The sequence below is a fragment of the Quercus lobata genome, chromosome 10 (assembly GCF_001633185.2).
Source record: "Quercus lobata isolate SW786 chromosome 10, ValleyOak3.0 Primary Assembly, whole genome shotgun sequence".
In the NCBI taxonomy this organism is placed as follows: domain Eukaryota; kingdom Viridiplantae; phylum Streptophyta; class Magnoliopsida; order Fagales; family Fagaceae; genus Quercus; species Quercus lobata.
Window position 1 is genome coordinate 61,926,478 of NC_044913.1, and position 72,089 is coordinate 61,998,566.

Consider the following 72,089-nt stretch of genomic DNA (forward strand, 5'->3'; position numbering starts at 1 on the left):
TGCCTTAAAATTGTGTGAGGCTTACTACAAAGAGATGATACATATATCTGATGTATCTGAGCAATCAATTTCTCATGTTCAAAAAAGTACTTATATCCGAAACACGAAATACCCTCTAATGTGAAGTAAATGAGGTATATGTGTGTGTGTGTATATATATATATATATATATATATATATATGAGATAATAATAGAGAATGATTGACTAATTTGTTTAACATTGCATGGTTTTGGGTATTTTTGTTTTGGGCATGCAGTTAGGGATGGCAAGTGCGTTAGAGACATTATGTGGGCAAGCATTTGGTGCGAAGAGGTACCACATGTTGGGAATATACATGCAAAGGTCATGGATTGTGCTAGTCCTATGCTGTTTCTTGCTACTACCCTTCTACGTTTTCGCCACTCCGCTGCTGAAACTCATAGGACAACCCGATGACGTGGCGGAGGCTTCAGGTGTGGTGGCTTGTTGGTTAATACCATTGCATTTCAGCTTTGCGTTTCAGTTCCCCTTGCACAGGTTCTTGCAGTCCCAGCTGAAGAACATAGTGATTGCTTGGGTTTCTTTGGTGGGTCTATTGGTAAATGTGTTAACTAGTTGGCTATTCGTTTATGTGTTGGATTTTGGCCTTGTGGGTGCGGCTCTTGCTTTGGATATCTCCTGGTGGGTTTTGGTTTTTGGGTTGTATGGCTATGCTGCTTTTGGTGGCTGTCCTTTGACTTGGCATGGGTTCTCCATTGAAGCCTTTTCTGGCCTATGGGAATTTCTCAAACTCTCTGCTGCTTCTGGTGTTATGCTATGGTCTCTCTCTCTCTCTTTTTATAGTCTCTATCAATTATTCAATGTTTCTAAAATTAGAAATTCTTCTTTTACATGGTATGGTATAACATAAGTCTACATTGTAAATACATAAAAAGTGACAAATGCTATACATTTGTCACAAATTTTTGTGTCTATAGTATAAATTTACGTTACAAGTACAATGTAGACATAAAAAATCCTTCAAAAATAATAATGTGTCCTATTGATTAAATTTAAGTAGAATTTACTATACATATGTTTCTGTTTGATTCAACATTAATGTTTTCTAGAAAATCGATCATTTTTCAAAAAATTATTTTTGAAAAAACTATCTCATTTTTCAGTATTTGGTAAAGACCTTGAAAATGAGTTTGAGATTGTTATTTGGTATTTGGTATTTAGTATGTACAAAATTTTTATAACATTTCTTGTATAATATCAAACATTTATATCGTGTGTATTGTGTAAACCAATTAATGTAATCAATATAAATAAAAAGTTGGTTCTCAACAAAATTATATATATACACAAGAAAAAGAGAGATGTTACCTGGGTGGTCATAGGGCAAAGCGAACTTCACCATCTGCAGTCCATTCCGTTCAATGGCTAAGCCACTCAAAAATACCTCATCATCTCATATTGTTACCAGATGTGGTTATTGGCGTTCATCTAAAGCTGAAAAATTCCCTTCTGATTTAATCCCTACAACCTACTTCACTGAACAAATTCACATCAATAGCCCAAGAAATGGATGTGAAGTGCTTCCTGTCCATTGGAGGAGACATGAAAGCAAGCACAAATTCTTTTTCCAACATGGTAAGGACCCTAGATGGCAGTAGAGACTTTATTAGCTCCTCCATTAATGTGGCTCAGCAGTATGGCTAATGGCTTTCATGGGCTCGACCTTTACTGGAAATTTCATGCCAAACCTCTGGTTGCTCTTTAAGGAGTGGCGTGACAGTCTTATAAAGGAATCTTCTGATTCTGGAACCCAACTTTTTCGAAGTGCAATTGTTTATTTTGCACCCAAATTTTTCCCACCCAGTGATGATAAAGGTTACCCATTCAAAGCCAGCTGTGATTACTATTGAAGCGAGGACGTTACGGCCATTGCTGAACAAGCTTTGCTCTATGACCAACCAAGTATGAATTTAATTTTCGTTTCCTGCGCACAAAAGAATAGAATTATTTATAGGAGTAATGAAGTGAGATTGTTTTCCGAAATACCAAAAAATGTGAAAAACTATTTTTAGAAAAAAAATTTCATCGAAATAAATAGAGTGAACATTATTCCCAAGTTCGGAATAATTTCACTCTTTTCTATTTAATACCCCAATAATCATAATCTGCACATTTTGTTCCTAAAAGAAAAAGAAATGATATATTATTATAATTGGTGGATTAAAAAAATAGAATGAAACATTGGTCAACCCAAGGGGATAGAAGATTTTAGTTGGTGTGTTTTATATTCACTGTTCCAACAATCAACTGTTTCTTTAATTTCATTTATTATTTATTTATTTATATATTATTTTTATGTGGGTGTTGTTGGTGATTTGTGTAGCTTGGAGAATTGGTACTACAGAATACTAATATTAATGACTGGATTCCTACAGAATGCCACTTTAGCCGTGGATGCGTTGTCAATCTGGTACGTGGTTTTCTTTTCCACGCATGTTATTAGTTATATTTTACTGTCATGTGTTTACTAAAAAATAAAGGGAAATGGTAGCAAGCGTTCAAAAAAGATTTTTAAAAAAAAATGTTAGAAAAAAGTTAAAAAGACACCCAGCGGTATTTATTAAACTGAAAAAAAAAAATACTGAAAAAATTATTAAAAAAAATTATAGAAAAATTTCAAAAAAATTATTAACGGGCACCTCATACAATTGCTGCAGCTTTGAAATTTGGTAGTTTGGTATAAAATAGAAAGTTTTAAGAAATTTTTGTAACACTTTTTCTGTTTGTTTGGTGGATTTTCTTACAATTTTGCAGCATGACTATCAATGGCTGGGAGTCGATGATTCCTTTGGCTTTTTTTGCTAGTACCGGGTACAAATTGAGAACTCCTTAGTCCTTTTCCCAATATTTGATTGTCTTATCATGTAGTATTTCTTTCAAATATATATATATGTATATATATATATATATATATATATATGTATGTATGTGTATATATATAACTATTAATTAAGAGATTATTTGGTAAAAAATAAAAAGACTATTAAAAGATTAGGAAAAATACATTTTACCACTCTAAACTATGTCTTAAATTATGTGAATATACAGTTTGCATCTTAAATTATGATTATTATTATATTTTGCATCCCAACGTTAATTTTACTATCAAATTAGATGAAAATATGAAACACTTACACGTGTATTACTTAAGTGAGAAAAACTTAAAAGGCCAAATCAACCCTTCATAATAAATTAAAAACAAAACCTTTTTCTCTAGCTCGCTCTTGTGCTGCTTATTAGTCCCTGCCAACTGCTCCACCAGTGTGTATTAATTGTTTACTCACTTTTTTGTCCTTTCTTTATTTGATTGCGGCTAGCGTGGCTCACCCCTTAACCCAAGCCCCTTCTCATCACAAAAGCTAAAATCGTTCTCCATTAGTTTCCAACTGCTTTGTATTTTAGAGCAGTTCACGATTCTCACACCCTTTTTTTTACCTCATCAATTCTCTTGCCCAATATCATTCACAACACTTTTATAATGAACGACCATGACCAAGCTATAACAACCTCATAGCAGCATATACACAATCAAAACTACCAAATATGATTTTGATTTGGGGATTTAGGGTTGCAGGGATTTTGATTTGGGATAAACGCTAATACACATTTTTTTTTTCCGTTAAACTCACACGCCATTACCAAACATACACACACGATAAAAGTTTTGTTTTTAATTGATTGGGAAGAGGGGGTTTTGGTCTTTTAAGTTTGTGTCACTTAAGCAATATGCATGTGTAAGTCATGTGCTTTATATTTCCGTCTAACTTAACAGTAAAACTAATGTTGTGGTGCAAAATGTAACAATAGTCATAATTTAGGATGTAAACTATGCATTTGAATAGTTTATGGTACAAATGTAATCTAATATATAGTTCAAAGTATAACCACTTGTTCATAAACACACCTTTAAAAAATCCAAAAAAAAGCAAAACTTAACTAAAAATAGGGGGGCCAACCTACTTGTTTAGGTAAAAAAGCAAGTGCAGAAATAAAACGAAAAGTAATACTGACTTTTTGTTAAGAAAAGAATTTTAAAACTTAAATAAAACAGAGAGAGAGAGAGAGAGAGATTTGAATTAGGAACTTAGTGTGCAATTTGGGTGAAAAAGATAAAAATGATGCTAGGGAATGATTAGAATTTGTAACTTACTGTATCCCCTCAAATGCTTTTAGTTTGATTTTTTAAACATATAAGAGCATCCCATTCGCAATTATAAATGGGAAATGTAGGGGAAATTTAGCATCAAGGCAATTATAATTTTTTCAATTGTGCTACAGTGCCATCCTAAATGTAGGATGGCACTGTAGCACAATTGTAAAAATTATAATATATTTTAATTCCAAAAGATTACTGTAGCAGCAGCGCAAAAATTATATATTATATTATTTTAGCACATTAGGATGGCACTGTAGCTCAATTGAAAAAATTATAATATATTTTAATTCCAAAAGATCACTGTAGTAGTAGCGCAAAAATTATATATTATATTATTTTAGTGAGTAATATATATTATTTTAATGAGAAGAATATGAAAATAAAAATTGAAATGTTGATTATATTGTAAAATAATATGATATAATTGATAAAGTAGTTTTTTAATATGGTAAAATAGAATAAGATGGAAGTTATGGATGTAAATATTCTAACAATAGTTGTTTGAACTTTTTGTCGTGTAATTACAGAGTTAGGGTAGCCAATGAGTTAGGAGCTGGGAATGGCAAAGCAGCACAATTTTCAACAATTGTCTCTGTAATACAATCAAGTGTGATTGGTATCTTTTTCTGCGCTCTAATCATGATACTCCATGAGAAGTATGCTTATTTATTCACATCCACCACTGAAGTGCTTGAAGCAGTTGATAAGCTCTCTGTTCTATTAGCTGCTACAATTCTCCTAAACAGTGTTCAACCTGTTTTATCAGGTAATTTCTAATAAGATTTTATACTTTCGAAAACCACAGTGTATAGATGTGCTTCTTGAAGAGCACCATGAATATGAAATGTGAAAAATACCATAGAATTGAACAAATAAAAATAATTTTTTTCTAATGTTTGTCTTTCATTCTATGCTCTGTTAATTATAACCAGACAAATGATATATTACATTTAATAGAATATAAAATAAAACACTCTTAGTCAAACATAGTATTTTTGTTTGTTTGTTTGTTTTAAACCTATATTTGCTAATTATACCTTTGATTTGAAAATTGGCATTAAATTTTGTCAAAACTTAATAAAAGAAGAAAGCATAGGTTATCAAGCGATGTCTCTAAGTACTAGTCTTTTCCTCTTTGAAATCAATTGTAAATATATTTTCTTCACTATGACAGGAGTGGCTGTTGGATCGGGATGGCAGGCATGGTTTGCATATATAAATTTGGGCTGCTACTATGTCGTTGGGCTCCCACTTGGACTTCTAATGGGATTGGTCTTCGACCTTGGAGTTTTGGTTAGTGTTGTAACTTCTTTCATTAGCCTCCAATTTAGTAGAGATTATGATATATACCTAATCCGCCTCTGGCTTTGTGGGCATTTATATGTCATAGTTGGTTCGGCCTCAACATGGCCTTTAATGAACAGAGTGAAGTCTAAAACCAAGTTCAGAACCAAAAAAAATAAAGAAAAGTCAAGAACAAAACTAAGATTCATATTTGTAGCATGAATATAGGTCTTCCAACTCAGTAGATCATGAAAGTCAGTGGGCATCAAAAGTAATGTACTCTGGGTATGTTGAATCCATTAGAAATATTCTAGAGAGAGAGTCAATCGCAGACCCAATTTAACAACTTGTTGATATGTGAGTTTATGAATATAGTAGACACACATTTTGTCTATATGGATCCATCGCTTTTCGTCAACCACTCACAATTACACAAGTTACCAAGTTGTGAAATTGAGTGTGAGAATACATGTATTCATAATCCAGTTGTGGCACAAGTTGTGCCATTTTATGTGGTGTTAGAATTTTTCATGAATAAGGTGGTACAAAATCCAAATATAGTACTAGTATACAAGGAAGTTTGGACTTGGTTTGCATTCCGGATTGAATGGCTGGTTGTCTTTCTGTTTTATAAGGGTTGTCTGGCTGATCATAGAAGTAGTTTGGTTCTAATACAAGTTAAACAAAAATCAAAATCAGTTCAATTTTTCTTGTGGGTACTTGACATGCACACGAAAATTTAAATTCTATAGTGGAAATATGCATGTTCAGCCAAATTTTTTTTTTTTTAGAATACTAAGTATTTTTAACACACGAAGAGAGGGAAAAATGTTTTAAAGAAACTGTTGGACACACAGCACAAAAGAAAGAAACCACAAAAACTAAAAACCAAAATTTTAAAGACATGAATTTGGAAAGAATGGATACCTGAAAGAATAAAATTTAAAACTAAGGAATATATATGGTTCTATTAGAACCAGTTTGTTAAAACAAAAGTTTACCAAACTTAAAAAAAAAAAAAAAAAAATCAATTATGTTTTTTTTGGTGACTTTTACATTGTATAAGCTCCTCTACAGAGAATTTTCCATTGGCATGACTAGGATTCCAATGTGTTGAAACTGAAATTGTAATAAAACTTGACGTGGCAGGGTATCTGGGGTGGAATGATTTTTGGTGGGACTGCAATCCAAACAGTGATTTTGGCTATCATAACAGCGCGATGCGATTGGGAAAAGGAGGTACTATAATTTAACACAATTTCACTTGTTATAATAACGTTGACATTGTGTTGTGCTTGTGCATGTAAAACCCATGTGAATTCATTTCTTGTATTCATGGATTTCAGGCTGAGAAAGCTAGCATTCGCGTAAATAAATGGTCAAGTCCTAACCCACAAGATGAAGAAGAAGATCAATATGAGGTCCAACAATGACAGCAATTTTGATGGATTTTGGATTTTGTCACTTTTAGGTGCACCAGCCCATGCACGGTGTATACTCCCTAATAATGTACAAATCTTCTGCTAATCCAATTTTGGATAATTGATTTTCAAGGGGTTCCTTAGCTTGGAAAAATGGGCAATCATAATCAATGGAGAAGTGTTACATTCACAATATTTTTATAACACTTTTACAACAAATCATAGGTGATAAGTTGTTATTGGTTCTAATTTGAACCAACCACGGCACCACTTGAATTTCTTTTCTACTCACCAATAACAGCCAATAACCAACTGTCATTTAAGAATTGTTGTGAAAACGTTGTGGATATAACATTTTTATAATCGACGAGCATATTCATTAGTTTTCAGTTGAAATGCAATCGCCTATTCGGTATTGAAACTATTATTGTTTTTTATTATTTTGATAATTTGATATAAGGGAAAATATTTTGTCCAAAAAAAATAAAGAATGAGAGGTTTGATTTGAATCCTAAATGTCTTCATTAGAAAGATCACATGATGATGGTTGAGTTACAAGATTCTTGGCAATTTTTTAATGTAGTTATTAATTTCAGTTTTGTTTTTATTTTTATTGTCAATCTAAAAAATTATTGATTTCTTATCTATCTTTAGGACTATTAAAAAAATTCTGAATTTAATTATTTGACTATTATTCTAACAATCTCCTTCACCTATTACTTCATACTAGCATGTAACTCCATGCAAACACATAGATGTATTTAAAATTAAACAAAATTTTTACTATAAAAATATAAATAATTAGTATAAATTTTTTTTTTTAAAGCACGCAACACGTGCATTCATGCATACATATAGATATATTTAAAATTAAACACATTTTTTATCATAAAATATAGATAATTAGTCAAATTATATTTTTAAAGTAAACGTGATTAGTTACATATTAAAATTCTTACCTCAATTTAATACTACTTATGATAATTTTTTTTCTAATTTTTAATAAAATAGAATGTGTGGTGATTTTTATTTTATTTATTTTTTGAGAAACATGTAGTGATTTTTATTGAGCATATGTGAGTTTTATTTATTTATTTTATAGTTCATTAATATTAGATTCTTAGTATTTTGCACTCATTAACTCACTTGACACAAAGATTAAAAAACTTAAGTAGACATATAACACAAGTTTAAGTGGATAATTATGGTGTAGTTTCCACATAAATTTGGACACATGACACAAAATTAGATTATAATTTCAAATTCTAATTCAATTTTCTCTAAGTTTTACCTATTAATATATATATATATATATATATGTAAGGACACGATTTGGTAACGAACCTAAACAGTATTGGGTTCGTACGTAAAAGGCCCAGACAATATGATTTGTAGAGCGTGGGTGTAGAGAGCTAGGTTAACTGTGGTATCTACCTCCAAGATGTTTTCTCTTTCTTTTGTTGGTATAATCAACGTCTTTTCTTAAGTCCCTAGTGTCTCTCTCTCTCTCTCTCTCTTCTTCCTTCTTTCTCTTCAGTTTTATGTGTGTTCCTCTTTTGTTTCTCGATCCCCCTTTCTTCATGTTCCTCTTTTAGTTTATATACTCCCCTTCGCGATCCATCTTCACCGAACACGTGTAGATGGTGTCCGGGGGATTTCTTTCTGTCCCATCTGGCACCTCCTGGAACTTCCTATGGGCAGCTGTAAGGCTGCTTCCCTACTGCTCAGGTATCACCTCCACATTAATGCGGCCAGAGAGTTGGTTGAGAGGTCATTAATGCGGAGGCAGCTATAGTTTCAGATATTTGTTTGCCTTATCTCTTTCATCCTTAGTCGGCTACTCTACCCCTTGAGATGACTTACTTCTGAGATCTGATCGTGGTGAGACCACGTCCTGATCGTCTTCGGACGTGATCGTCCTCGGACGCATACTGCCGAGGAGAATGGCGTCCTCGGACGGGTGCTCGACCTCGGATGGGCCACTGGCCCAACAATTCTCAACTAATTCTGAATTCTATGGGCCTATCAACCGAATGATCCCCACAATAGCCCCTCAAAATCCTACTTTTCGACTCCTCAGGAGAAAAGGTGGGTTTTGACGTCATGAGCCTGCACCTGTGCGCGTTTCGGGGCATGCCCCTGACGCTTCAGCGCCCCGATTTTGGCAGTATTAAATTCTGACAACCTCCTTGTCCCCCACGTTCGACAGTTAGATCCAAATCGAACGGTAGGGGGCTTCTCTTGTTTTGTGAGCGGGAATCTCGCCGCTCACGATCTTCACATGACTATAAAGGCGTTCCCAAATTAAACCTGTACCTTACCCTAAATGGTTACGTGGTTCCGAGGCCTATACACTGAACCTGCCTTCTTCCTGTCTTCACTGTTCTCCTGGCGACTACAAATAATCGTACGTTGTCCGAGGTCCTTCCTTTGAACCTGTAAGTCCTCTCGAAGCTTTTACCATTTTTATTCAAAATCAAAAAGTTTTTTCTCTACTACGTTTCTTTAGAAAAAATGGGGAAGCAGAGGAATCCCTTTCAGTGTCTCGTTGACTCCGAAGAGGGCATTAGAAACTTCCGCATGAAGTACAGTATCCCACCAACGGTAGGGATGAGGTATGCGGCCCAAGGGGAGTGGGTTGACGCCAGGCAAACTGGGGAAGTGGTTATCCCCATGATCGCCTTTATTGAAGGAGGGATGACCATCCCCATGGGTAGTATCACTAGGGGGTTACCTTAATTTCTTTAGGCTATCCCCCACCCAATGCGCTCCCAATATGTTTAGGATTCTGGGGAGTATAGACGCTCTGAATCAGAGAATGGGTTTAAATCTATCCCATCATGATGTGAATTGGGTGTACAGCCTTCACCGCCTAGCTGACCAGGACTACTATCTCAAGTCGAGATATCCTGAGGTAAGGTTGATTCAGTGCCTCCCTACTTCAAATAAACACCTAAAAGAAGATTTCCTCATTTTTTCTGGGGAATGGCATGATGGTCTACCTTGCCCGACTGTGGAGGGAACGCCAGGTGGGTGCGAAGTTATAGACCTATGCTACTTAGTTCATAATCACATTTGAATCACCTTTATTATTTTCGCGTCTCACTACTTTTAACTTCAAAACCAACGGTCTTGCAGATAGACGCTACACGAAGCCCAATCTCAGATTGGTCAATAAAGCGAGCCTAGACAGATTATTGAGAGCTGAAATATACGTGAACGAGGCTGATGGTCAACTACGAGCAGCACATTTAATTCTCGGATATACCCCCCTTTCTTTTGGCTTTCAGGCGCCGAAGTGCGTGATTAGGGCACGCGATCCTCGGCTTCGCCGTATCAGTGTTGCCTACGAAGGATTCATTGTTCCAGAGGGTATTCCACTTCCCAAACACACACCTCTCACAGAACCTCTTTCCGCGGCCAGCGCCTCAGCGGGGCTTTCTTCACCCTCACCTTCCCTCAAGAAAAAGGGCACCGATAGGAAAAGGAAAAGGGAAAAAAGCAAGCAAACCGGCGTAACAGCGTCGGAATCCGCGGACGATTTTGAGATCTTCGATCAGACCTCAAACCCCGAGGAAAGTTCTGACGAGATGGGGGTAAAAAGGGTACCCCAAAAAAGCCTAATGGAGCTGATAGGAGATCAACAGGGAAAATCTGCACCTGCCCAAACAGTACCATCCCAAGTTTCATCTCTTCCAGCCAGGTCTCCTCCTCTAGTCCCTCGCCACCCTCCTCCATCATCTCCGCAAACAGCACTGACAAGCACTGCCGAGCCAGAGAGGCGCAGAGAGCAGAAAGGTAAGGGGGTGGCAGATGCGAGCAAATCCCGTCCCACTCGAGAGGAGGATGTCCAACGAGCAGCAAAGCAGCAGAAAACCGGACAGCCCTCTATCCGGGGCCAAGAGGAATCCGATTCCCCACATCCCGATTCACAAGCATGGCTGCCAGTTCCTATGCTCGGTGGGGAACCCCTGCGAAACGATGCCTCTGTAAGGGATTATAACGGTGGCATAGGGTGTCATGTGGCCTCGGCCATAGAGGAGGCCTTATTGCTCCCAAAGGATATGGCCGAGCTAAAGAATGTGAGGAAGAATCAACTCATCCTTGACAATAAACGATATTTGGGCATGGTGGGAAGCTATCTTTTATACTGCTTCATTCTGTGACTGTTACTTACTAATGCGTACTTTTCATTAACCATAACACTAACTCACCCCCCCCCCTTTTTTATTTTTTATTTTTTACAGATAATCCAAAATACCTTCAAGCTAGATGAGATGCTCAATGCTTGTTCCAATCAGCTAGATGGTGAAAGGAAAAGAAGGGTAACGGCTGTTCAAACCTTGACTAAATCTGAACAGGATCTAACCGTCGCGAGGAAAAAGCTCCTGGTCGAGGAAGAAGCTCGCAAGAATGCTGAGTCGTCATCAGAGGGCTACCAGAAGCAGGCCGAGGAACAGGCCAAGCTTCTGCGTGAGGCGAATGCTGAGCTGAAGAAAACTCAGGAGCAAGTTCTTGTCCTTACGAAGCATCTAGAAGAAACTCAGAGGTTAAGGGAGAGAGCCGAAAAGCTTAAAGAACAAGCCGAGAAAGCAAAAATCGAGTCTGAGAAGGCAATGGGTGAAGCCGAGCAGAGGGGCTACGAAATCGGGGTAGCTGAAACTGAGAAAGCGTTAAGAGCCGAGGTTCTGGAGGTTTGCCGCATCTTCTGTGCGAGAACCTGGAGCGAGGCTCTTAACCGTGCTGGGGTTGAAGCCTCATCTGAATTACGTAAGCCAGAGAGCGTATATTACCCCGAAGCAATACGCACCTCAGCTCCTCAATCACACCAAGCTGATACTCCAGCCCCAGCTATTAATCCCAGCGAGGAGATTTTACCTCGCAACTCCCCTCCAAGAGCTTCTCCAAACAAATCCACCACTGCTTCGAAGACATATACAGTCTCACAGGGTTTTCAACAAGAATTGGACTCCACAGTTCAATCGGCTGGGGGCATCATCAAAAAGTAAAAGGATAGAAACTGCTTTGTAATTTTAATTTAGACACTTAGTAGAGGACTTTCTTGCTTACTTTCTTATCATTCTGATGGTTCTAAGTCATCTTTACACTTACTTACTTTGTCATTGTAATTTTAGATGGATTCATTTCAGACGCCTCTTTTATTGTACGTCAATCTTGCATTCAAAGCTCTCTCTTTCTAACTTCTTAACGAATGCTCATAGGGCATTACTTTTACTGAGATTACGATTTAGAAAACTCATCACCACTCTTTCTGCTATTTAATAATTCAATGCACAACTTAGCAAGTAAATTTCTACCGAATTAGTGGTCTAAGGATTTGACATAACATAGTTTCTGTTTAGCAATTCATTATGAATGATAAGATGTTAATTTCCACCAAGTCTGCGATCCAGGGACCTGGCATAACTCGGTTTCTGTTTAACAGTTAAGTATGAATGATAGGGTGTTAATTTCCACTAAGTTTGCGATCCAAGGACCTGACATAACTCAGTTTCTGTTTAACAATTCAGTATGAATGATAGGATGTTAATTTCCACTAAGTTTGCGATCCAAGGACCTGACATAACTCAGTTTCTGTTTAACAATTCAGTATGAATGATAGGATGTTAATTTCCACTAAGTTTGCGATCTAAGGACCTGGCATAACTCAGTTTCTGTTTAACAATTCAGTATGAATGAAAGGATGTTAATTTCCACTAAGTTTGCGATCTAAGGACCTGGCATAACTCAGTTTCTGTTTAACAATTCAGTATGAATGAAAGGATGTTAATTTCCACTAAGTTTGCGATCCAAGGGCCTGACATAACTCAGTTTCTGTTTAACAATTCAGTATGATAGGATGTTAATTTCCACTAAGTTTTGCGATCTGAGGACCCAGCACAACTCAGTTTCTGTTTAACAATTCAGTATGATAGGATGTTAATTTCCACTAAGTTTGCGATCCGAGGACCTGGCATAACTCAGTTTCTGCTTAACAATTCAGTATGATAGGATGTTAATTTCCACTAAGTTTGCGATCCGAGGACCTGGCATAACTCAGTTTCTGTTTAACAATTCAGTATGAAATGACAGGATGCGGGACTCATATAATGCATATCTGACGTAAGTTAAAAGAGAATATTTGAATTAAGACTTCTTTACTAATAATAATACCTTCTGAGATTATTTACATTCCAAGGATGGAGTACAGGTTTTTCGTCTAGATCCTCTAGATAATATGCCCCTACTCCAGCTACAGAGGTAATTCGATACGGTCCCTCCCAATTGGGTCCCAGTTTTCCCCAGCTTGGATTTTTAGTGGCCCCCAGGACCTTTCTCAGCACCAGGTCGCCTATGGTTAATGGCCTCATCCTCACGTTGCTATCGTAGCACTGCTTGAGTTTGTGCTGGTAGTAAGCTAGCCGAACCATCGCGCTTTCCCTTCGTTCTTCAATCAGGTCTAAACTTTTTTCCAACATCGCATCATTATTACTCGAAGAGAATGCGCTGGTCTTTAATGTCGGGAATCCAGTTTCCAGCGGAATAACGGCCTCGGTTCCATAGGTCATGGAGAAAGGAGTCTCTCCCGTCGAACGCCGAGGCGTTGTCCGATACGTCCAAAGCACATGTGGGAGTTCCTCCACCCATCTTCCTTTCGCGTCGTCTAGTCTCTTCTTAAGCCCATGGACGATGACTTTGTTAACAGCTTCAGCCTGCCCGTTGCCTTGCGGATAAGCTGGAGTGGAATATCTGTTTCTTATTCCCAGTTCTGAACAATATTCCCTAAAGGCATTGCTATCGAACTGGAGCCCGTTGTCCGAAACAAGAGCTCGTGGGATTCCAAATCGCGTAACAATGCTCTTCCAGACAAACTTCTTCACATCTACGTCCCGGATGTTCGCCAAGGGTTCAGCCTCAACCCATTTGGTGAAGTAGTCTGTGCCGACCAGCAGGTACTTCTTGTTTCCCATAGCTTTAGGAAAAGGGCCGACAATGTCTAGCCCCCATTGTGCAAAGGGCCAAGGACTTGAGAGAGGGTTAAGAACTCCTCCAGGTTGGTGGATATTCGGAGCATATCTTTGACACTGATCGCACTTCTTAACGTACTCCTGCGCTTCCTTCTGCATATTCGGCCACCAATAACCTTGCGTTAGTGCTCGGCATGACAGGGATCTCCCTCCTGTGTGGCTTCCACAAATACCCTCATGCAACTCTTCCAGGATTAATTCTGCTGCCTCGGGAGACACGCAGAGCAGGTATGGCCCAGAGAAGGACCGTCTATATAGCTTTTTATCTTCGGATAACCAGTACCGAGGTGCTTTCCTTCGTATTTTCTCAGCTTCTACCTTATCTTCGGGCAGCACATCACTGTCGAGGAATTTTAATATAGGGTCAATCCAGCAGGGCGTCAAACTAGCTTGACGAACTTGGCAAATCTCCTTTTCTGGTGAAGTGGGGGTATGCAAGTCTTCCACAATAATTACCCGTGGGAAATTTCGTGCTAAGGAGGTGGCAAGGGTCGCTAAGGAGTCTGCGTGGGTATTCTCGCCTCGTGGAATATGTATTACGTCGAACGACTCGAACTCTGTTCGCATATGCCTAACCCGGTTCAGATACCCTTGCATTCTCGGGTCTCTGGCCTCCAACTCTCCAGTCACCTGGCCAACGACCAGTCTCGAGTCCGAAAACAGTTTCACTGCCTTTCCACCCATTTTATGGACCATGCTCATTCCCATTATCAGAGCTTCGTACTCTGACTCATTGTTAGTAGCTGAGAACCCCAGCCTTAGCGACTTCTCAATGATGACTTCTTCGGGAGATATCAGGACCAATCCCAGTCCAGCTCCCCGTTGGTTTGCAGCCCCATCCACATATACCTTCCATACCGGCCCTCCTGGCGCGGATATTACGCCAACCGATTTTTCATCCATGTGATCTTGACTCCTACTAACTTCCTCAGGGTACTCAGCGAATTCAGCTACCAAATCGGCGAGTACTTGACCCTTCACAGAAGTGCGGGGCATGTATTTGATGTCAAAAGCACCCAGAATCGTTCCCCACTTGGCAATTCTGCCGGTGTAGTCAGCACTTCTCAGTATGGATTTGAGAGGCAATTGGGTCAAAACCACTACAGTGTGAGCTTGAAAATAGTGTGGAAGTTTGCGTGTCGCATGGACGACTGCCAGTATGGCCTTCTCTAACGGCAGATATCTCGCCTCCGTTTCATGGAGGGATTTACTTACATAATATACCGGCCTCTGGACGCCATTGTCTTCTCGCATCAAGACGAAACTGACTGCATGTGGGGCTACCGCCAGATAGGCATACAACATCTCATCCACTTCAGGGCTAGACATGATCGGCGGTTTGGATAAATAATTTTTTAACTGCTGGAACGCCTCGACACACTCCTTGGTCCATTCGAATCCCTGCCACTTATGTAACAGACGGAAAAAAGGACGACACCTTTCGGCTGACCTGGAGATGAATCGGTTTAACGCAGCAGTCATCCCTGTCAACCTCTGCACTTCCTTCGGATTTCGGGGCGCTTGCAAACTGTTAATAGCCCTAATCTGATCTGGATTAACCTCAATTCCCCTATGGGTCACCATGTACCCAAGGAATTTCCCTGAACCTACACCAAAGGAGCACTTCGAAGCATTCAGGCGCAACCTGTGTTCTCTCAGTATCCCGAAGATGCTAGTGAGGTCCTCCACATGTTCAGTCACTACCTTGCTTTTGACCACCATGTCATCAATATAAACTTCAATACTTCTGCCCAGCTGTGGCTCGAACATTTTTGTCATCATGCGTTGGTAGGTAGATCCAGCATTTTTCAGACCGAACGGCATCACCTTGTAATGGTAGTTCCCAACCGGGGTCACGAAAGCGGTCTTTTCTTGATCATCGGTGGCTAACGGTATTTGGTGATACCCTTGAAAGGCATCCAAGAAGCTCATCCTAGGGTGGCCTACGGTCGCGTCCACCAGCTGGTCAATCTTTGGCATAGGAAATGGGTCTTTGGGGCATGCCTTATTAAGATCCGTGAAATCCACGCACACTCGCCACTTCCCCGTCTTCTTCTTCACTACCACCGTATTGGCCAGCCATTGGGGGTAAAAGACTTCTTTGATAGCCCCAGCCTGTTTGAGCTTGGCAACTTCACTTCGGACTGCCTCGGCATGCTCTTTCGATGGTCGCCGAGGTATTTGCCTTCTAGGGGGAACGGCAGGGTTTACATTGAGTCGATGACAAATAAAGTTCGGGTCTACTCCTGGAGCCTCATACGGGTCCCATGCAAAGACGTCCACATTAGTTCGAAGGAACTCCAACAAACTCGCTTTCTCTTCCAGAGGCAACTTGGCCCCAACCCGAAAGAATTTCTCTGGATCATCAGCAACGGTCACCGTCTCCAGATCTTCACACTCTACCCCATTGGTTGGTACGTCTAAACCTGATGCTGGGATCTTTAATTGCTATGACTCATTATCGGCTGTAGCCGAGGTTTCTGCCTCAGGCCGATGCAGTATAGCTGCTACCTGGCATTGCCGAGCAGCCGCTTGGTTCCCTACTATCTCCAGCACTTGGTCTCCGGACGGGTACTTCACCTTCTGATGCAGGGTAGATGAAACCGCTTTAAGTGTGTGAAGCCAGGGTCTGCCCAGGATAGCCGTATACGGAGAAAAAACATCTACGACAATAAAATCCACCTCCACCACCTCCGTGCCTGATTGCACGGGCAACCTTATTAGCCCCATGGGAATGACTAACCTTCCCTCAAAACTGACAAGAGGGGAATTATAGGCTGTCAAGTCCTGCTGCTTCAAACCAAGCCCCTTGTACAAATCCGGATACATCACATCCGCTGCACTTCCCTGATCAACCATCACCCTTCGGACATCGTACCCACTGATCCTCAGCGTTACCACCAAGGCATCCTCATGGGGTTGTATGGTTCCCTCCAAATCTTCGTCTGAAAAACCCAAAACCAAGGAGACACGCTTCTTGGCTCTCTTCCATGCTTGAGAACGATCCTCAGCTGGGGATCGGGACACCGACAACACTCTGGTGGGGCAAGATCCAGTCCTTCCTGGGGCCGCAAAGATGACGTTGATTGTTCCCCGAGGGAGCCTTGATGAAGCATCCCCACGCACCTCGGAACCTGCTTGGCTCGCCCTTCCACTAGAGTGATGCAAGAGCTGCCTTAATTTTCCCTCCCGGACCAACTGCTCCAAATGGTCCCATAAATTTCTACAGTTGTCTGTTGTGTGTCCATGGTCCTGATGGTAATGGCAATACAAACTCGGGTTGCGTTTTGTAGGCTCTCCTGCCATCCTGTTTGGCCATTTGAAAAATGGCTCGTCCTTTATCTTCTCCAAAACCTGCTGAACAGGCTCCCGAAATACCGCATTAACGGCCTGGGCATCTGCAGAGACCGACTGGCCAGCAAAGTCCCGCCTTGGTCGGTTGTTGTTATAACGATCCGACCTGAAATCCCTCCTCTCCTGAGGGATCATCTTGGCCTTCCCTTTCCCCTGAAGCTGATCTTCCTCTATCCTTTTGTACTTCTCTATTCTGTCCATCAGTTGGCGCACACTGGTAACAGGTTTACCCGTCAAGGATTTCCTCAAGTCGTGATCAGCTGGGAGGCCGGCTTTGAAAGTAGTTATGGCCACAGCGTCATTCTTCCCTCCTATCTCGTTGAACATCTCCCAGTACCTATCCGAATAACTCTTGAGAGTCTCGCCCTCGCGCATAGACAAGGTCAACAGGGACCCCAGCGGCAAAGGAGTCCTGCTGCATGTAATAAAACGAGCACCAAAAGCCTGAGTCAGCGCTTTGAAAGATCCAATAGAGTTGGCCCTTAAGCCATTGAACCACCTCATCGCCGTCGGACCCAAGCTCGACGGAAAAATCTTGCACATCAGGGCATCATCCCTGGAATGAATAGCCATCTTCTGGCTGTAATAGCTTACATGTTCCACCGGATCCGAATGGCCATCATACAGAGAGAACGTAGGTTGATTGAATCGCCGAGGATGGGTAGCATCATCTATGCTTCTTGTAAAGGGTGACCTGGAAATTTGACTCAAGGCTTTGTTCATGGCATCGTTTCCCACGCCCCTACTAGTTGGACTTTTACGCCTACGCCTATGGCGACGCTCCTCTTCGTAGGAGAAAGTCTCACTCTGCGGAGTTCTCGATCTCCGCCTGTAACTAGTTCCATCCGACTCCCTAGATGATAGTTCAGAGCGAGGTGGGGAACGCTCCCGTCGTGCATGACGTAACTCTCTCTTCAAGTCCGCAATTTCACGTTGCAGATCCCCATCATGCTTCACGTGGGAAACGTGACTCTTCCCGCGTGTACGGGTTCTCGTGGTGTGAGTAGTATGTATGCTCCCCTCTTGGACTTCCCTCCGTTCGGGACTTTTTCGATGACCATCATGCTGAGAGCTCCTTAACTCCGCCTGATGCGGGCTGATATCCCCCTGATGCAGCCCCGCTGCGGGGTGAGGCAGTTCCACTCCTTCCATCGAAAACGTTGTATCGGAGGTTGTACAAGCTAACACGAGCTCTCCCCACAGACGGCGCCAATTGTAAGGACACGATTTGGTGACGAACCTAAACAGTATTGGGTTCGTACGTAAAAGGCCCAGACAATATGATTTGTAGAGCGTGGGTGTAAAGAGCTAGGTTAACTGTGGTATCTACTTCCAAGATTTTCTCTCAAGCCCATACAAGGTTTTCCTTCTTTTTCGTTGGTATAATCAGCGTTTTTTTCTTAAGTCCCAATGTTACTCTCTCTCTCCTCCTTCTTACTTCTTTCTCTTCAGTTTTATGTGTGTTCTTCTTTTTTCTCGATCCCCCTCTTCATGTTCTTCGTTTAGTTTATATACTCCCCTTCGCGATCCATCCTCGCCGAACACGTGTAGATTGTGTCCGGGGGATTTCTTTCTGTCCCATCTGGCACCTCCTGGAACTTCCTATGGGCAGCTGTAAGGCTGCTTCCCTACTGCTCAGGTATCACCTCCACATTAATGCGGCCAGAGAGTTGGTTGAGAGGTCATTAATGCGGAGGCAGCTATAGTTTCAGATATTTGTTTGCCTTATCTCTTTCATCCTTAGTCGGCTACTCTACCCCTTGAGATGACTTACTTCTGAGATCTGATCGTGGTGAGACCACGTCCTGATCGTCTTCGGACGTGATCGTCCTCGGACGCATACTGCCGAGGAGAATGGCGTCCTCGGACGGGTGCTCGACCTCGGATGGGCCACTGGCCCAACAATTCTCAACTAATTCTGAATTCTATGGGCCTATCAACCGAATGATCCCCACAATATATATATATAGATGACTTATAAATTTGAATTTTTTTTTTGTTATATGATTATGTTTTTATGGATTATTATATTGACTCATCGTTTTCTACACAAAATTAACTAATTTGGCAAAAAATTTAAAATTTTAGATTAGATGGAATACATGGCGCAAAATTAAACTCTAATTGAAATTCAATTTTTACACTAAATTAACTCACTTGGCCTAAAATTCTAAAATTTAGATTAAATGAGACACATGGCACAAAATTAGACTTTAATTGAATTCCAATTTGAAATCTAATTGGATTTTCTCTCTACAAACACATGGATGCATTTAAAATTAAACAAAATTTTTATTATAAAAATATAAATAATTAGTCAAATTAATTTTTTTAAAGCATGTAACACATGCATTCATGCATACATATAGATACATTTACAATTAAACACAATTTTTATCATAAAATATAGATAATTAGTCAAATTATTTTTTTAAAGTAAACGTAATTAGTCACTATGGGGCCAGAGAACTTGGCGACCCCGGCCCACTCTATGCTAAGCCCAAGGCCCGCGTCGAGGAGAGAAATGTCCGAGGACATGCGCTGAAAATCCAAATGGTCTAGAGATGTTGCCGAGGACGATTCTGTCCTCGACGTTCTAGACTCCAGTGGGAAAGAATGGCACACCATCAAAGGCAGCCTCCCAGAGCGTTCCCCGAAGAAAGGACGAGTACAGCAGGACGCATACGGGGGTATGGAGTAGGAGCAGTTGAAGGAAAAGTTGTCACCTCCGCATTTAATGTGCCCAAATAACGTCCTGGCCGCATTAATGATGAAAGGACCCCTGAACAGTAAGGCCTTGGTTGCCACAACTCACAGAAGGTTTGGGAAGGTGGCTGATGGGACGAGCACTCGAGTAATGGCCTACACAATCAATAGATGGAGGGTCAGGATCGACTGGAAAGAAGTATATAATGGGAGAGACCTCCCAAGAATGGGGGGTCGCGAGAAAGGGACAAGGAGAGAGAAAAAGGAGAAAAGGGCAACAGTCTGCATGGTCTTGTAAAACCATAGGAACTTAGTACTAAAAGTGGAAGAAGAAGAACATCAAGCTCCTCGGATGAAACACTCGGGGACAACATTTCAGGCTTGAGCCCATTTCCTCATTGGTCCGTCCACAACCAACCATGTGTAGTGATTGTGGTTTAGACCAACACCTAGTTCTTAGGCCCACTCTCTAAAAATTCATTGTATTGGGCCAGCTAGGCTTAAGACCTTTCATCCAATAGGAAGAGCGCTCAAAACCAATACCCTACAATTGGCGCCGTCTGTGGGAAGAACTTGTGTGTTAGTAAGGACAACGGTTCGGCATGGTAGGGTCAGGCCCTCATCAAGCAGGCTCCCATCAGCTTGAACCAGCCAAATCCCAACAACAGGGTAGCTTCCCCAACCCCGAGTGCGGCTGAAAAGAAGAGAATGGAAGGTTTTGAGAGGGAAGTGTAAACACCACCCAAACCAGCAGGAGCCACACTCGCGCGGGCAGCCACGTGCTTCAGAGACGAAATAACAGCCGAGCCCCGCAACAGGAGGAAGTCAGGAGCCATATGTCTCAAAAACAGAACGATAGGCAGTCCATGCAGCGAGAGATAGACGATTTGAAAAGAAAGTTGTACCATGCACAACAAAGGCAATCTCGTTCCAGACTTGATGCGCCCTCCGATGATGAAATTGACGACGACTATAGGCGAAGATCGAGGACTCCCCCAAGCGAGACCTTCTCCCACGAAGAAGAACATTACCGGAGGCGTAGGTGTAGAAGCCCATCTCCTAAGGGCTTGGGAAACGACGCCATGAGCAAGGCGCTGGACCAACTCTCCAAGTCGCCTTTCACGCACCACATAAAAGGGGTCATACTCTCTCGACGGTTCCAGCAGCCAACCTTCGCCATTTACAACGGTAGAACAGACTCGATGGAGCACATGAGCTAGTTCAACCAAAGGATGGCTATCCATTCTGGGAACGAGGCGCTGATATCCAAGGTCTTCCCGTCCAGCTTGGGACCAGTGGCGATGAGGTGGTTTAATGGTCTGAGGACAAACTCCATCGACTCGTATAGGCAGCTGACCCAAGCTTTTGGCTCCCACTTCATTACGAACGGCAGAGCCCCTCGGCCTTTGAGCGCTTTGTTGTCGTTATCCATGCATGACGGAGAAACCTTAAAGGCCTACTCGGACAAATATTGGGAGACGTACAATGAAATGGAAAACAACTTTGACGATGTCGCCATTATCACTTTTAAAAACAGTTTCCCAGCTGATCACGGCCTACAGAAGTCTCTGACTGGTAAGCCTGCCACTAATATGCATCAACTGATGATCGAATCGACAAGTACAAGCAAGTGGAGGAAGACCAGTTACAAGGAAGAGGAAAAGAGAAGGTTATCCCTCAAGAAAGGAGGGATTTCAGGTCGGACCGGTATGGCAACAACCGCCCGAAGAGGGACTTTGTAGGGAAACCCGAAACAACCAATGCACGAACTATCAATGCCGTATTCTGAGAATTAGTGCATCAGGTTTTGGAGCCATACTTTAGGTGGCCGAATAAGATGGCGGGAGAACCCTCGAAGTGTGATCAGAACCTTTATTGCCAATACCACCAAGACTATGGCCACAGTACGGAGAACTGCAAGAACCTTTGGAACCACCTAGACCAACTAGTCCAAAAAGGGAGGTTGAAGCACCTTTTGCATCATTCCAGTGGTCATTAAGGCATCAAGAGGCCAGGAGGGATGCCGCCCTGAGGCCACCCGCATTAACGATTAGCGTAATCGTGGCCGCGCCAGGGAGAATAGGCATGTGCCTTGCACGAGTGTTATCAGTGGCTCAGCTACCTGTCGAAGAGTCCCAACCAGGGCCGAAGAGGGCCAGGATGAGCTTTCGTCCCATAATGAGCTTTTCAGATGAAGATAAGATCAGGATCATCCAGCCCCACGACGATGCACTATTAATCACCCTCCGAATCGGGGATTACGATGTGAAAAGAGTAATGGTGGATGGCAACAGCGCGGCTGAGGTTATGTACCCCGACCTATACAAGGGGCTGAGGTTAAAGCAGAAGGACTTAATGCCTTACAACTCCTCTCTGATGAGTTTCGACGGGAAGCTTGTCATTCCAATGGGCATGATCAGGCTGCCAATCCAGATCGACCAGGAAATAGTGGAGGTGAACTTCATCGTGGTGGACACCTACTCTCCCTATACAGCCATTGTCGGTAGGCCCTAGCTCCATACTCTAGGGGCTGTTGCTTCCTCGTTGCACCAAAAGGTGAAATTCCCGTCAGGAGACCAAGTCCTGGAAATTCATAGTTGCCAACCCACAGCGAGGCAATGCGTGGTAGCGGCCATCTCACATTGGCTTGACGCAGAGTCCTCAGCCTTCGCTGAAGAGAATTTATAGCAACTAAAGACCCCGGTTTTGCCCCCTAACACAACTGCCGGGGAGGCGAAATGCGAAGACCTAGAAGAGGTGGTCATTGACGATGACCCAGAGAAGTTCTTCCGAGTAGGGGCTCGGCTGCCCTTCCAGGAGAAAGAAAAACTGAATGAGTTCCTGAAAAGAAATATTGACGTATTTGCATGGGATGCCTGTGACGCCCCCAGGATCGACCTAGCCTTCATTTGCCACCACCTTAATGTCAAACCGGCCATCATTCCCAAGAAGCAACCACCCCATCGCCAGTCAAAAGAGCATGCTGACGCTATTAGGGACGAAGTGGTGAAGCTTAAACGTGCTGGGGCTATTAAAGAAGTCTTTTACCCTGAATGGTTGGCCAACATGATGGTGGTCAAGAAGAAAAGTGGGAAATGGCGGGTCTGCGTGGACTTCACAGACCTAAATAAGGCATGTCCCAAGGACCCGTTCCTAATGCTTCGGATAGACCAACTAGTGGACGCAACAGCAGGCCATCCTCGGATGAGCTTCTTAGACGCCTTTCAAGGCTACCACCAAATACCACTGGCGCTGAGGGATCAGGAGAAAACGGCCTTCATAACGCCAATCGGAAATTACCACTACAAGGTAATGCCATTTGGCCTAAAGAATGCATGATCAACTTATCAAAGGATGATGACAAAAATGTTCAAACCACAGCTGGGCAAAAACATCGAAATCTACGTCGATGACATGGTAGTGAAGAGTAAAGTGGTGTTCGAGCATTTAAGGGACCTCGGCAGCACCTTTGGCGTCTTAAGGAAATATAAGCTGTGCCTGAATGCGTCCAAGTGCTCATTTGGCGTGGGGTCAGGCAAGTTTTTGGGCTATATGGTTACTGTGGGTACCTAAGGCATGCTTGCAACGTCCTAGGCATGTTTGCAATGTCCTTGGCCATCCTCGGCATACTTTGCAACGTCCTCGGCATGCTTAGCAATGTCCTTGGCCGACCTCGACATGCTTTGCAACGTCCTAGGCGTCCCACATCGAAGAGAAATCCCCCCACTTTCTACCTTATAAGCTTTGAAGTGAAGGAGTAGTGTACCACTACTTCTCTCCTTCGCTTCAAAGCTTATAAGGTAGAAAGTGGGGGGATTTCTCTTCGATGTGGGACGCCTAGGACGTTGCAAAGCATGTCGAGGTCGGCCAAGGACGTTGCCAAGCATGCTGAGGACGTTGCTAAGCATGCCGAGGACGTTGTAGGCATGCCTAAGCATGCCTAGGACGTTGCAAGCATGCCTTAGGTACCCACAATTACCCATAGGGGAATCAAGGTTAACCTTGACCAGATCAAGGCCATAAACGACCTGAAACCGCCGCAAAACACAAAGAAGGTCCAAAAGCTTACAAGGATGATCACAGCTCTCAATCGATTCATTTCAAGATCGGCGGATAGATGCAGACCGTTCTATCTCTTGATCAACAAGTGGAAGGGGTTTGAGTGGTTCGAGGACTGTGCGGTGGCTTTCCAGCAACTCAAAGATTACCTATCCCGGCCACCTATCATGTCTAGTCTCGAGGTCGATGAGGTTCTGTACGCATACATTGCTATAGCCCCCCATGTTGTGAGCTTGGTGCTAATACGGGACGACAATGGCATCCAAAAGCCGGTCTATTACGTGAGCAAGACGCTGCATGAAGCCGAGGTCAGATACCAACCCCTGGAGAAAGCCATACTAGTTGTGGTCCACGCCACGTGAAAGCTTCTCCATTATTTCCAAGCCCACACAGTGGTTGTCCTAACCTAACTACCCTTGAAGTCTGCACTGCGAACCGCTGACTACACTGGAAGGATTGCTATATGGAGCATAATTCTGGGAGCTTTTGACATCAAATACATGCCTCGAACCTCTATAAAGGGGCAGGTCCTGGCAGACTTAGTGGCCGAATTTGCTGAGCCCCCAATGGAAACAATGGCAGAGGAGCAAAACATGGATGGAAAATCGGTTAGAATGATCTTTACACCAGGACCCCAATGTTGGAAGGTGTACGTTGATGGCGCAACAAATCAAAGAGGATTTGAAGTGGGGCTAGTCCTAATATCTCCCGAGGAAGCCGAGTATGAGGCCCTGCTACAAGGAATTGCCATGGTGCAAAAAATGGGAGAAAAGGCAGTGGAGTTGTTTTCGGACTCGAGACTGGTAGTAGGCTAGGTAAAGGGAGAATTAGAGGCCAAAGATGCAAGGATGCAAGAGTACTTAAGCCGGGTCAAATGCTTACAGTCGGGTTTCGACTTTTTCAACTTGTCGTATGTCCTCAGAAGTGGAAACACTCATGCAGATTCGTTGGCCACGCTTGCCACCTCCTCGGCGGGGGATCTGCCTCGAATTATTCTCATCGAGCACCTGGACAGAGCGAATGAAGTAGCCAAAGGCGTGGTCCATGTTCATGAGGTCAGAGTGGGCCCTAGCTAGATAGATCCTATTGTGAAATTCCTCAAAGATGACATCCTGCCCGAGGATAAGTCGGAGGTGGAGAAAATACAAAGAAAAGCTCCCCGGTTCTGGTTGTCTGAAGACCATAAATTGTACAAACGCTCATATTCCGGACCATACTTACTGTGCATCCACCCTGAGGCATCAGAATTGTTGCTTGAAGAACTGCACGGAGGGATCTGTGGGAGTCACACAGGAGGAAGATCTCTGTCACACCGAGCCATTACCCAGGGATACTGGTGGCCGGGGATGTAGAAGGAAGCCCTGGAGTATGTTAAAAAGTGCGACCAGTGCCAAAGGTTTGCCCCAAATATTCATCAACCTGGCGGAGCCCTCAACCTTCTGACCAGCCCGTGGCCCTTCGCCCAGTGGGGCCTGGATATTGTAGGGCCCTTCCCAAAGGCAGCAGGAAATAAGAGATATCTACTAGTCGGCACAAATTACTTCACCAAATGGGTCGAAGCTGAGCCTCTGGCCAACATCAAAGACGTGGATGCTAAGAAATTCATCTGGAGAAATATTGTCACACGATTCGGAGTCCCTCGCACACTCATCTCAGAAAATGGACTACAGTTTGACAGCAAGGCCTTCAGAAGATACTGCTGCGAGTTGGGGATCACTAACAGGTACTCAACCCCAGCCTATCCTTAGGGAAACGGGCAAGCCGAGGCTGTCAACAAGGTTATAGTCAACGGACTTAAGACGAGACTGGATGACGCCAAAGGAAGATGGGTGGAAGAGCTGCTGCACGTCCTATGGACCTATCGGACTACACCACGGCGGTCGACAGGGGAAACGCCTTTTGCCATGACCTATGGGGCCGAGGTTGTTATCCCCATAGAGGCAAACTTCCCAACTCTAAGGACGAGTTCATTCACCTCGGATAGTAGCGACGAACTACTGGGGAAGAACCTAGATCTGATCGACGAATGAAGAGAAAAGGCAATGGTCCAATTGGCCTATTACCATCAGAAGCTTAAATAGGGATATGATGCCAACGTGAAACTTAGACCACTAGCACCAGGGGGCTTAGTGCTGAGGAAAGTTGTGGGTGCTGCCAAAAACCCGTCATGGGGAAAGCTTGGACCCAACTGGGAAGGGCCATACCGGATTACTTCAGTCGCGGGGATAGGAGCGTACTACCTAGAGGACTTAGATGAAAAAGCTATACCTCGTCCATGGAATGTAAATAACCTGAGAAGGTATTACTATTAATAAAAGTGTTTGTCTAGTTCAGATTTTAAGTCCATCTTGATTACACGTTTCGCATTCTGGCGATAATTTAAGTGCTAGACAAAACCAAGGCCTTGCATGGTCCTCGGACTCAAGCCTATGGGGAAACTAGTCACTCCAAGAAAATCTAAGTGTTAGACAGAAGCAAGGCCTTGCATGGTCTTTGGACTCAAGCCTATGGGGAAACTAGTCACTCCAAGAAAATCTAAGTGCTAGACAGAACCAAGGCCTTGCATGGTCCTCCGACTCAAGCCTATAGGGAAACAAGTCACTCCAAGAAAACCTAAGTGCTAGACAGAACTAAGGCCTTGCATGGTCCTCCGACTCAAGCCTATGGGGAAACAAGTCACTCCAAGAAAATCTAAGTGCTAGACGGAACCAAGACCTTACATGGTCCTCGGACTCAAGCCTATGGGGAAACTAGTCACTCCAAGAAAATCTAAGTGTTAGACAAAACCAAGGCCTTGCACGGTCCTCGGACTCAAGCCTATGGGGAAACTAGTCACTCCAAGAAAATCTAAGTGCTAGACAGAACCAAGGTCTTGCACGGTCCTCGGACTCAAGCCTATGGGGAAACTAGTCACTCCAAGAAAATCTAAGTGTTAGACAGAACCAAGGCTTTGCATGGTCCTCGGACTCAAGCCTATGGGGAAACTAGCTACTTCAAGATTTATAAAAACTGCGAATACGAACTAAGCGTCCCCTTGATACCGGTAAGACAGTATTGAGGGATTTAACTTCAAACATATTATGTACATGACCATTCACACCTGTTAGGATAATTAGTTCACAAGCCACAAGATTTGCAGTAATAGTAATATCAGTAAAGGCAATAAACACATGATTCAAAAGGGAATTTCATACATATAGTCAAAAAATTTAGTTACAAACAGATCCCAAAACTCTTAAAACAGAAGCAAATTAACTGAAAGCTAAACTAAAAAGAGAACCAATACAAAGGTTGGCCGGAACCCCTACTTCTTCGACTTCGTTTTGGTCCCTTCCTTGGAAAGCTGAACAAGATTGGTCTCGGGACCCTGGGAAGCATCCCCTTCCATTGGAAGTTGGGCAGGATTGGCCTCGGGGCCTCGAGTGACATCAGCAGGGGAAATGGACTGAAGGGGCTGAACCAAGAGAGGTGGATCCTCGGGTGCTTCGGGGTTGAAGCTCCCACTCGCATCAGTCACCTTAGGGAGCTTGCTCCCCTTGGCTGGCTCGCCAATGGTGGACACGATCCGAGCAACCTCAGTCTCCTTGGGAGCTCTCACCGTCTCGGGATTCGTCTCACGGATGGCCAGAGGATAGTATATCTTCTTCGCCTTCCACAGATCGAAGGAAGCCTCCACCCCAACTTGTTTGAGGGCTTCATTCCAGACCTGGGAGCAGTAGAGCCGACACACTCCAGGGATTTGAGCCTTGAGGATGGCCTGGGTGTCAGCCACCCCCGAGTCATAGGCCTCCTCCTCGACTTTGTCCTTGGAGGTCTCAGCCTCCGTCTTGGCCCTTAGAGCTTCGTCCCTAGCCCATTCCGCAACATTTTTGGCCTGATCCGCCTCAGTTAGCCTCTTTTTGAGATCAATAATCTGCTTCTTAGCAATCCCTAGTTGATCTTCAGCTTCAAGTAGGCGCTTCGTCTGGGCCTCGGCCTGCGTTTGGGCACCAGACAGGCCTGCTTCAGCGCTATCCCTCTGCCTGGTCATCTCCTTTAGATCCTCCCTGGCCTTAGCAAGGTCATCCTCGGAGTTCTTAAGGGTAAGAGCAGCATCCAGGCGCTTATTACGTTCGGTCTCCAAGGACCTGCTCTACTCCTTAGAGTCATCCTCCAGCCTATAAGTGGCCTGGACGGCCTGTCAATCGAAGCAAACACACCATGAATGGGAAATTGAGGAGCAAAAAATTGACGAAGTCATAAGTATCAGAAGCCTTACCATTGCTAGATACCTCTTCATGCTGAGGAAGACCTCCTGCCTTCTCATACTCTTCAACTCCTTCATGTCAGTGGGGAGGAGCAGGGGCCTTTCCAAAGCGTCGGCCACATAAGCGCCTTCACCGCCTCGAAAGTTCCTCAGAGAGGCATCTTCCGTCAACGGTTCCCCGTGGAGCATTAGGGCCGGAAGCCAAGCCTTGGGCGCAGACTGAGCATCGATCTCCTTGCCTTGGCCTTGAGGCCCAATCTCTAGCTGCTTTTGAGTGCGTGGGGCTTCGCCCTCCTCTTGAGGCGTGTGAGACTTCCCCTTATCCATTGGCTCTTTGCCCTTAGAACTCCTCTTCCTCTTTGAGTCAGTGGGCTCAGGCTGAGGAGGTAAAGTCAATTGGGGGGAAGCAGGGTGTTTGGGCTGGGGAGACGGCGTCCGCGAACGAGCAGGGGTAGACCTGATTTGAATAGGTTGAGGCTGTGGCGGAGGAGGTGGAGGTTTGGACTGCGACTTTCCGGGTGCCTCCTTCCCCGGCTGGTCCTCAATTAGGTCGAACAGGCTTGTCTGGGGTTTCCTTTTAAGACCCATCTCCGCCTAAGAGGATGTCCCCGCTAACAAGAAATCCACCTCGAAAAGGTCGGGGTCACCCAAGTCACCAATGGGATCCGCAGATGAACTAGCCTGGTTAAACGCACCGAATCCTTCTTCGGGCAAACCCGAATCACTCTCGGCTTCTGCCGCTTGGTGGGATGAAGAAGAGCCGGCCAACGGGATGCCCTCCGGGACAGAAGACCCCTCTGGAATCAGAAACCCGTGCTTAACTATAGCGATTCTCTGAAGCCTAGGATCATTTGCTTTGATCACGTACTTCGGGTCGGCGAATGACCTTTGGATAGGAGCGTACCCCAAGATCTCGTGAGCAGCCCTGACTTGGTTGTTCACCTCGTTTACAAAAACAGCCGCCCTGAGAATAGTTTCCAAATCTTCCTTGTTGATTAGATGGAAGTGCCGTTGAAAGGCGTGCGGATTCGCAAAAAGAAGGCATGTTCATATCAGTAACCAAACCGTGCAAAACGTGATGGTAAAAAAAAGGGGGGGGGTGTCATCCCTCTCCCACTCTAAATACCTTACCTGGCTCCCCCTCCACTGTGGGGCAAGGAAGGCCATCGTGCCACCCTCTAGACACGATAAGGAAGTCATTGTTTAACCATTTGCTGGACTCGGGGAGGCATTGAATAAGCCGAACCTTATCGTCCCTCATCTTCAAATAGTAGGACTTGCCTTTCAGGAGTTGGAGGTTGTAGCACTAGTTCACGTCGTGGTGGGTTAACCTTAGCCTCATTTTCTCATTTAAGACATCCACACAACCTAGAATCCTAAACACATTAGTAGCACACTGGGTGAGGGCTAAGCGGAAGTGCCTAAGGTAATCCCTCATCATTGGCCCTATGGGGATTCTCACGCCCCCCTCTATAAAGGCAAGTATGGGGATCACCACCTCACCCGTTTTTCTCCTAAAGTGTCACTCTCCTTCCTCACAGTACCTCAGACCCACATTGGGGGGTATCTTATAATCGGCGATGAATTTTTCCATCGCCTCTTCGGTCTCAACCAACTTTTTAAATTTACCCATCCCTAGAAACCGCCAAGGAGACCCAGGGGATGATGAAAAAGAGAGAGGAGCAAGAGAAATATAAACTTAGAAGAAGGAAAGCACAAGTTGAAGAGCGAAGAAAACTTACAGAAATGAGGAAAAGCTCCTCGAACAAGCTCTTTATACTGGAAAGAAACTTGAGTCTGGCTGGAAGTTTGACTGAACTTAGGATATATGCGCAAGAATTCTTAAGTGCAAAAGTAAAGAGACAAGTCCGTTCAAATGGGAATTTATATCTCCCATTAAAAATAACTGTGCGAGTTTTCCCGCCCATAAAGGTGAGGAAATCTCAACCGTCGAAATCACCATTGCACCATTGAACGTGGGGAGCACGGAGCCGCCAGCATTCATTAAAGACACGTTTCATATACCAAGGCGCCAGAAACGCGTCTCGGGCATACGAAAAGACTCTAGCATTAATGAAGGACAGCACGTGACAAGTCATGATAGAAGCCTGATGTTACCAAAACCCTCCTCTCTGTCCGAGGATCCGAACAGCTGGATTTTGAGGAGCTATTGTGGGGCCAGAGAACTTCGTGACCCCGGCCCACTCTATGCTGAGCCCAAGGCCCGCGCCAAGGAAAGAAATGTTTGAGGACATGTGCCGAAAATCCAAATGGTCTAGAGATGTTGCCAAGGATGATTCTGTCCTCGGCGTTCCAGACTCCAGTGGGAAAGAACGGCACACCATCAAGGGCAGCCTCCCAGAGTGTTCCTCGAAGAAAGGACAAGTACAGCAGGACGCACACGTGGGTATGGAGTAGGAGCAGTTGAAGGAAAAGCTGTCACTTCCACATTTAATGTGCCCAACTAACGTCTTGGCCGCATTAATGATGAAAGGACCCCTGAACAGTATGGCCTTGGTTACCGCAACTCACAGAAGGTTTGGGAAGGTGGTTGATGGGACGAGCACTCGAGTAATCGCCTACACAATCAACAGATGGAGGGTCAAGATCGACTGGAAAGAAGTATATAATGGGAGAGACCCCCCAAGAATGGGGGGTCGCGAGAAAGGGACAGGGAGAGAGAAAAAGGAGAAAACGACAGTAGTCCGCATGGTCTTGTAAAACCACAGGAACTTAGTACTGAAAGTGGAAGAAGAAGAACATCAAGTTCCTCGGACGAAACACTCGAGGACAACATTTCAGGCTTGAACCCATTTCCTCATTGGTCCGTCCACACCCAACCATGTGTAGTGATTGTGGTTTAGACCAACACCTAGTTCTTAGGCTCACTCTCTAAAAATTCATTGTATTGGGCCAGCTGGGCTTGAGACCTTTTGTCCAATAGGAAGAGCGCTCAAAACCAACACCCTACAGTCACATATTAAAATTCTTACCTAAATTTAATACTACTTATGATCATTTTTTTCTTTTAATTTTTAAAAAGATAGAACGTGTGGCGATTTTTGTTATGTGGTGATTTTTATTTTATTTATTTTTTGAGAAACATGTGGTGATTTTTATTGAGTATATTTGATTTTTTTTTTTTAAATTTTATTGTTCATTAATATTAGATTCTTAGTATTTTGCACTCATTAAGTCACTTGACACAAAAATTAAAAAACTTAAGTAGACACATGGTACAAGTTTAAGTGGATAATTATGGTGTAGTTCTCACATAAATTTAAACACATGGTGCACAATTGGATTATAATTTCAAATTCTAATTCAATTTTCTCTAAACTTTACTTATTAATATATATATATATATATATATATAGATGGCTTATAAATTTGAATTTTTTTTAGTTATATGATTGTGTTTTTTATGGTTTATTATATTGAACTCCTCGTTTTCTACACTAAAATTAACTAATTTGGCACAAAAATTTAAAAATTTAGATTAGATGGAATACGTGGCACAAAATTAAACTCTAATTGAAATTCAATTTTTAAACTAAATTAACTCACTTGGCCCAAAATTATAAAATTTAGATTAGATGAGACTCAAGGCGTAAAATTAAACTCTAATTGAATTCCAATTTGAAATTTAATTGAATTTTCTCTCTGCTTTACCTCTTATTAGATATATTATATATATAGATTTCTCTTAAATAAAGCCAAACACGTGAGATGTTCCATTTTTCCAACACCTCCTCTTGATACCATAAAAAACTAACATTTAATTAAAAAAATTAAAGCTGTTAAAAATGTTGAATTTAGTCATTCAACCAATATTTTACCACAAGATTTCATATAAATTTGTAATAAATATTTTTTAAACCATTAGGTGTAGTCTTCTTCTTTATTTTTTATTTTTTATTTCCAACCAACTATGTATAATTATCATAACGTTGACTTAAAAATGGAATTTTTTTAATGTTACCTATTGTCTAAAAAAAAATTACGATACTTATGATATGAGTTAGCTCATTAATTAAAGTTTGCAAACAGACTTGAATGACCGATTACTGTGAGCCTTGATGCCTCTAATTCGCACCACTAAATATAGGTGTCATTGAATGGGTTTCTGGTGTGGGCCTATACTGGTGCTACGTGGAATTGTGCAAGAATTGATTGCCCATGGGTTAAATTGTTAGCATCTGCCACCTTTAACCTTAGAAGGTTGTCCAAGCTCAGCAAAAACTTCAAAAGGACACCCATTTTTATTTTGAGGCCTGTGGCTTGGCCCACTTTCTTTTATGAGCATTGGGCTGAGTCAGGCTTGCTTAAATAAATAACACCAAATCACACACTATCCAGCACCATCAAGTTCGGCTACTACAATATTTTCCTAAGAAAACAAGGAAATAAAAAGGGTGGGTTCCAAATAGCTCTCATCATGGGGTTCAGGCTCCCTCAGCTCGAAGCAAGAGCTTCTTTTCTGCTACCATGCACCAGAATTTTGAAGCCACATTATTTTTATACTTTCTTTTAATATATATATATATATATATATATTTTAGAATTTGCAGAGTTCTAATAGGATACAATCCATTAGTGTTAGTATGATCACATATTTTTTTTTTTTTAAATTGTTAGTATATACTAACTATATGTCTTATAGACATAGTTACTGAGCCAATACTTTTTTTTTTTTTTTTTTTTTTTTTTTTTTTGAGAATCTAGCCTATACATAGGTACCTAGCTAAAAGGAAGGCTAAAAAAAAAAAAAAAATAAATAAACGTAGGGGAGTCTTTATTATGTAGAGTCAGTAGATTATAGACCCTAAATGGGAAACATGTTTTATCTTAAGGGAGTGGTTAACCCATCACCATAATTAATATATTCTTTTTTCCCTAGTCAAGCAATAGAAAATAATAATCATAGATTAACAGATACGAGATTATGAACCAAATCCACAGAGAAGATTGCAAAATACTTTTAATAACAAAGTTTATTCTATCCAAAATCATACCTAAAGAAATAAAATAAGTAATTTTTTTCTTCAAGTTTGTCTTTTCTAATTTTTTTTAATTGTCATAGACTAGGTTAATGTATAGAATGAACAATAAAATTTGAATTTCCTAAGATTACCACCATTAGCTTCAACCTTTTAAACATCCAATAGTACATATGTCTGCTTTTAAACACGTGTCACCATTTAAATGGTGACACGTGTTTAAAAGCAGACATATGTCATCATCTCAACGGGTCCAGCTGGACCCAAGCTTGACCCTTTATGAAATGACATAATAAAGATCAAATTCTTCTTCTATTTTGGAAATTTCGGTGTTTTTCCCACTCCTATTTTTGTTATGTTTTGATACCCAAAATTCATATTAGGATTTGGTATGAAATGCCATTTCATACCAAACCTTTGATCCAATGGTAGAAGTCACATGGGTCATCTAATAGAGGATTTCACTCAGGCTATTAGATGATGACCCATGTGACTTCTACCATTGGATCTTTAGACTAATCTTCAAACTAGACATATGCTTCCATTAAAACTTAAAAACACTCTCTCATGTTAGTTTAAAGGGAAAAAAAAAATAGTGAAATACATATTATCTTTAGTTGGTGAAGCATAGAGTGAAAAACTTTATGTAAGATAGAGGAATTTGATATAATTAGGACGGAGGGAGACTTGGATAAGGAGGGGCAATGGTGCCCCCTAATTTTTTTTTTTTTTAAATATGTATATATATATATATATATATATATTAATATATACATAGGTATCAATTTTAGCAATTTTGTTCTATAAAATTACACATTGCCCTCTTAATAATATCATTGATTCTTTTAAGAGTACTATTATAGTTACAAACTTTTCTACAATATTTTTACAAACTGTTAAAGTAGTAAATTCTTATTAGTTTGCATCTGAGCCCATTACTTAAATTACATTTTTACTTACTAATAACCACTCACTACATTAACAATTTTTAAAGACCAGATCTAAAATCTAAAACAAAATAAACAAGCCCAAAAAATTACCCAACAACAAAAATTATCAATAGTAAAGCTAAAAACAATTAAGCTCAATCAACTAATTTTACCCAAAACAAACAACCTGACCCTTCAAAAAAATTTAAACAAAATAATTTTGTTCATACCTAAACGCACACATAAAAAACACAAATAAGTAAATAAAAAACCATTAGCTGTTAAGAAATAGAGCCAGAAGCTAAATATACTGATTTTCTTTTCATTTTTTTAATACATTCATTCTATTACATATTATGATTGGTAAAGTAGTAATATACAAAAAAAAAAAAGAAAAAAAAAATTGTATTTCATACAAAGAAGGTAGATAGGACTCAATACTCATTTTCACTCGTTTTAATTCCTTTATCAACCCTTTAATTGGACAAGTAGTTGCATTGATCACTGCAAGCATCTAATCAAAAATTCATAGCTACCAACTGTGAACAATTGAATGATCTTGATCACCAGACTTTCAAATTCACGTACGGCTACCAAACAAAGCCTAAGACTAAGAGTAACAAATCATGCGCGCCCACACACACAAAGAAGTAAGAACAAAACGGATCCGGATCCTCTCCATTTCCCTTTGAAATGGAGAGTGTCCATTTCATGGACAGGATCTCTTTAAAATAAGTCAACGATAAAAAATGCCACGTCAATTAAAACTTAACATGCTCAAACTCAACTATGGTTAACCTTTACTCAGTAAACCCACCTGATCTAAACAATTTTTTTTTTCTAAATCTCTCTCTTCTCCAACCCATCTCCAAGCTCCACTCTTTCTCAACCCTGCCATTGCCGCTGCAACCATTACCCTCATTCCAAACCACCTTTGTCACGGGGGCCACATCTCATAGCCTAGCATCATCAAACTGCTCCGCTGGAATAGCCACTGCCCAGTAAGTTTCTCTCTCTGATTATTTATTTATTTATTTATTTTTTATTGATAAGCTCTGTTTTGGTTGTTGGAAAAATGAAGGGAAAAAAAAACTATGATACTGCTATTTTCTGATTGATTTGTTGGTGTTGAATTTGGTTTTATTTTTTTTTTTTTTTTTTTTTTATTTTTTATAGAATGGTTTCTTGTTGTGCGTGTGTGTGTGTGTGTGTTTTTTTTTTATTTTTTTATTTTTTTATTTTTTTTAAGCTTTGGTTTTTAATCTTGGTGGGGTGTTTCAGATTTTTGGGGGATTTATGGATTTTTTTTATCTGAATTTGTTCTTAAAGCAATGGGATTTATGGGTTATATTTTTGATACCACACCCAAGTTTCTTCCTTCTCTTTTAGTGTCTCAGAAACAAAGTTCAACAATCCCAGAAACGTTACAGAATATTTTAACCCACAAAAGAAAAAAGAAAAACACAATCTTCTTGCTAATAAAAACAATGGGTTCCAATTCAAGAACTCTAAAGGAAACGAGAATCACAAATTCACAGCTTAGCTACACAAAAATTTGTCAAAAGCTGTATTGAAATTTGAAGAAAAGGGTTTACTTTATTTTCTTTTATTTATTTATTTTTTTACACAATGATAGTGAGGAATTATATGACTAAACGGTTTGATAAATGTGATTTTTTTTTTTTTTTTGAAGGAAATTTTAGTTCCTATAGCATATCAATCAAATGGTGTATGGGAAATGAAAGTAAAATAGGGAAAACTAAAATAAAATGAAAATAGGAAGAGACAGAGACAGTGCATTCATGCTTGCTTACTAGATAAAAGGATGAGTGAAGAAATAATTATTGCAAAATACTCCATATGCTTTGCATAAGTTAAGAAAAAAGACGTGAAAATGACCACATAAAAGAAAGGCATGAGTGATTTTTTAAGCACCTAGTACGATTAGCCTTGTATTATTATGAAAAATAATTACAGGGGAGGAAGTATCATCAGTGTTTATGCATATACTAGGGAAAACTCTCCTTTTATCTGCCTCATCTTCCAATTTGTTATGTTATCATAACTTTTCATTTAGTTGTTTGCATCTCAATCTGATTTTTAATTGGTTAAGGGGTAAAGAAAAAGGAAAAATTTGACAATTTTATCTAATAAGCAAGCATGAATGCACTAATTCAACTTTCAAGCTTAAAGCGTTGTCAGTTATAAGGTCAATTATATTGGCTTGAGGATGCATACACTCAGATGTAAGATACTGTGAATGTTCAATTTGGCTTTCAATCTGTTGTTGACTATTTTCTTTCTTTTACCCCCTTAAAACATGGTATTGGGTTGTGAGCAATCATCAAAATACAAGCTCTTTGTTTTACTTGATTATTATAGTTCAACCAGTTGGAAATAATGGGGAAGTTTATAATATGCAGGATTGGCATTTTTTGGATATTGCCTGTAGGTTTCATCAATCTTTGGTATACTTTCTGCATTATTTTGAATCATCAATTACTTGAGGGGAAAGACTGTCAAAGTGTCAAGTATTCTATGGGACTGCATTTCATGTGTCGTGAAACTTCAGATTCTAGAGTTTTGATATCAAAAGGACTTATATAATGAAGAGACATCATACCAAGAAAAGGTCGGGCAAGTTGAATATCATGAGACAAGTCAAAGTGATCAAGTTGTGAGTCTGTGACTGAAAATTGCAGACTATGGCGGGAATGTGTAGTCAAGAAGTAGGAGACACTTGTAGTGCAGAATTATCATTATATTATGACCTTTGTAATCAAGTGTATATTTCAATATATAGAACTCTTGTTATATATGTCTATGTTTCTATCTCTTTTTTTTTTTTTTTTTTGGAAAGTGGGCTTGATTTTCATTAAAACCAGAAAGAGAGTTACAGTCATACAAGGATCTGTAGAAGCAGAACCAAAAAGACAAAGCACTACAATACATCTGATTGGATTAACAAAGAAATAAAAGGAGTAACACCCTTCCATAGTTGGGAACTTTTTGTCCTGCAAGGATGTTGGGCTAACTCGTGCGCAACTTGATTGAAGTCTCTACATATGTTTCTATCTCTTATACTATTACTCTACAAGATATGGAATTACCCTTACGAAGAAATGAAAAATTTGCCGAAATATAGAGTTTAAAATGGCCCAGCCATCCTCAAACGATACTACTAAGAAATTACACAGAAAATTGAAATTCATTAAACGTATTTTCATATTGTTAATAATATATCACAAATATGATCACTGTTCAACTAAACAAATACTCAAACATGTACACACAAAACCAACATCTTTAAGTATCTTCTAACCCAATTACAAAAAATATCAAAAATTTGCTACAAACTTCACAAATAAATGTCTAAGTTGCCCTACAAGCTAGATTATATCAAATCTCAATCAATAGTTAAACTGAAAATTAGCGAATTTTGCATTGCTAACTTCAAGATACATTTTTTTTTTTTTTCAATCAGTCATGGGATACTTCAAAACCTTTTCTTCAAAACAAATGGGTAAAAATTAGTGCATGGAACTTCGCATAAAGCTTGCACTTGATTTCTTGAACAACACTTGTACACGTCTTTAGACCTTTTTCAAGGTTAGGCTGATCCAACTCATTTTCTACAAAAAGAAAAATCAAATGCATTATGTACATCAGAAAGGGAAAAAAATCCACAAAGAAAAAATTCTTAAAAATCCATACCATCAAGTCAAAAGCTCTACATTTTTTTTAGCAAATACACTGACAAACTTCAAGTGGTCCATATACTTAGTCATGAAATTGAACTAACATAAGAAAAAAGGCATTATCTTCTATTAAACATACCTTCTATTTGAAAAACTGAACCAACATAAGAACAAAAGCAATATCTTCTATCAAACATACCTTCTATTTGAAAGGGAATTGGGTAAGAAGCTAAGCAAAATTCCAAACACTTTTGTGTAAACATGAGTTCAAAAAGGCTTGTTCCTACATGCACATTGCATCAATTCTGAGCCTTGAGGTCCAATAAAAGTGTTTAAAATTATAGTATTTATTGAAACTAACAAAATGAAAAAGGCCATTTAATAATAAAAATTTAGATGACACATATTTCTGCTTTTATATGCAGTAAGCAAACGTTCAATGTTTCAAACCCCCTTCACACAAGCATATTGACCTATCAACTCAAAAGCCCATTTAATAATGTGGTGCATACAAACATTACAAGATCAATTGAAATCATATAAAGTAAACTGAAATGGATATTTGATTTAATATTATGCTTACCAAAAAACAAAAGCAGTTCAAGAGCTAATTCTAAGAATAGGTAATATGTTAATTAAAAAGTCAAGCACTAGCTAGCTATGATACATTGGGCATATGGTGCAATGTAGAAATATGATGCCAAGCTGCAAAAAATGTTATGATAAAATTTAGTTGACAATTCTACAAAATTCTACTGATACACAAGTACTATTGAGGACAGAAATTTCTGCAAGGTAAGTAAAACTTAAAAAGAATTGTTACTGCACAGAATTCAAGTGGTTCAGCCAGGAATTGGACAGAAATTCAAAGAAGCACCTTTTGCATCAAATCAACCAGATTTTGTCAATGAAAGCAAAGGTTTAACTCAGCCGACAAACTAAAATGATAAAAGGAAATGAGATTTTGATGATGAAAGATTTGTCATGATAATGAGCAACAAGAGTTTGAAATTAGGCAAAGTAGAGCCAAACTTAATCCTTTCATGGCAGAGCATTCTGACAAATTTTAATCCGGAAGCTCAAACCAACTAATAAAACCACACAAAAAAGAAACCAAATTCAGCACCATTAAAATATATATAGCAGTATCATAGCTTTTTTTTTTTTTTTTTTCCCATCGTTTTTCCAGCAACCAAACAAAGCTTTTTAGTAAAAAAATCATAGAGAGGGAAAACTTACTAGGCAATTTCTGCGCCGATGGAGCAGTCCGACGATGTTGGACTAGTGTGAGACTTGGCCTGCGCGATAACGATAGCTAGGCACGCAGGGTCATGGTGGCAGCGGCAATAGCAGGGTTAAGAGAGAGAGAGAGAGTGAAGCTTGGAGATGAGTTGGAGAAGAGAGAGATTTTGAAATTTTCAGAAAAAATGGGTTTGCTGAGTGAATTGTACGGTTAACCACAGTTGCATTTGTTGAGTTAGATTTTTTTATTTTAATTGACATGACATTTTTTAGATCGTTGATTTATTTTAAAGAGATCCTGTCCATGAAATGGACACTCTCCATTCCAAAGAAAAATGGAGAGGATCCGGGTCCTTAAAAACCCTAACACAACAGAAGAGAAACACTTTACGTGATCCAGGTCACATCAAACACTGACACTAGAGCAGATTTGGGAAGGGAAATTAATATCTGCACGTTTTTAATTTTCTTTAGGCCAAGGTCTCACTATCGCTTGAAAACTCAAGCTACCAATTACTTTATAAATATCTGTCCGAATTAATGTATTGTCAGTTGTCACTAATGTGTTAAATGCTTTTATTTTATTTATTTATTTCTTTTAACCATGCAACTACGCAAGCAAACCACCATATTAAAGATTTTTGGAAAACAAGCTCTCTTGGTAGAAAAGCAAACCAGCATGGGAACCGTGTATATTAATCATATGCTCTTTCCTGAACACAGTAGCCATTCTCCCTCAATATAAAATGTATGGCCCTTTCTTGGTTGTAGCCAACTCATACAAGTTAGAATTAGGTGAGTAAGCCAAAAATGAAAGAGGTAGATAGGTATATCATCGAAAGATTGAAGATAAATGAAATTATTTTTTGCCGTAGTGACATGGGATGACATGAAGGGTTATAGGTAGGTATATATAAAATAGTACAAGTGCAAGAGGTGAAAATGATGAATTGAAATGCAAAAAATTTTGTGTGTATATGTGTGAGAGGAATAGTCTTAAAACATTAAACCAGAAGATACAAAAAATATTTACGTTTTAATTAGAAAAGTCTCGAAACATTAAATCAAATGAAACAAAAAGTTAATATTTAAATTGTTCTTATTTTCGATATAGCACTTGAAGATATTTCAATTCTTTTTTGTATAAAATGTGCCATTTGATAAAACTTCATACTTTTCTACATGAGATCTTTACTTATTTATATATATATATATATATATATATATATATATATTGATTGATGATTATTGTGCATGTTACGTGTTTTATTTCTTTTAGGCCACAATTCCAGAAAGTCTCGCTGTCGCGTTGAAAGCTCATACTAACTACTCTATAATGTTGTCGGACTCATACTAACCACTCTATAATGTTGTCGGAATTGTCTCATTTTACATACTTTTACATATACCAAGCACCGTACCAAAGAATTTTGGAAAACTAGCTGAGACCTCTCAGTCTCTCTTTAGTCTTTACTCGTGGACCAACTACTTAGGCAAAGAGACTAATAGTTCTTCTATGGGGAGCATTACTGACGGGGACAATCATCATGAAGATCTTAACCAATCTCTCTTACCAGAATCGTCTATCAAAGATGAAGATCATATTTTTAAAGACCTCGCATCAAGGGTGTGGATTGAATCAAAGAAGCTATGGCACATTGTGGGACCCGCCATTTTCAGCCGGGTGGCTTCCTACTCCATGAATGTCATCACTCAAGCCTTTGCTGGTCATCTTGGTGAAGTTGAACTTGCTTCCACCTCCATAGCCATCAATGTCATCCTCGGCTTCTGTTTTGGCCTCATGGTAATTCATCTCTCTCCGAGTTTTAACCCTAGAAATTAAGTAAATAAGCTTTTGCGATATAGACCTGCAAAAATTCTTAGCATTTCGTGCGTTTCAATTTTTTTTTTTTTTCAAATTACAGTGAATAGAGTACGAATCATTAACTTTTTTATATAGCTTTTTATCCCAAAAGTTTTAGGGTTGAAAGCTGGCAAAGCAAATAATTTAACAATTGGTATAAGTGGAGATATTATTCAATACTTAAAGCAATTTATTCTAATAGCATGATAAATTATTACATGTTTCAAAAGTTTAAACTTAAAAAAAAAAAATGATTTTAATTGTTTAATTATTATTTTTACAAATATGCTACATTTTATTAGTTAGGGATGGCGAGCGCATTGGAGACACTGTGTGGACAGGCTTTTGGGGCAAAGAGTTACCCTATGTTGGGCATATATCTTCAAAGGTCATGGATTGTGCTGTTCCTATGTTGTGTTTTGCTCTCTCCCTTTTACGTTTTTGCTGGTCCCATTTTGAAACTCATAGGACTGTCCAATGAAGTGGCAGAGCAGACTGGGTTGGTGGCTCGGTGGCTCATACCTTTACACTTCAGCTTCGCATTTTACTTCCCAGTTCAAAGGTTCTTACAGTCCCAGCTCAAGACCTTGGTGATTGCATGGACGGCTTTGGTGGCCCTATTGCTCAATGCGTTGATTAGTTGGCTGTTCGTTATTGTGTGGGATTTTGGACTCGTTGGTGCCATTGTTGCTTTGGATATCTCGTGGTGGACTTTGGGTGTTGGGTTGTATCTGTATGTTGTGTGTGGTGGATGTCCTCTAACTTGGACTGGTTTGTCTGTGCAAGCCTTTTCAGGGCTCTGGGAGTTTCTCAAACTCTCTGCTGGTTCGGGGGTCATGCTCTGGTATATATATAATATATCTGCCTCTTTCTTCAATAATGTACTTCTAGTTCCATACCTATACAAAAACAAAAATACAAAGATTTTCATAACATTTTTAGTAACCGATTAACATGATATATTATGATTAGTACAGAATAAAAGTGATATTAATGATAGATAAAGATAAATCTCTCTAAAGATCAAAACTTTTTTACTTAAATTTTCCACTTTGCCCCCTCCTTCTAACTTCAGATATATATATATATATATATTTTTTTTTTTTTTACATTTTTTTGTGTGAATTTCTTTTATATATATATATATATATATATATATATTCGGTCATAAACTTCTTTTACATCATAATTATAATTAATACACTAGTATCTTTTTTTATATATATGTTAAAATTCATTTGAAAACCAGAAAGAAAACTTTTCCTATTTTATCAAAAGGTAATTAAAAAGAAAAAAAGGAGAATAAAAATGAGATTTTGTGCACAAACTTTTCTGCAAATTAGAGTTTTTTTTTCCTCTCTTTATTGATAACTTATTTTTCAGCAATTATTTCGGTTAGTTTATCGTTCATAATTTCTTTTTTGTTGGTGATGTATGCAGCTTGGAGTTCTGGTACTACAAAATACTAACTTTGATGACTGGATACTTAAAGGATGCCACTATAGCCGTGGATGCCTTGTCAATCTGGTTTGAGATTTTCCATGATTTGTTAAAGTTTTGAATATATTTTATTAAAAAATCAACAACAACAGTTACCAAACTTCAGTCCCATATCATTATGTGGGCTATGGATTAATTGCACTTTGAATATGACACTATATGATTAATAATTTCCTGATATCTCTTCTCTTTTCAGCATGAATATCATTGGGTGGGAGATGATGATCCACTTGGCTTTTCTTGCGGGTGCTGGGTATCATTTCTCATCCCTTTCACACTTTTTTAGTTTCACTATCAATCTTTAAATATAATTTGGAATGAACCTACATACATACCACCATTTGAGAATATCATATGTCCGCATATCGTTGTGAGTCTTGTGACTATTATTTTAAAACAAATAAATAAGTAATAATAATAACAATAACACAAAACATTGATATATATTATCCCCAAAATAAGGTATGCAAAAAATAGGGGACTACATAAACACAAGAAGTACGTACAGAAAGGATGAAGCTATGCAATCAACTAATGCCCCACTTTTAGCTAACTAGCAAGTAGCAACAATAATTTTAAGTATTTTTTTTTCCAGATGTAAATTAAATCTTCCTATTAAAATTTTAAATAAATAAATATGTAAATCTAATGACACGTCATTTATAATCAAGTATCACATCTTTATATCATGTAATTAAAATTTTAAATAATGGAAACCCATATTGAAAATTTTAAATAATGGATTAAAAAAACAGGTGTTTTTGCGACATATTTATTGATATGCATGCATGATCACCCAATATCGATGAAATTGTCAAATTGCCAATAACTCAAACGTAGATTCCCATGTGGACAGCTGAGGAGCCAAATTTCATGTGGACTCATGGTCTCAAACTCTCTACCTATTAACTTCATTTCAAAATTTTTGCCAATGAAATTCACAGAGTAAGGGTAGCCAATGAATTGGGAGCTGGGAATGGTAAAGCAGCGCAATTTGCGAGTATAGTGTCTGTGGCATATTCCACAATGATTGGACTCCTTTTCTGCATCTTAATCTTGATTTTCCACGACGAGTTTGCAAACATATTTACATCCAACACTGAAGTGGTGCAAGAAGTTGATAAGTTGTTGTACCTCTTAGGTGCCACAATTCTTCTTAACAGCGTTCAACCAGTTTTATCAGGTGAGTTTCTTTAAACCTAGTGCCTGTATGCCACACCTTATTTTTAGTTTATTTGATTTAATTGGCTTGTGTTCAACTTTTATTTTTATAATTCGATAATTAAATCTTATTCTTTTTAGATACTAAGTTACTAACTATATTTTTGTTTAATTTTTTTTTAAACCCAATAAAAACTAAAGTAAATTAGCTCTCTCAAACGAGCACTTAACACTTAATTAGTCTAATCAACGGACAAAATTAGAGATTGTCTAATTTTGTACCTTTGGGATTGTTTCCCTAGTTATAAAGCATATTTTTGTACCTTTTGGATTTTTGTTAACTGCCAACAAGACTTATACTTTGGTGCATTAATTTGAACATTCATTTCGAAAATTGGCAATAAATAGTGACAATAACGTGCAAAACTTCTATTTCCTTCGGCCCACTAGAGGCTCATTGAATATGTGTCCTATCATTATTGAGATCCATTTCTCCACCCTTAGAAGTAGGTGAGATTTCTTCTTCAATTTTTCTTTAACTAATAGTCTAATACTCCATACGGGTCCTCGGTCTCAACCGGTCTGGGTACAATCGGTCCTGCTCAGTCCAGTCTAGACTTCGGTCTTGAGCCTTCTAAGAGACCGATTGAAATAGGCAAGGCACACTGAGAGAGACTATGGTGTCATGGTTGAGTGAGAGAGAAGTTGAGCCAGTTAAGAGAAAGAGATAATAATAGAAACCTCGCAGTTAAAAAATATATGTAGTTTTTGTTCGGTCTCATTCAGTCTTAATCAGTTCTGTTCGGTCTTATTCGGTCCTGTGTTGTCCTATTATGTCTTATCCGGTCCATTCAGTCCGCTTCGCTCTTATTAGTTCCTTTTCAGTCTTGTTCGGCCCTTTTCAATCTTGTTCGGTCCATTTGGTCATCTTCGTTCTTATTTGGTCTTGTTCAGTCCTATTCGGTCCATTTTGCTTTTTAACAGCCCTATACTAATACTATTGAGTAAAACAGTAGGTGAGGACGTGAGATGAGATTTCTCAACACATTTTAAGAGAGTGAGTGGTACTGAATTCCAATTGTCTTATTTGACAATAGAGTTACTATTTAGACTGATTGAAACAACAATATAGTGTAAAAAATTGATAACTATTGCCTGTAATTTTTTTCACCCTTACAACTAGTGATTCAAAGTTCAAAACCCAAACTCTTCTTATGAAAAGGATTCAACAATTCCAATGAACTACAATATTCTCCGCATTGGCCTTCATAGATTTATTTTTTGCTTGTTAATAATTGTTACAAATAAGAGAGGAAATTCAAATATTAATTCTTTGTATAAGAGAGACTAGACAATGGCAATCTCGCTGAAGTTGAAATTGAAATTAAAAAGGCTTTTAGCAATCTTAATAGAATTATAAATCCAATTTCTTGACTTTGACAGGGGTAGCTATTGGATCGGGATGGCAGGCGTTAGTTGCGTATGTAAATCTTGGGTGTTACTATATCATTGGACTTCCTCTTGGAATCATTATGGGATGGGTTTTTAACCTCAGCCTTATGGTACGTACGTTTACCAACTAGCCTTCTTTAACGTTTCAAAAAAAAAAAAAAAACCTTCTTTAGATAGCATGATTATGATTGGAATCATTTATAATTAATGTCATATTCATTCATATCAGATTTTTTTTTTCTCCCAAGCATTTATAATATCATATGATTACATTGCAATAGAAAGCATTTATAATATCATATGATTACATTGCAATAGAAAGGATTAATGGACCAAATCCACAAGCCAAGTGGCTATTATGATTTGTGACAGATAAAGACTTGGTCTCATTAAGCGTATATAACTACCCCAAGGATGTACCCAGGTGGTAAACTTGTTGGTCTTGGACATGACATAATTCCAGAGATCTTAAGTTTAATTTACCACACTATCAATCTATACAATTTTCAATGTATTTTATAAGCATGAAGTGAAATAGTCTGGGCAAAGGCTAAGACACTACTTCTAGTTTTAGGACAAAGGTTAAGACTCTACTTCTATTTATATTTATATATATATATATATATATATATGTATATATAAAAATTAAGTATATATAACATTTATTATTTTTTTGAGGTAATAAGTTATTAATAGTGGACAATAAAAAAGTGTTAGTGATAGTTTCAAATTAATTTTAGATGGAAATCACTACAATTTATCACCAAAGTTGTGAAAAAATAAAATGATGTGCATTAATCTATTTAGCTCATGGGCATTGTGCTTGTCCTTAACCAACATTTTATCCAAGGTTCAGATAAAATGCTGGTTTGATTCAGCCTAAAAAGAAATCCTCTGAATGAATTAGAGGGGTGAACCTTCCATTAGGAATGGAAGAGACGAAAATACGCCCTCCAGTGGAGTACAAAACAGCCAGCCTATGGTCACACTAGCTATGTGGACCTTACACTTGGAATGGAGAAGATTACAATGGGCCCTGAGGTGTAGTACAAATCAGCCCAAATTGTCAACAAATGGGGCTTTTTTGGCTTCTCCATAATGGTAGTATTTAATTTATTAAGTGAATATTTGGTAAATTTTTATTTGTGGAATATAGAGTAGAATAAGAAAAGTGAGACGGAAGATTTGCACTCCTATTAAAAGTCTTCAGATTTATCGTATGTAGTTTTTTCAAACTAGGTGAAGCTTTTCTAAAATGCTTGTTAAAATTGTTGTACCAGGGCATTTGGGCTGGAATGATCATCGGTGGGACTGTCATTCAGACTGTTATATTGGCCATCATAACAATACGATGTGATTGGGAAAATGAGGTACATTTCAACATATTTTCACAATATATATTATATAGTATATCATGACATCTACATATAATAAAGCTGATAAAAAATTCATAATCCAATAAGTTCTTGGGTTTGCAGGCTGTGAAAGCCAACATACGTGTATGCAAGTGGTCAAATCCTAAACCAGACGATCAATCTGAAATTCTACATTAATAACAATGTTACTGATGGATTTTACGTACTACTGAGAAGGCTCACCAATGTTGTAGTGTGTGTTCATATTTAAACCTTTTTTTTATTATTTATATATATATAAGTTGTTCATGTTTAAACCTTGATATTTATGTTCCTTTATATAGTATATATTAAGTCAGAGAACATTGGAGAACATATTTAATTTTCATTTTCTATAAATTTCATGCATGTCATGTGGTTATCATACATCAAACACCAGTGGCGATTCCAAAAATTTTGTCCAGGGTATTCCTATTTCACTTTGAAAAAATTTCGAGTCATTTTGGGACGTTTCGGTAAATACTGACTAAAATTCAAGATTTGACCGGTATGAAATTTGTGCTTAAAAAAAAAAAAGGTTCTTAAAACCAAAATAAATTTACATTCTCTACACCAAAAAATCTCAAAAGGCAAAAAAAAAGAAAAAGAAAAAGAAATGAAATGAACAATGTGGTTTATATTCCATTAATTGGGTGTCTTTTTAAAACGATGTGTTTTTTTTTTTTTTTTTTTTTTTGCTAACCTTCAATAGTAATTCATTAAAAAAGATCAGAGTAGAGTGGGAAGTCCTTACATACTTCAAGTAACTCCACTGGTAGACTATCCGTAAGAAAAGACATAAAGCAATGGATCCCAAGAGCTTTTTTTTTTTTTTTTTGATGGGAATGGATCCTAAGAGCTAGCTTGGCAGCACTGTGAGCTGCAAAATTACAAACTCTTCTGATCCAAACAAAAGAAACAATACAAAAGGCCCTACTTAAAGCAAGAATATCACAAACAAGTGATACTCCTGTTTTTAACGGTCAGCTGATGTTAGATTTTTGCCTAAATGATACTATTTACTAGAAAAGAAAAAATGTGTTAATATTTGCTTGGGTGCCCATTTAATATTTTACCTACCCCCACCGAATCCCATCATTTTTACCCGAATAGAGCCCCTAGTTTTCAAATTTTCTATCTCTGTGTTTTCTACTTCTATCTTACAAGGCACCACACTCTCTCTGCCACCCATTCTCTTTGTGCTACAAATATGTGAACATTGTGAAGGTCGAAGTTTCACGAGTAATCCACTTCAAGCTCAAAGAATTATCAAAGGTCACCTTCAGTTTTTTACCCGTCTCACTCTTTCACTCTCTCTCTCTTACTCTTTTTTTTTTTTTTTTTTTTAGATTTTAGTTCAAAATTTGTTTGGCATAAAAATTTTGAGGTGTTCCTGATTTTGCTTGAGGTGTTCTTTTTTTTTTTTTTTTTTAAAGGCAAACAAATAAAAAAAATTTAAACTATTATATATATATATATATTTTTTTTTTTTTTTAGGACAGGGTGTTCCTGGGAACACCCTGCCCTCAACGTGGCATCACCACTGTCAAACACACGAACTACTGTTCATAAATAATAATAATAAAAAAACACATGAACTACCGTTATAAAAATTGAAAAATCCACTTCTCAAAAAAAAAAATTTTTGAAAAATCCTTTTGATTTTGATGGCGTAGTTATTCTTACATAATAAATCATTTTGTAATTTGTATGGTTGAGCCTCAAAAATGGGAATTAGTTCTAGACACGGAAGAAAGCTAATTAATTTGAAAGAGCCAAGAGGACTGCTTAAATTTCTTAATTCAATATTTAAAAAACATTGGGTCTAGGAAAACTAATTTCATACTTTTGTTCTAGTAACTTGCATTGGTATATACCCAGCTAATTGTTTGACTGCTTAAAGAGCTTGTCTAGCGAAGGTTTCTTGACGAAATTCTTATATTATAGTGGTACTTACAGAAGTGATTACTTGGTCTTTTTTTTTTCTTTTTTCAAGTAGTGGTACAGTAGGTATGATTCGTATGAATCTATTTTTTTTTAAATAAAATAAAATAATAAACTTTTTCATGCGTGGGTTGCCCATTTTCCTTTATTCTTTTTTTTAATATATATATATATATAAAATAAATTCCCAACCAACTAATTGATCATAATAAGGTTGACTTTTTTTTTAGATAGATATATATGATACACTGCTAACCCACGGCTCTAAATCCTCCAAACATTTTGTGCATAAAAAAGTGTCAATTAATAAATTACAAAATTCTTGGCAAAATTAACTTAAAATTGGATTTTTTTTAATGTTTACCTATTGTCTAAAAAAAAATTACAATGTAGGTGTAGGCCTTGCTGCCTCCAATTAATTCGCACCACTGAAAATAGTTGTCTTTGAATGGACTTCAATGTGGGCTTATATTGGTGGTACTGGAATTGTGTAAGAGTTGGTAACCCATAGGTTAGATTAATAGCAGCGCAATCTTTGTGGGTTGTCCAAGCTCAGCATGAACTTCAAAAGGACAAGGTCGAACCTAGCTCGACCCCTTTTAATTTTTACGCCTGTGGCTAGGCCCACCTTCTTTGATGAGTATTAGGTCGATTCAGGCTGGCCTAAATAACCAAATCACACACTATCTAGCACCATCAAGTTCACAGCTACAACAATTTCCTAAGAAAACAAGGAAATAAAAAGGGTGGCTTCAGATAGCTCGAAGCAGACCTTATTTTTCTGCTATCATGCATCTGAATTTTGATGCTGTTAGAAATACAGAATAATTGTATTGTATTTCGTAATGAGAGAATATACATCATAGCCTTATATAGGAGGCGTAAGTGTGCGGTACAAGTAAAGTGTAGTACAAGTACAAGTGTGCTATACAAGAAAGGTAATTGGGCCTAAAGCCCATAATATAATATAATATACATTAACAGCCCCCCTCAAACTCAAGGTGGATGTGAGACCAGCTTGAGGTTGTCAACCAAATCACGAGTGCGTCCCTTAGGAAGTGACTTGGTGAAGATATCTGCAAGTTGATCTTTGGAGGAGACGGAGAAGAGCTTGAGAGCACCATGGACAAGATGATAACGGATAAAATGACAATCAATCTCGATGTGTTTAGTCCGTTCATGAAAGACATCATTGTGAGCAATATGAATGGCACTCTGGTTGTCACAATAAAGGGGAGTAGCAGAGGATGTGGACACACCTAAATCCTTAAGAAGCCATCGTAGCCAAAGGAGCTCAGATGTGGTATCAGCAAGGGCACGATATTCTACTTCAGTACTGGAGCGGGCCACAAAGGTTTGTTTCTTACTTCGCCAAGAAATTAAAGAAGAACCAAGGAGAAAGCAATAACCTGTAGTGGACCTGCGATCAGTGGGATCCCCTGCCCAATCAGCATCAAAAAATGCACGAAGTACAAGAGGAGACTGAGCTGAGTAGAAAAGGCCATGGAAGAGAGTGCCCTTCAGGTATCGAAGAATGCGCAGAACAGCAGCATAGTGAGTAGATCGTGGAGCAGACAGATACTGGCTCACCTGATGAACAGCATAGGAGATGTCTGGACGAGTAACTGTGAGATAAACTAGGCTGCCAACCAATCGTCTGTAAATAGAAGGATTAGACAATGGTTTCCCCCCCAAGGGTGTCAAATGCGCATTAAGTTCAACCGGAGTGTCAACAATCTTGCTGTCAGTGAGTCCAACTCGAGATAAAAGGTCAGAAGCATACTTGGCTTGAGTAATATAAAGACCATCTGTGGAATGAGTAATTTCAAGACCCAAGAAATAACTGAGATGTCCAAGATCTTTCATCTCAAATTGCTGACTGAGAAAATCCTTGAGTTCTTGAATGCCACTGAGGTCATCACCAGTTATGATCATATCATCCACATATAGAAGAAGCAAAATGGTGCCTTTATCAATACGACGAAGAAATAAGGCAGAATCATACGGACTGGCAGTGTAACCCAAGCGAAAGATAGTGGAGCTAAACTTGGCAAACCAAGCTCGTGGAGCTTGTTTAAGACCATAAAGTGCACGTCGAAGATGACAAACCTTGTTTGAGTCAACAGAGAGACCAGGAGGAGGTTGCATATAGACTGCTTCACTCAAATCCCCATTAAGGAAAGCATTTTTAACATCCATCTGAAAAAGATCCCATTTACTGGCAGCAGCAACAGCTAAGAGGGCACGAACAGATGAGATACGAGCAACTGGAGCAAATGTCTCTTCATAATCAATCCCATACTCCTGTGTAAAACCTTTTGCAACAAGACGAGCCTTGTAGCGCTTAATGGACCCATCAGAGCGAGTCTTGATCTTATAGATCCACTTATAACCAACCACAGACTGTCTAGGAGGAAGAGTGACCAGATCCCAGGTATGGTTTTTGGTTAATGCATCAAGTTCCTCTTTCATTGCAATCTGCCATAAAGGGTCAGTGGAGGCCTCACGATAGGTTTGAGGCTCGTGAAGTGTAGCAAGGGCAGTGTAACAATGATAGTCAAGTAAATGTGTAGGAATGGATCTTACCCGGGTTGAGTGGCGATGTGGAATGTCTTATGGAGGATCTTCAGGCGGAGCAGGAGCAGGGGACCCAAGCTCTAGGTGGGGTAGCTCGTCATCAACCTGTTCATCTTCAACCTGTCTAGGAGTAGCATCAAAAATATCTGGAGAAGGGTCTAAAGGAGGATCAAAAGTATTTGTAGAAGGAGCAAGAGACTCATCTGGAAAAATTTCTAAAACAGAGGAGGTAGTTAGGGAAGAACGAAAGTGAGAGAGTTCAACAAACAATCGATGTTCCCAAAAGACAACATTACGAGAAACACGAAGACGATGAGAGACAGGATCATAACACCTATACCCTTTTTGAGTTTCGCCATAACCAAGGAAACAACAAAGTCTAGATCGAGGCTCAAGTTTGTTGTGTTCATGAGGTTGAAGAAGAACGAAACAAGCAGATCCAAAGGATCGAAGGTGATGATAATCAGGAGGTGACCCAAAGAGACGCTCATACGGAGTCTGATTATGGATGACAGCACTTGGAATGCGATTAATCGCATGAACAGCATTAAGAGCAGCTTCACCCCAAAATGGGGCAGGAACTTTGGCAGAAAGAAGAAGAGCACGAACAGTGTCAAGAATATGACGAAGTTTTCTTTCGGCTCGACCATTTTGCTGAGAGGTACCTGGACAAGTTAGATGATGCACAGTGCCATAGGAATGTAACAAAACTTGAAACGCATATTGAGTATATTCAAGAGCATTATCAGAACGAAAAGTTTTGATACGTTTGGAGAATTGGGTTTCAACCATTTTTGCAAAGTTGCTGTACATTGGTAAAATTTCAGAACGAGATTTCATAGGAAATATCCAACTATAACGAGAATAATCATCAATAAAGACAACAAAATATCGAGATCCACCAATACTAGCAACAGGAGAAGGTCCCCAAACATCAGAATGAATTAACTCAAAAATACTATTAGAAATGGATTCACTGTTATTAAAAGACAAAGCTGGTTGTTTTCCTAACTGACATGAAGTACAATCAAAATTGTCTTTGGACACAGAACCCAACAGACCCCTAGAAGCTAACTGTTGTACCCGAGAAGATGATGCATGACTAAGACGAGAATGCCAAAGTGCAAGAGATGGTAAGGAAGAAACTGCAGCAGCTGCAGCAGCAACAGAAACAGGAGCAACAGGTGGAAGATGAAGATTGTCCACGGGAAACATACGCCCAACTCTAGGGCCGGTCCCAAGCTCTTGTCCCGTCCTCGGATCCTGCACAATACACCCATAATAGTCAAAAATAAGGCGATAACCTAGTTCAGCTAATTGTCCCACAGAGCACAAATTATAGGATAGGTCAGGTACATGGAAGACTCCAGGAACAGAGAGGTTGGAGGTCGAAACAAAACCTAGACTATTCCCATGCATGGTGGAACCATCAGCTATATGAATATTTAAAGGGTGTGGTGCAGGGTCAAGTTTGGAGAATAAGGAGGAGTGAGGTGTCATGTGATTGCAACAGGCAGAGTCAAAGAGCCAAGTTTGAGACTTACCGGGCAAAACTGAGAGAGCAGTGGAAAGAGATGCATTACCAGCCATACGAACAGCCTGAGCTATGATCTCCTGTAGTTCAGTGGAAGAGAGGTTGACAGTGGATCCAGAAGACTGGGACTCAGCTGAAATGGAAGCCGTCTGCGAAGTAGGCTCAGTATTAGCAACAGCAGCAGTAGATTTGTGGCGACAATAACAAGTCTCAATGGTGTGGCCAGGACGCTTGCAATAGTTGCAGAACTTTTTGTTGGTCTGCTTGCGACGATTGCTAGAGCCAGAGGAATCACTTGATTGTTGATGTTGCTCTATGGGTGGAGCAGAAGGTGTAATAGCCAAAACATTGAGTTTATTCTGAGCTTGAAGGGTTGCAAGACGAGCTTCTTCTCTAACCAACTCATTCACAGAAGTATCAAGAGAGGGAGCAGGACTGCGATTTAGCAGCTGGCCTCGAATAGGCTCAAAGTCCTTGTGAAGGGACATCAGGAATTCATAGAGTCGAAATTCATCTCTGATGGAAGCATATTGTTGAGCATCTTTTGAGCATGCCCAAGTTGGATCAGAAAGGTCAATTTGGTCCCAAATGAAGCGAAGCTGATCATAGTAGTCATTGATGGATTGCCCTGGTTCTTGTCTGAGTTGATGCAATTCAACCACTAACTGATATTTCATGGAGCCATGAGTAGTGGAGTACCTTTTGGCCAACATATCCCACGCTGACTTGGCATCATCATAGCTGCCCAACAGGTTGGAAATGGAGGGAATGGAAGTATTCCGAATCCATGTGAGGATCATGTGGTTGTGACTATCCCATTCAATCATACGACCAAGAAAGGCAGTATCTTCTTCACTTGCTCCTTTGACAGGAATGGCGACTGCACCAGTACAGTAATGCCAGAGCATACGACCCTTAAGAAAACTGCGCATAGCTTGAGACCAAGATAAGTAATTCTTGTTCCCCTCCAATACAGTATTGATGGGGCGAGGAAGAAAAACATCCTTTTTATCCATTTAGAGACACAATATGTAAAAACAGAATGCAAAAATGAAATCTACGCGAAAAACTGGGTAAGGAGAACCTGGACAGAAAAAGTCAACCCTTGAAAAGTCAACGGTCAAAGTCAACGGTCAACAGATGGTCAACGGTCAACGGTCGGCAACGGTCAACGGTCAGCTGCTGACGTCACAGGATGATGTGGCGATGACGTCAGCAGAACAGTGGATGCTGACGCAGCTAGGGCTGACGTGGCAGAGAGATGACGTCAGCAGACCAGGTGAGAGCGCGTGAGAGCGCGTGAGGGCGCGTGAGAGCGCGTGACGGCGCGTGGAGGGAAATTGCGGCGCGTGTAGCGCGTGATCAGCGATGCAGCAGCTTTGAGCGGCGCGTGGGGGCGCGTGAGGTCTCCGATGGCGACGAGGCTTCCACGAATGTGTAGATCGGCGCAGGACGATCTCAGTGGTACCTTCAAAAATGAAATCGGAGCAATATTCGCAGCGGTGATGCAAAGAGCAGTGGTCTGTGCAGTGTGAAGCTCCTTAACGACGGCGGCTGCAGGTCCGGAACCCAAGGACGACGGCTGGATGACGTCGGAGGTTCAACGGCGATAGGCTGCGGCGGCAGTTGTGATGGCGGAAGCGTTAGTAAAAGAAAGGAAGTCACACAATAAAGACAAGACTGCTAAGAAAAGGTCAGAGCAGTGGCTCTGATACCATGTTAGAAATACAGAATAATTGTATTGTATTTCGTAATGAGAGAATATACATCATAGCCTTATATAGGAGGCGTAAGTGTGCGGTACAAGTAAAGTGTAGTACAAGTACAAGTGTGCTATACAAGAAAGGTAATTGGGCCTAAAGCCCATAATATAATATAATATACATTAACAGATGCCATATTATTTTTATACTTCTTTTTTATTTATTTATTTTTCTTTTTAGAATTTGCAGAGTTCTGATGCGATTAATTTAGTGTATTAGTGTTTGCACGATCTCACCTTACTTTCTTTTTTAATTTGTCAATATAATAATAATATAATATATACTAATGCATATAGTTGCATACCACATAGCTAGCCTATACTTATATGTACCTTGGTTACATTGGAATATCCTTTCAGGAAAAATTGGTACCTAAAAAAGAGAGTGATCGACTAGTCTACACTTAGCTAGATTTCCGGGACATTGATGGTTGATAGTATTATATATTTGTTAAATAAGGAAATATTGATAATTTCTCCTATTTTAAAAGGAAGGCCCAAAAAACAAAAACAAAACAATAAAAAAGAGAGGGAGACAGAAATAAGTGGAGGGGAGTCGTTATTAAGTGGACTATAGACCCTACATGTGAAACATGTGTTTTATCTTAAGGGAGTGGTTAACCCAATATTATAAATTAACATTTTTTCCCCTAGACAAGCAATAAAAAATAAGAATCATAGCTCAACAGATGCGAGATTATCAACCAAATCCACAAAAAGATTGCAAAATTAATGCTTTAAATAAACAAACTCTATTCAATCCAAAACCAAGCCTAAAGAAATAAAATATGTATTTTTATTTATTTATTTAAGTTTGACTTTTTCTATTTTTTCAATTGTCATAGACTAGGTTTAGAGGATGTAGAAGACCAACTGTTTTTCAGCCTGATCAAAAGAATAGAATTAATGCACAATAAAATTTGAATTTCTTAAAAGATTACCACCATGATCTTCAGCCTTTTATACAAAACAAAATCTTCTAGGGTTTTCATAGTGCTAGACTTTGGGAATTTTGGGGTTTTCAACTTTGCCTTTTTTTGTTTGTTTGTTGTATTTTGAAACCTTTAGGATTTAGATTATTACACTCACGGTATTCGAATTAGGCTAGTAGTTGACCCATGTGATTTCTACCATTAGATCTTTAGACTACACCTCAAACTAATGACTATACTTACACTTCAGTTTAAACTTAAAAACATTCTCTTCTTTATTTTAAAGAAAAATAATAATTAAAAGTGAGTTATGTATCATCTTTTAGTTGGTGAAGCAACACAGTAGTTGCATTATATCGATCACTGTATCTAGCTTCTAGCTAGCTTATCAATTTCACAGCTACTAACTGCGAATTACAATTGAATGATTACCACATTTTCATATTCACAGCTGCCAAACGAAACAAGCATATGAGCATAAATATGAAAAACATTAAAAGGTACAGTTAAAGGGTGCTATTAGGATATTTGTTATTAAGTTATTTTAAGTAAGTTTTTATATTACTTTTATGAGAAATATAAAAAAATTTCAAAAGTATCATTTTTTGTCCCATAAAAATAATTTAGGACAAAGTTTAGCTACAAAATTGGTTGTAGCTTAAGGCTACAAACTCACTCAATAAAATAAATACTACAACATATTTTGAAAATCTAACCGTTGAATTGCATGTTCTTTATGCCCTTAATACACATATTAAATTTTGTGTCAATCGGATATCATTTACTACATGATTTATAAGCTTATATTTTGTGCATAATTTTAAATTACAAAAACTTACAATTTAAAAAATTTATTGATGACATAGCTATTGATCTTTAATTTTCTTGAAATTTTGCAAGTATAGAGGATATAAGAAGAAAATATAATCCAATGGTGGATTTGTCAAAATTCACATCCAATAAAAAGATATTAAGTAAATTTGTAGCCTAAGGCTACAACTAATTTTGTAGCTAAACTTTGTCCAATAATTTATAACTCAATGCATTTAAGGTATCTGTTAATTTATATCATATTAAAACCTCTCACGCTATTGAGGAGAAATACTTTACATTGTCCAGATCCCACCAAACCTTAGGGCAGATATGGGAAGGGAATAAATTACAGAATAACTCCAAAGACAAAAATAATTTACAACTACTAAAATGACAAGTTGTTAATGATGGGAAAAAAAAGTAATATCAATAATAGATCTAAAATTTAGATAAAAACTAGTAATAAAAATTAGCTAAATCGCTATTACAAAAAATATTGTGACAATTATTGTACATATAGCATTACTCTAAAATATCCGCCATGTTTTCAATTTCTTTGGTCTAAAGTGTCATGTCTCGTTATTTTATTTTATTTTTTTTTGAAAACTTAAACTAGCTACTCTATAATATTGTCTGAATGTCTCACATTGTCACATGTTACATGCTTTTATACAGCAAGCACTAGACACAATTTTGGAAAATAGCTCTCCTTAGTCTGTACTCCAGGGCCAAACGGTTAGGCAAAAAGACTAGCTAATAGTTCTTCCATGGGAAGCACTACTAACGGGGACAATCAAGAAGATCTTAACCAATCTCTCTTGCCAGAATCGTCTATCCAAGATGAAGAAGATCATAATTTTAAAGACCTCGCTTTAAGGGTGTGGATTGAATCAAAGAAGCTATGGCACATTGTTGGACCAGCCATCTTCAACAGATTGGCTTCCTACTCCATGAACGTCATCACTCAAGCTTTTGCTGGTCATCTCGGTGAAGTTGAACTCGCTTCCACCTCCATAGCCATGAATGTCATCGTCGGCTTCTGTTTTGGCCTCGTGGTAATTCATCTCTCTCTCTCTCTCTCTGTCTCTCTTCTGTGTTTTTTTGACATTGTTGTAGGAAGTTGAGAAATTTAGCAGTTTCGCTTTTGGATAAACACTACTCTTTAACAATTATGCTACATTTTATTAGTTAGGGATGGCGAGCGCATTGGAGACACTATGTGGTCAGGCTTTTGGGGCAAAGAGGTACCCTATGTTGGGCATATATCTTCAAAGGTCATGGATTGTGCTGTTCCTATGTTGTGTTTTGCTCTTGCCCTTTTACGTTTTTGCTGGTCCCATTTTGAAACTCATAGGACTGTCCAACGAAGTGGCGGAGCAGACAGGGTTGGTGGCTCAGTGGCTCATACCTTTGCACTTCAGCTTTGCATTTTACTTCCCAATGCAAAGGTTCTTACAGTCCCAGCTCAAGACCTTAGTGATTGCATGGATTTCTTTGGTGGCTCTATTGCTGACTGTTTTGCTTAGTTGGTTGTTCGTTTTTGTGTGGGATTTTGGACTCGTTGGTGCCATTGTTGCTTTGGATATCTCGTGGTGGGCTTTGGGTGTTGGCTTGTTGGTGTATATTGTGTGTGGTGGATGTCCTCTAACTTGGACTGGTTTGTCTGTGCAAGCCTTTTCAGGGCTCTGGGAGTTTCTCAAACTCTCTGCTGCTTCAGGAGTCATGCTCTGGTATGTAATACACAGTGATGTACTTCTAGTTCAATAATTGGACAAAAACGGCAACATTTTTCTTAATTTTTTAAATAGTGGTTATCATGATATATTGCAACTGGTACTTAATGAAAGTAGTACCAGTGATAAACATAGTTTATGGTTCCTAATTACTCTTTTGTTGGTGATATATGCAGTTTGGAGTTTTGGTGTTGATGACTGGGTACTTAAAGGATGCCACTATTGCCGTGGATGCCTTGTCAATCTGGTTTGAGACTCGCCTTGATTTGTTAAAGTTTGGAATATATTTTATCATAAAAACAACATCAACAATGACCAAAATTTAGTCCCATATTTTTACGTAGGCTATGAAATAATTGCACTTTGAGTATGACACTATATATGATTAATAATTTCCTAATATCTCTTCTCCTTTCAGCATGAATGTCATTGGGTGGGAGATGATGATCCACTTGGCTTTTCTTGCGGGTGTTGGGTATCATTTCTCATCCCTTTCATACTTTTTTAGTTTCATAGTTAATCTTAGACATAATTTGGAATGAACCTACATACAAACCACCACATGAGGATATCATAATGCCCTCCTTAATAAGAAAAATTAGGTTTAAAATCCTCTCTACCACATTGTTGTGAGTCTTGTGGGTGAGAGACCCAAAGGATCTAAATGACTCGATCTCTCAAACTGTAGACTCATAAAGCACCCTCGGCATCACGTGGTCACCAACTTAATTAGAACTCTGATGAGCCAAATTGAAATAAATACCCAAATAGCCACATTTCAAGATCACTAAATGTTACCATAGTACTTACCCCAAGACGGAGAAAGTTTTTATTTTCATTTTTATAATTCAATAGTTAAAAGAGAGGAATTCGAACTTAGATATTTCTATTAAAAACACAAAGAAGATTTTTTTCCTCACATTGCAAATAAGTGAGTTGTATATTAATTTTATATGTATTTAAAGTTATATATAGTAAGATCAATAAGAATATTCTCCGTTGGTTAATTATTTAATAAGTAATTATTTCATTGTTCAATAAGAGGCTGTGAAAATTATTGAAAGGTTGTTAATGGTGTAACTTCATTTCAAAAGTTTTGCCATGAAATTCAGAGAGTAAGGGTAGCCAATGAACTGGGAGCAGGGAATGCTAAAGCAGCGAAATTTGCAAGTATAGTGTCTGTGGTGTATTCCACAATGCTTGGACTCCTTTTCTGCCTTTTAATCTTGATTTTCCACGATGAGTTCATAGACATATTTACATCCAGCACTGAAGTGGTTCAAGAAGTTGATAAATTGTTGTACCTCTTAGGTGCCGCAATTCTTCTTAACAGCGTTCAACCAGTTTTATCAGGTGAGTTCCTACTTTCAACCCTGCTAGGGGCCTAGAGAATGTATGTCACACACCTTATTTTATGTTTATTCAGTTTAATTGACTTATTATGTGCAATATTTATTTTACTTTTTTGACAAGGCTTATGTGCAATTTTTAAAGTCTTATTCTTTTTAAACACAACTGTATTTTTCTTTTTAATTTAACTTTTAAACTTAATAAACCAATATAAATTAGCTTTCTAAAACAAGCACTTATCCGACAATGTCATTGAATCACAAAATTTTCAGCATTGACAATAAATTTTTTCTATTTTTATTTTATAATTAGGGGAGGGAAAGTCAAACCTGCCGTATATTTTTTATTTTTTATTTTATCTTTTATTACGAAGATACCAAATTAACATTGCTACTAAACCTGCAATACCTTAATTAATACAAGAATTATAAATCCGTTTTCCTGATTTTGACAGGAGTAGCTATTGGATCGGGATGGCAAGCTTTAGTTGCGTATGTAAATCTTGGGTGTTACTATATCATTGGACTTCCACTTGGAATTCTAATGGGATGGGTTTTTAAGCTAGGCCTTATGGTACGTTTACCAGCTATATATCTGCCTTCTTTAATTTCTAGCTTTATTTGTCAGATAGTTAGCAAGCATCATTGTGATTGGAATAATTTATAATGGCATCTTCATTCATATCATATCTTTGTTTTTTTTTTTTTTTCGAGGCATTTATATAATGTCATGATCACATTGCAATAGAAAATGATTTATGGACAACATGCCCAGTGGTCATTATGATTTGTGATAGGTAACTTTGCCTTAATAAATTTTTGGGTAAAATGCAAAACTAACTGTAAGGACACGATTCCTGCGCGGCCCAGTGACATTTTTGGGTTCACGCGGGAGAGATCCCTCACAATACGATTTGTAGAGAGTGGGCTTGAAAAGCTTGGGCTTGGTCACGGGGCGATGGTCCGGTCTGGATTTCAGAAAGGTCCCTGTGGAAAATGGACTGGGCCTAAACGTTTAAAGCCCCGCCATGCTGCCACTTCTGAGAATGGGCTCCTCGGACTTGATCCGAGGACCCTTGTGGTCCTTTCCGGCTGTCCAACGGAGGACCTTCTCTGTTCTGTGCATGGAACGTTCCGGCGATCTTATTCCTGAAGTCTTTCTTTTTTCTCCCCCCCTACTAGATTCACTTACTTCTCCTTTTATACTAGCGTGCATTCGATGTCCTTCGTCCACGTGTAGGGTCAGTCTTTACAAATACTGACATTGGTCCCATCAGTCTAATCCCGGAATTGTTGGGGATGACTTGATAAAGCTGCAGAGTACGGTTCTGTCAGGCATTGGCCTTATCCAGAAGGGTATTTAGGGTAATCGCCCCAAGGTATTTTGGATTTCCTTACGAATTTATCCCTTTATTCTGGGGGGATTATGGGCCTGCCGAGGACTAGACTGTCCTCGGCTGCCTCCCAAAATTGGTCTGTGCTCTGCGTCATGGAGCTTGGGCCACAGTTCTCCTCGGATTGGGCCCTCGGACTCTCTAAGGGCAAATGGGCCTGGTCCACGAATTGTTGGGCCCCACAATAGCCCCTCAAAACCCTTCTATCCGAATTCCGGATTGGAAAGGAGGGTTTTGGCAAACCCGGGCCCTTAATATGGCCCATTTAGCTTGATCCCGCATTTATGTGAGCGGTTTCCCAGGAAGTTAGGCGGTTTTTGAGGGATTCCTTTTAATCCGCTCGGAATCTGCTCCTGCCGCTTGGATGTCCCAGACGCGCCCTTAATGAATCCCCTTAACGAGGCTCATTTATATCCGGCGGCTCATTTGATAAGGTGGAGAAGTGGAACGGACGCCTCTTTTTTCTTCAGATTCTTTGGGAAGGTTGAATGCATTTAATGCCATCCGTTCTGCTCTTCCTATAAGAAGGCAAGCAGGAGGCCATCACTTTCGTACTAACTCCCTTCTATTCTTCTGAGATCGCAACAAATGATGAAGAAATCATGCCCCTCCTCTAGACACCATATTCTGATAAAGCTTGAAATGGCTCAATCAGGGCAAGGGTGGCGCAGACTTAAGATCCGTCCCGCCTCTCTTTTAGCCAAAATCCGAAGCAGGGGCTCATCACGCCGAACTCTTGGCGTGACTGAGTCGAGAATACCCAATATCAGCACCACCCGGCTCCTCACGAGCGTACCTAATATGGCACCAACGTGTTAGGAGTCAGGGCTGAGGCAGGGGCTAAGTGCTTCTGCTTCTCCCTCTTTTGCTCCTTGGTGCCCTCCTCCACCTTCCTCTTATAGTCTTCCCAGCACCAGTTCCGCCTTGGTGCCTTCTCTTTTCCCTCTTTTGCTCCTTTTCTTTCTTTTCATCTCTTCTCTCTTCTTCTCTTCCTTCTTTACTCATGTCCTCCATCTTCCTCATTCATCTCCTCCATCTTCTTCATTGATTTCTTCCTTACTATTTCCTTCTCCTTCAATTCTTCTTCCTTCTCCTTCGATTCCTTTCCCTTGTTCTTCATCCTTTTCCGAAGAAGGTTCTTATCATGATATGAGCAATATTGAGGCAGAGACTGAAGAGACCTTGAAGATGAGTTTAAAAGAAGCCTGACTGCTTACTTCTCTGTACTGCGAATGTTATCGTTGCTTCAGCAGTCCTCCTTTTGTATAGGCTTGTCTGAGCCTTTTTTTGTACATTGTAATAATCTCTTATATTAATAAAAGTGTTTATTATTTCATTTTGCATATTCCGTTTATGTTTTTGTATATTGGTAAATGCTGCTCGGCTCAATGAGAAAGTATCTAAACCGATGACAACTAAGACCAAAATACTTGATAATAAAAAGATGTTGCCATAACTCTAATATAAGTGTTTGGCCCAATAAGGCCGACCAGTGAAAAGTAATGATTACCCATGCTGGCCGAGGAGAGAACTGGAGGCTTGATGCCGTGTTTGGGTCCGAGGACCATACAAGGCCTTGATTCTATCCAAAACTCATAATAATAATAATTTTTATACTTGGTTTCCCCATAGGCTTGAGTCCGAGGACCATGCAAGGCCTTGGTTCAGTCCATAACTTGTAATAGTAATAGTTTTTATACTTGGTTTCCCCATAGGCTTGAGTCCGAGGACCATGCAAGGCCTTGGTTCAGTCCATAACTTGTAATAATAATAGTTTTTATACTTGGTTTCCCCATAGGCTTGAGTCCGAGGACCATGCAAGGCCTTGGTTCTGTTTTATTCCCTCTCCTTAGGTATCCCGTACGCGGCCGGGCAGGAGGTTGTCCTCGGCATTAGTTATTACCCGGCGTGGGCCGTAGTCCGTGGGCCATCATGTAGCAAGGGCATGGGCCGCGAATTTACTAGGCCCACAGATCAGGAGATATTTCCATAGTCTTTGGCCACGCGGTACTTTTGGGTGTCCCGATGTTCGAGGTGCACCTCCACGAGGCTCCTTTAGTCTTGTCGTTGCAGAGGTTTGTTGGAAGTCGAGCTGGAGACGTTTTGTCTGTAGCGTTCCTTGGGAAGCTGCGCTAATTAAATGCCACCACCCTATCTCCTCAAATAAATAAGAGAGCAAGTTTCTTTGCCTAGGCACCAGCTCCTTAGTCTCCTCCTTCAGCTTCCTCCCGCAGTAAGTCATGTTTGAGACGAGGGTCGGGGAAGAAAAACTCTCTCCGCCGCAAAGGCGCCACGTTCTCATAAGGCTCAGAAGAGTGATATACGGGCAACGAAGGCATAGATTCAAAGAAATATTCCCTTATGACAGAGGGGAGAGGGTGTTTCCCATGCTTTTAGTCAAAATCCGAAGCAGGTTCTGGTCATGCCAGATTTTTGGTATGTCCGAAGAAGGAATTTCCACCATCAGCACTGTCTACCTTGTAGCCGGCAAATTTCTGCGGGGGCTTCCCAACTTCCGGCTCCCTGCATCTTCTTTGTAGATGGTGTTAGCCTGAGGTCAGGTTCTTTTGCTGCCTGAGTTTCGGGCACGTGAAAGCGTAGAGGATGAAACGAGGTCTTGAGGCAGTAGCCAACCTCTCCTCTGTGCTACCTGCATCCTCCCCACTGTGGCGTGAGGCTCAAGTTGGGCTCCTTTGCTGCCGGAGCTATGGGCATGCGAAAGCATGAGGGAAGGGACAAGGCCTCGAAGCAGTAGCCAACCTCTCGTCTGTGCTACCTCCTCGGCCTTCTCTTGCTTCCTTGTAACTTTCCTTTCTATCATGTAGCAAGTTTTATCACAAGTTGATTTCAGCTTTTTGTTGTATGCTGTACTGTTTCTTTGTTTTAATAAAAAAGGAAATTTTGCCTACTTATTTTGAATACTACTCTTTTTGCAACATTATTTTGTGGAAGGGTGTGCTCCCTGTGTTTGTTTCTTCCATGATACTTAGAGCAGGAAGTTTTGAAACATAATCCAATCAATTCTAATGCACCAACACTACCAAGCATTACGGCGATAATTCATAGCAAGTTTAACTCAGGAAACTAGCAAAGATAACAATTGAATATTCTGTGATAAGTATGAGAGTACCGTCCGAGGAGTTGACGGAGGGTAAAGAACTCAAATCGTTTCTCAGGTGACGTATTGCCCTACGTCGCATCGATTCCCTTGGAGCTGCAGATCTACTTGCGAATCCCCGCAATTTGGGAACTGACCCAATGGCGAGTGGAGAGTTTTCCTCAGATGAATCCAAATTCTACGTAATGTAGTTTTTCCTTACGAGTAGTTGGTTTTCCCATAGGTTTGAGTCCGAGGACCATACAAGACCTTGGTTCTGTCCAAAACTTGTGATATTTATCTCTTGTACTTGGTTTCCCCATAGGTTTGAGTCCGAGGACCATGCAAGACCTTGGTTCTGTCCAAAGCTTGTGAGATTTGTTTTTTGTGCTTGGTTTCCCCACAGGCTTGAGTCCGTGGACTATGCAAGACCTTGGTTCTGTCCAAAACTTTTGATTTTCATCCCTTGTACTTGGTTTCCCCATAGGTTTGAGTCCGAGGACCATGCAAGACCTTGGCTCTGTCCAAAACTTACGAGATTTATTTTTTGTATTTGGTTTCCCCACAGGCTTGAGTCCGTGGACCATGCAAGGCCTTGGTTCTGTCCAAAACTTTTGATTTTGATCTCTTGTACTTGGTTTCCCCATAGGTTTGAGTCCGAGGACCATGCAAGACCTTGGTTCTGTCCAAAACTTACGAGATTTATTTTTTGTATTTGGTTTCCCCACAGGCTTGAGTCCGTGGACCATGCAAGGCCTTGGTTCTGTCCAAAACTTTTGATTTTGATCTCTTGTACTTGGTTTCCCCATAGGTTTGAGTCCGAGGACCATGCAAGACCTTGGTTCTGTCCAAAACTTATGAGATTTATTTTTTGTATTTGGTTTCCCCACAGGCTTGAGTCCGTGGACCATGCAAGGCCTTGGTTCTGTCCAAAACTTTTGATTTTCATCTCTTGTACTTGGTTTCCCCATAGGTTTGAGTCCGAGGACCATGCAAGACCTTGGTTCTGTCCAAAGCTTACGAGATTTATTTTTTTGTATTTGGTTTCCCCACAGGCTTGAGTCCGTGGACCATGCAAGGCCTTGGTTCTGTCCAAAGCTTTTGATTTTCATCTCTTGTACTTGGTTTCCCCATAGGTTTGAGTCCGAGGACCATGCAAGACCTTGGTTCTGTCCAAAACTTACGAGATTTATTTTTTTGTATTTGGTTTCCCCACAGGCTTGAGTCCGTGGACCATGCAAGGCCTTGGTTCTGTCCAAAACTTTTGATTTTCATCTCTTGTACTTGGTTTCCCCATAGGTTTGAGTCCGAGGACCATGCAATACCTTAGTTCTGTCCAAAACTTACGAGATTTATTTTTTGTGTTTGGTTTCCCCACAGGCTTGAGTCCGTGGACCATGCAAGGCCTTGGTTCTGTCCAAAACTTTTGATTTTCATCTCTTGTACTTGGTTTCCCCATAGGTTTGAGTCCGAGGACCATGCAAGACCTTGGTTCTGTCCAAAGCTTATGAGATTTATTTTTTGTATTTGGTTTCCCCACAGGCTTGAGTCCGTGGACCATGCAAGGCCTTGGTTCTGTCCAAAACTTTTGATTTTCATCTCTTGTACTTGGTTTCCCCATAGGTTTGAGTCCGAGGACCATGCAAGACCTTGGTTCTGTCCAAAGCTTATGAGATTTATTTTTTGTATTTGGTTTCCCCACAGGCTTGAGTCCGTGGACCATGCAAGGCCTTGGTTCTGTCCAAAACTTTTGATTTTCATCTCTTGTACTTGGTTTCCCCATAGGTTTGAGTTCGAAGACCATGCAAGACCTTGGTTCTGTCCAAAGCTTATGAGATTTATTTTTTGTATTTGGTTTCCCCACAGGCTTGAGTCCGTGGACCATGCAAGGCCTTGGTTCTGTCCAAAACTTTTGATTTTCATCTCTTGTACTTGGTTTCCCCATAGGTTTGAGTCCGAGGACCATGCAAGACCTTGGTTCTGTCCAAAACTTACGAGATTTATTTTTTGTATTTGGTTTCCCCACAGGCTTGAGTCCGTGGACCATGCAAGGCCTTGGTTCTGTCCAAAACTTTTGATTTTCATCTCTTGTACTTGGTTTCCCCATAGGTTTGAGTCCGAGGACCATGCAAGACCTTGGTTCTGTCCAAAGCTTATGAGATTTATTTTTTGTACTTGTTCATTTTTCGGATGTAAGCCCCTAGATCAGGGCGGGGAGAGCCGGCTTGAGGCCAAGAGCCCCTAGGGCTGCCTACGCCATGGGCGCTGCAAGGAGTAGCCCCTAGCAGAAGTTTATGTCGGAACAACAGCTGCACGTCAAAGGAGACGGAGGAAGCTCCGTGAATTTTTGCTTAGTAGAGAGTTGACTCCACCGCCACCTGCGCCAAGCGCACATGCTTCCCCACAGACGGCGCCAATTGTAAGGACACGATTCCTGCGCTGCCCAGTGACAATTTTGGATTCACGCGGGAGAGATCCCTCACAATACGATTTGTAGAGAGTGGGCTTGAAAAGCTTGGGCTTGGTCACGGGGCGATGGTCCAGTCTGGATTTCAGAAAGGTCCCTGTGGAAAATGGACTGGGCCTAAACGTTTAAAGCCCCGCCATGCTGCCACTTCTGAGAATGGGCTCCTCGGACTTGATCCGAGGACCCTTGTGGTCCTTTCCGGCTGTCCAACGGAGGACCTTCTCTGTTCTGTGCATGGATCGTTCCGGCGATCTTATTCATGAAGTCTCCCCCCCCTTTTACTAGATTCACTTACTTCTCCTTTTATACTAGCGTGCATTCGATGTCCTTCGTCCACGTGTAGGGTCAGTCTTTACAAATACTGACATTGGTCCCATCAGTCTAATCCCGGAATTGTTGGGGATGACTTGATAAAGCTGCAGAGTACGGTTCTGTCAGGCATTGGGCCTTATCCAGAAGGGTATTTAGGGTAATCGCCCCAAGGTATTTCGAATTTCCTTACGAATTTATCCCTTTATTCTGGGGGGATTATGGGCCTGCCGAGGACTAGACTGTCCTCGGCTGCCTCCCACAATTGGTCTGTGCTCTGCGTCATGGAGCTTGGGCCACAGTTCTCTTCGGATTGGGCCCTCGGACTCTCTAAGGGCAAATGGGCCTGGTCCACGAATTGTTGGGCCCCACAGTAATATTTTACAACCAATAATGGTGAGTTGAAAACTTCATGGAAAGTACCTACTTTACAAATATTGCTTGCTTATTTACAAAAATACCAAAATTTATATATGTAATATTTTACAACCAATCTATTTCATTTTATTAAGATTAAGAAAAAAACTATATATATATATATATATATATATGTAAGGACGCGATTCGTGGCGGACCGTAACAGTGTCGGGTTCGCACGTGAAAAGGCCCCTAACAATATCATTTGTAGAGCGTGGGTTTGGAAGGCTAGGCCTTGTTCGATAGGCGGTGGGTTTTTCGCGGTGTTCGTATGAACTTAAGCTTTCCTACACCCCTGGAGTCTTTCTCCTGGAGGTGGGCTGGGAGGCTCTGGTTTCAGGCCATTTTTCCCAACCCCCTTTTTAGGTTCCTTCTTTTTCCTTTTATCTTCCCCTGCGTTCATTGTCCTTCGTCCACGTATAGGGTCAATCTTTCCAAAATTGATACTTGTCCCATCAGTCCATATTCAAAGTCGTTGGGGGTGGTTGTAAAAGTCAAAAACTGCAGCTCTGTCAGGTTCAGAGCATTGAATGGCAGTAAGAGCAGCTTTCCCTGGATATTTTAGATCTTTTGTCCTGGTTTCGGTCCTATACCGTTTCTGCCCTCCTTTCAGGGGGGAACTTTGGGTCTGCCGAGGACTGAGCCGTCCTCGGCGATGTCCATAGGCTATTTGGTCGAGTTTGGGCCATAGCCCTCCTCGGCTTGGGCCTTCGGATTTTCCCCAGGTAGATGGGCCCGGCCCGTAAATCGTTTGGGCCCCACAATAGCCCCTCAAAACCCGGCTGTCCAACCCCTTGGTTGGAAAGGGGGGTTTTGGTGATGCCAAACCTCTTCCTACGGCCCAATCAGTTTGGCCTTTTAATGATGCTGGCGGCTTCTCATCTGTCCAAGAAACGCGCCGGTCTATGAGGTAGCCTTTTGATTTCGCGCTTGATGCGCTCTTGCCGCTTGGGTATCCAAAACGTGCTTTTAATAATCATTATTCACGAGATTACTTTAATTCGACGGTTTATCTTGATGGGGTGGAGGAGTGGAACCGGCGTGTTTGGGTTCGCTGATTCCTTCGGAAATCTGAACCTATTAAATGCCCCCCGCTCCGCCCTTTGTATAAATAGGACAGGAGGAGGTTATTGTTTTTGCCAAAAATCCCTTTTCATCCCCCTGTGACTCTGGAATACTTAGTCTCCCTTAGGATTCGGTTTACTCGCTGGTTTATACACCTAATCGTAAAATACTTTACCATAACAACAAGAGATGCAAAAGCCCTCCCCCTCCCAAAAACGCCACGTTCCGATAAAGCTTATCATGGCTCGATCGGGACAAGGATGGCGAAGACTCAAAATCAACCTCATCCTTCTTTTAGTCAAAATCCGAAGCAGGGACTCGTCGCGTCAAACTTTCGACGTGACTGAGTCGAGAACACCCAAGATCGTTACCATCTGGCTCCTCACGAGCGTACCTAATATGGCACCGGCGTGTTAGGAGTCAGGGCTGAGACAGGGGCTAAGTGCTTCTGTTTCTCCCTCTTTTGCTCCTTGGTGCCCTCCTCCGCCTTCCTCTTATAGTCTTCCCAGCACCAGTTCCGCCCTGATGCTGTTTCTTTTCTATCTTTTGTTCCTCTCTTTGTCTCTTCATCTCTCTCTCTTCTTCTCCTCCTTCTTTACTCATGTCCTCCATCTTCTTTACTCATCCCCCTCATCTTCGCCATTGATTTCTTCCTTACTATTTCCTTCTTCTTCATTCATTTTCTTTTTTTAAAGTGAGTCCCTCTCTCAGTATGAGCAGCAATGAGGCAGAGATTGGAGAAACTTTGAAGACGAGTTTAAAAGACGCTTGACAGTTTACTTTTCTGTACTACAGATGTAATGGTTGCTTAGGCAGTTTACATTTTGTATAGGCTCGTCTGAGCCCCTTTTTGTACGTTGTAATGATTTTTTTTTATATTAATAAAAATCGTTGTCTACCTTATTTCGCATGTTATGTCTCTATGTTTTCATAAATTTGCAAGCGCTGCTCGGCACGATGATATAGCATCTAAATCAATGACGACTAAGACCGAAATATTTGATAATAAAATGATGTCGCCATAGCTTTAATAGAAGTGCTTGGCACAATAAGGCCGACCCGTAAAAAATAGTACTCACCCGGAACTAGCCGAGGAAAGAACCGAAGGCTTGATGCCGTGTGAGAAATAGCCGTCCGAGGACATATCCCCTGCCAAATGACTAGCCCTCTTATACGACTAAATGCTGGGGCGTTCCACCCCCTTCCTTACACCTTTATTGGCCTTAACATTTTATGGCGTTTAAGCCGTGGATGAAGTGACCTGACATTTTTACCAAGTAACCTTTCTTATGAGAGTCAAACCTTTTCTTATCCAAGTATTTGGTTTTCCCATAGGCTTGAGTCCGAGGACCATGCAAGGCCTTGGTTCTGTCCAATAACTTGCAATTTTTATAATTTTTCGTGCTTGGCTTCCCCATAGGCTTGAGTCCGAGGACCATACAAGGCCTTGGTTCTGCCCAAAAACTTGTAATTTTTTATAATTTTTCGGGCTTGGCTTCCCCATAGGCTTGAGTCCGAGGACCATACAAGGCCTTGGTTCTGCCCAAAAACTTGTAATTTTTTATAATTTTTCGGGCTTGGCTTCCCCATAGGCTTGAGTCCGAGGACCATACAAGGCCTTGGTTCTGCCCAAAAACTTGTAATTTTTTATAATTTTTCGGGCTTGGCTTCCCCATAGGCTTGAGTCCGAGGACCATACAAGGCCTTGGTTCTGTCCCTGGGCCCATATGCCGAACGGGCCTGGGCCGCGAATTTACTGGGCCCACAAATTAAAAGGTGTTTCCATAACTTTTGATCACGCGGTACCTTTTGGCGTCCCAGTGTTCGAGGTGCACCTTCTCGAGACTCCTTTAACCTCAGGGTTGCAGACGACGTTGGAAGTCGAGCCAGAGACGTTTTGTCTGTAGCGTTCCTTGGGACGCTACGCGAATTAAATGCCACCACCTTATCTTTTAACATAAATAGGAGAGAAAGTTGCTCTATCCACACACAACTCTTTCAGATTCCTCCCTTAGTTCATCATGCTTGAGGCAGAGATTGGAAAAAAGGAGCTCCCTCCGCCACAAAGGCGCCATGTCTCTCCGAGACTCAGAGTAGGGAGGTACGGGCCAAGGAGGTGCAAGTTCAAGGGAGCATTCCATTTCGTCATAGGGGAGAGGGTCTTTTTCCCTCTTTTAGTCAAAATCCGAAGCAGGTTCTGGTCATGCCAGTTTTTCGGTATGTCCAGAGAAGGAATTTCCACCATCAGCACTGTCTGCCTTGTAGCAGGCAAATTTTTGTGGGGGCTTCCCAACCTCAAGCTCCTAGCACCTTTTCTGTAGATGGTGTTAGCCTGAGGTCAGGTTCTTTGGCTGCCTGAGTTATGGGCACGCAGAAGTGTCGAGGAACAATTTCCTTAGACAATAACTTGGCGCAGTAGCCAACCTCTCCTCTGAGCTGTCCCCACGGCCTTCTCTCCACTCGCTTGTATTTTCCTTTACTTATGTAGTCAGCTTTAGTGTAAGCTTGTTTCAGCTTTTCATTGTACACTGTACTGTTCCTTTGTCTTAATAAAATATGTGTCTATTTCTCCATACATATCTTTCTTCTCCGTAACAACTACTTTATGCATGAATATTAAATGCAAGCTTGCCCTTAAGGATATTCCAGGCAGAAAAAATGCTTTAACACAGGTTCCTACTAATTTAAACTCACAAATATTATCAAGTATAACAATGGTAACTTTTAATAAATTAAATTCTTGGAACTAACCGGAATAAGCGCTGAGTACTACGCGATGCATGCCAGACCAATGTCCGAGAACGATAATCTCTAAATAATTCGTCCGAAAGGGTAACTAAGTAGCGAGGGACTTTGGTTGTGCTTTTGGGGTAATATGTTGCGCCGTATCGCATCAACCCCTTTGATACTGGAGATCCGAGGGTAGATCGAGGAATTCGCGCAATCAAGGTATTAACTCGTCTGCTAACGCGGAGCTCTCTTCGGAGGGATTTCGAGATCTACGGGCCATAGTTTTTTCTTTAAATAGTTGATTCCTCATCCAAGTAGTTGGTTTCCCCACAGGCTGGAGTCCGAGGACTTTGCAATGCCTTGGTTCTGTCCAAAACCTAGTTTTCATTACATCCAGGTAGTTGGTTTCCCCTGAGGCTTGGGTCCGAAGACCATGCAATGCCTTGGTTCTGTCCAAAACCTAGTTTTCCACATCCAGGTAGTTGGTTTCCCCTGAGGCTTGGGTCCGAGGACCATGCAATGCCTTGGTTCTGTCCAAAACCTAGTTTTCCACATCCAGGTAGTTGGTTTCCCCTGAGGCTTGGGTCCGAGGACCATGCAATGCCTTGGTTCTGTCCAAAACCTAGTTTTCCATCCAGGTAGTTGGTTTCCCTTGAGGCTTGGGTCCGTGGACCATGCAATGCCTTGGTTCTGTCCAAACTAGTTTTCCAATCCGGTAGTTGGTTTCCCCTGAGGCTTGGGTCCGTGGACATGCATGCCTGGGTTCTGTCCAAAATGCCTTGTTTCCAACATCCAGGTAGTTGGTTTTTGGTCCCATGAGGCTTGGGGTCCGAGGCTACCATGCAATGCCTTGGTTCTGTCCAAAACCTGTTTTCCTCCAGGTAGTTGGTTTCCCCTGAGGCTCGGGTCCGAGGACCATACAATGCCTTGGTTCTGTCCAAAACCTAGTTTTCCACATCCAGGTAGTTGGTTTCCCCTGAGGCTTGGGTCCGAGGACCATGCAATGCCTTGGTTCTGTCCAAAACCTAGTTTTCCACATCCAGGTAGTTGGTTTCCCCTGAGGCTTGGGTCCGGTGGACCATGCAATGCCTTGGTTCTGTCCAAAACCTAGTTTTCTACATCCAGGTAGTTGGTTTCCCCTGAGGCTTGGGTCCGTGGACCATGCAATGCCTTGGTTCTGTCCAAAACCTAGTTTTCCACATCCAGGTAGTTGGTTTCCCCTGAGGCTCGGGTCCGAGGACCATACAATGCCTTGGTTCTGTCCAAAACCTAGTTTTCCACATCCAGGTAGTTGGTTTCCCCTGAGGCTTGGGTCCGAGGACCATGCAATGCCTTGGTTCTGTCCAAAACCTAGTTTTCCACATCCAGGTAGTTGGTTTCCCCTGAGGCTTGGGTCCGGTGGACCATGCAATGCCTTGGTTCTGTCCAAAA

At 40.4% G+C, this 72,089-nt stretch overlaps 4 protein-coding genes across 4 annotated transcripts in view; 2 read left to right on the top strand and 2 right to left on the bottom strand.

The window, feature by feature from the left end:
* Window positions 1-6,914, top strand: part of LOC115965755 (protein DETOXIFICATION 27-like) — a 7,301-nt gene extending 387 nt beyond the window's left edge. The window contains exons 2-8 of the mRNA XM_031085047.1: window positions 259-800; window positions 2,365-2,451; window positions 2,796-2,852; window positions 4,725-4,963; window positions 5,372-5,490; window positions 6,631-6,720; window positions 6,828-6,914. Coding sequence (XP_030940907.1) covers window positions 259-800; window positions 2,365-2,451; window positions 2,796-2,852; window positions 4,725-4,963; window positions 5,372-5,490; window positions 6,631-6,720; window positions 6,828-6,914 — 1,221 coding nt within the window. The remainder of the gene's footprint in view (window positions 1-258; window positions 801-2,364; window positions 2,452-2,795; window positions 2,853-4,724; window positions 4,964-5,371; window positions 5,491-6,630; window positions 6,721-6,827) is intronic.
* A 20,439-nt stretch (window positions 6,915-27,353) lies between these two features.
* Window positions 27,354-28,883, bottom strand: LOC115965154 (ensconsin-like). Its single transcript, XM_031084342.1, has 2 exons — window positions 28,321-28,883; window positions 27,354-28,176 (listed from the first exon to the last, which is right to left on the bottom strand). Exons 1-2 carry the CDS (start codon window positions 28,881-28,883, stop codon window positions 27,354-27,356), a joined length of 1,386 nt encoding a protein of 461 aa, XP_030940202.1.
* Window positions 28,884-40,680: 11,797 nt separating this feature from the next.
* On the top strand, window positions 40,681-46,694 carry LOC115963017 (protein DETOXIFICATION 27-like). The gene is made up of 8 exons (XM_031081904.1): window positions 40,681-40,968; window positions 41,331-41,872; window positions 42,469-42,555; window positions 42,725-42,781; window positions 43,473-43,711; window positions 45,133-45,251; window positions 46,422-46,511; window positions 46,620-46,694. The coding sequence occupies exons 1-8, from the start codon at window positions 40,681-40,683 to the stop codon at window positions 46,692-46,694; spliced, it is 1,497 nt and encodes a 498-aa protein (XP_030937764.1).
* Window positions 46,695-49,640: 2,946 nt separating this feature from the next.
* Window positions 49,641-50,669, bottom strand: LOC115963016 (uncharacterized mitochondrial protein AtMg00810-like; the record flags this gene model as incomplete). Its single annotated transcript, XM_031081903.1, has 1 exon — window positions 49,641-50,669. A coding segment is annotated over one exon (1,029 nt), but the record flags the coding sequence as incomplete, so codon positions are not given.
* Between the last annotated feature and the right edge of the window lie 21,420 nt (window positions 50,670-72,089).

Excerpts from the sequence above, each read along its gene's own strand:
- LOC115965154 (XM_031084342.1), bottom strand. The coding sequence starts at position 28,883 with ATGGGTCTTAAAAGGAAACCCCAGACAAGCCTGTTCGACCTAATTGAG. Across the intron at positions 28,177-28,320 it reads GTCTTCCTCAGCATGAAGAG|GTCCTTGGAGACCGAACGTA; the intron begins GTATCTAGCAAT and ends GGAGTAGAGCAG.
- LOC115963017 (XM_031081904.1), top strand. The coding sequence starts at position 40,681 with ATGGGGAGCATTACTGACGGGGACAATCATCATGAAGATCTTAACCAA. Across the intron at positions 41,873-42,468 it reads GGTTCGGGGGTCATGCTCTG|CTTGGAGTTCTGGTACTACA; the intron begins GTATATATATAA and ends TGATGTATGCAG. Across the intron at positions 43,712-45,132 it reads CGTTCAACCAGTTTTATCAG|GGGTAGCTATTGGATCGGGA; the intron begins GTGAGTTTCTTT and ends TGACTTTGACAG.